Source organism: Hemibagrus wyckioides, linkage group LG18 (assembly GCF_019097595.1).
Source record: "Hemibagrus wyckioides isolate EC202008001 linkage group LG18, SWU_Hwy_1.0, whole genome shotgun sequence".
NCBI classification, from domain to species: Eukaryota; Metazoa; Chordata; class Actinopteri; order Siluriformes; family Bagridae; genus Hemibagrus; species Hemibagrus wyckioides.
The window spans coordinates 16,618,440-16,689,355 of record NC_080727.1 but is presented as its reverse complement, the minus strand read 5'-3'; the positions used below and the strand labels follow the sequence as shown (position 1 = coordinate 16,689,355).

Here is a 70,916-nt window from a genome sequence, read left to right as displayed (position 1 = left end):
GCCCAGTCTTATATATATATATATATATATATATATATATATATGTTTTTCAGGGATTGGGCTTGGCCCCTTAGGTCTTAGGTCCAGTGAAAGGAACTCTTAATGCTTCATCATACCAAGACATTTTGGAAAATTTCATGCTCCCAGCTTTGTGAAAACAGTTTGGGGATGACCCCTTCCTCTTCCAACATGGTTTATGGTACCATTCCTCTAGAAGCACATTTGTGAGGTCAGGTGAGGTGTCAGGTTAGTGAGGTCAGGCACTGATGTTGGAAGAGAAGGCCTCTCTCGCAGTCTCCGCTCTAATTCATCAGACTTCCAGGAAGTAGCATTCATCTTCAGGCCAGTGCTTCCCTTTCCTTTGAGGAAATTCATACAAACCTTTGAAGAGGGGAGAGAGTAGAGTCAAGTTCTTGACTCGCAGTGTGATGATTTGTGCTAATCAATTTTAGATTAAAAAAGATTTTTAGATTAGATTATTTAAAATAAATGATGTCTTTGCTGTAAAGTCTTCAGAATTAACCTGTGTGATGAGATGAAATTAAAAGTGAAGATTGTTAAAATGTGACTTCTGACCCAGCTGCAGTTTTGTTACTTTTCCGCTAGATGTCAGTATACAGCGTGATTTCATGTAGTGTTACTGTCTAAACATCTATTATTTTTACACAATACTTTTTAAATTCTAAAGTAAATTCCACAGACATCCTCAAAGCATTTTCATAAACTATTTAACAATTAGAACAGTGATATTAAATGTAAGACATTTCTGATATCTTTGGACATGATGGATATCACCCTAGATTTTTATGTAATTGAAATATTAATGATTTATTCCAGACTATATATATATATATATATATATATTTCTTCTACAGAAATTTCAGTCAAGCTCAAAGGCAGAAACAAAGCAATGAATAAATCTCACTTCTGAATCTGTGACTAATTACAGCATCTGAACTTTTCTTTCTCTGTTAACTTTTCATTTCTCCATAAACTGAGACTGTGATTCATTTCATAGAGTTCCAGGTAGTTTTTGTTTAATCACAGTGCACATGGGACATTTGAAAAAATATTAAAGCTGAATTTCGCTTTCTATATTAGTTTTTCTCATTTACTAAAACACACTTAATGAAACTGGGGTCCACTTGATCTTCATCATCACCTTCTTAGCATGGCACAAGTCTTCTCTTGCAAATGGTTTTCATTTCCATTTTTGTTTTCATTTGTTTCACACATTTTCCCCACCCTTTTTCAAAACAGATCTCATTGAAAAATCGATTGGATTAATTGTGTTGAACAAAAGGAAAACATCTATTCAGAGCTACTAGAACTGAAGGCATGAAGCCTTTATTATCGCCACATATACATTACAGCGGAATTCTTTTTTCTTTGCATATCCCAGTTGGGGTCAGAGCACAGGGCCAGCTATGATACAGCACCCTTGGAGCAGAGAAGGTTAAGGGCCTTGCTCAGTTGCCCAACAGTGGAGCTTGGTAGTGCTGGGGCTTAAACCCCGATCCTCCGGTCAACAACCCAGAGCCTCCAATCAACAACCCAGAGCCGTAACCACTTGAGCCACCACTGCCCCTAATAGAACAAAATTGCATAATTCTGAATATCTAATGCACCTTTGTGAGACTCGTTTACACAACTCTTCGATCAGCAATCAGTCCTCTTCCATCTTGTTCCATATTGTTATTTGAAGCATGGATCTAAGATGTGAAATACATGGAAGGAGAGTAAGAGGCCATGAAAGAGGGGCCAGAGGAAGAGTTGTTTGCATGCGTGGTGGAGGAGCTGCAGCAGGAGGACAAAATAGGACAATGAAATTCAGGCAACAATTATTGACCATATAATAAATCTTGTCTTGTCCTTTAGAGAGGCTGGACAAAGGGTCCGGCCCAGTCTGAGGCTCTTTCGGAATGAGAACAGATAGGTCACAATGTTACTGCATACCACTGTGTGTTTCAGCTTTACTGCACTGCCCTGTTAGCAGAACAAAAAGTGTCCACGATAATGCAGATGTTTCATCAGTCCCATTTATGCAACTGTCATAATGTCGATTTTTGCTTTTACTTTACAGAATCCGCACACTACCACACACTGGGGGCAGAGGAAAGATCTGTAGTGTTGAACAGGAGGCTGCCATTGTAGATATGGTCGTGGCAAACAATACAATCAGACTGGGTGAAATCCAGGCAGCAGTGACTGCAGCTCAGGGAGCATTTTGGAATATAAATTCTGTAAACTCTATAAACTATATTCTGAATATTTCAACTCTATTTTGTAATTTTATTTATTTATTTTAGGTATTTCCACCCATAAATTTCCTTTGGGTTGGCTGATTTTTATTTATTTATTTTTTGATCAGTGTAATTTTATATTGCTGGCTGTGTTTTGTATTTTGTTGTCCAGTGTGTAATGACTGATTGAGGAAATATATTAATTTTAAGTTGTTATATGTTTAACATTTTGTGAGTGTTCGAGCATTTTGCAAAAAAAATAAATAAATAAAAATAAAATAAAATAGTCATTTTGGTCAGTGAGCTTCAGTTTCTGTCTGTGTGTTAACTTTTGAAAATGTGATGTCAGAGTGGACAAATGTGTTCTAGCAAATGAGTAAAACTGTATTTAGATTACAGTGGTGGATGTATTATGTAGGTTTTATTGATTTATTTAAGTTGATCAAATGGTCAGCTATCTTTTGTGATGAATTACTGATAATTAATGAGCGTGTTAAGGCTAAACTTGTATAACAAAACAATTTCATTCGTCCAACTGAAACATCTTGTGAAAAACACACAGCTCACGTTCACTTTCATAAATCATACTTTTTTATTTTAGCAAAATAAAATAAAGCACAATATGTATATATATATTATATATAATGTAACTTTAAAATCACTTCACATTGTTCAACGTATAAGACAGTTTTAAACTTCATCCAGGCATTATCATCTGAGTGCAATAGGAATAAATAATTTTAGAGATACAACAGCATCCTAAAAGGATTCATAAAAAGATCTTTTTAAAAGATAAACACGCAATCTTTTAGCTGTAAATGGCTTTGTGTCACAGAGACAAAATATATTGGATGAAATGGATTGATGTTGAATGCTACAAACTATAAACATGATTAGGTCGGTCAATGCCTTCTATCTTTCTTCAGTAGAACATTTTTTTTGGCGAACCCAACAGGACTCAGAGCCACGCAGGTGAATACGGTGTGGAAGTCTTCCTGGGAAACGTCTGTGAACACCACCTTGGTGTGGAGGAACTCTTTCCCATCAGGTGACCTGCAGACAGAATGTTACAGTGTGAAGTTAGACATGAAGGTCAGTGAAATGATAATAATATGGTCTGATCCACTGCGGATTATTTTCCTATAACACCACAGTCTGAAGTGTTTTATTCCTCTTAGAATTTTATTAAACATTAATAACAAACCCCATCAGGCTACCCATTAAAGTTACATTTGACGCTGGGAAAGTCCACTAGACGAGTTATTTCCTGTTCTTGTGGACAGCTATAAAGAGCCATTCCCTCAACTGATTCTCAGTGTCTTTCTGTCTCTCTCTCTCTCTCTGTCTCTCTCTGTCTCTCTCTGTCTCTCTCTGTCTCTCTCTGTCTCTCTCTGTCTCTCTCTGTCTCTCTGTCTCTCTGTCTCTCTGTCTCTCTCTCTCTCTCTCAACCAGAAAGACTGTCAGAGCTGCTGTTAGAGAAACTAAATCAACTCCCTCGAATTGAATCATGTATTTGTTTTAAAGCTCAGCAGACAGGAAGCGTGTGTTCTTACTTCCTCTCTGTTTTGGTCACGTTGATGTTTTTGTAGACTTTCTCTATAAAATCGCCATCAGCCAGCCAGTACACCAGCGTCTCGTCTTTCAGTCCTCCAGGGTTCACTTTACAGGTGAGTCTGTAGCCATTCGCTAAGAAATGGAAGGTCACAGTGGTTATGAATTATATAATCTGTTATAGAGTAAATCAAAAGACTCTAATCCAAAGAATGCAAAGTAGTACATGTTAAAAACAGATTCTTTGTCTCACCTAGGCGTTTGTGCGCTATCTTGTCAATGGTCGGTGCTCTGACTTCGAAAGAGAACATATTCAGTATGTTAAAAAACGCTTTTTTTTTTTATAGCTTTGTTACTGCAGATGAAGATAAATGCAAAAAATAACCGTGCGCAATGGCTCTGGCTGCAGAAATGTAAACAGGAAGAGAGAAATGGGTCAGAAGAAGGAAGAAGGAAGTGTAGAAATGTGCACTGGCGGAAAATTCTTTACAGAGCTTTACAGAGGCAGGAATGTTTCAGGTGATTAATGAATAGATGGATTTCTTTTGAGGCAGGTCTGTTAATGGACTTTATGGTTATACGTACTGCTGTGACAGGCATCTGTGGGAGAGCAGTGGATCAGCATGACAGCGCTGAGATACACACAGACAGATTCTAAACACACAATAACACAACACGTGTTACACACACAGCAATGACACCAATCTTACACTTCAGACATCCATCCATTTTCTATACCCGCTTTATTCCTAATTAGGGTCACAGGGATCTGCTGGAGCCTATCCCAGCACACACTGGGCAAAAGGCAGGGGTAACCCCTCACAGGGAGGAAACCAGAGTACCTGGAGTAAACCCACCCAGGCATGGGGAGAATATGCAAACCCCTGCTGGTTTGAACCCGGGATTTGAACACAGGACCTTCTTGCTGTGAAGCAACAACACTAACCACTAAGCCACCGCGCTGCCCACACTTTAGACATTTATTAGCATTTTTTTCTCATCATCTTACTTCTTTTTAAAGCCATACATGCTTAACTGTGTCTGAAATTAGTAAAAACATCCAGAAATATATTTCATGATATTCCTTGTGTTATATAAATGATTTGTATATTGAACACTAGAGCATGTTCAATTTCTGACACATAATATCGTTTTCCTCGTATACAAGAATTATATCGATCAGGCATAACATTATGAGCAGTGACACGAAGTGAATAACACTGATTATATCCTTATCATGGCACCTGTTAGTGGGTGAGATACACTGACCAGGCATAACATTATGACCTCCTGCCTAATATTGTATTGATCCCTTTTTTGCTGCCAAAACAGCCCTGAACCATCATGCACTGTATATTCTGATAGCTTTCTATCAGAACCAGCATTAACTTCTTCAGCAATTTCAGCAACAGTAGCTCGTCTGTAGGATCGGATCACACGGGCCACCCTTCACTCCCCACATACATCTATGAGACTTGTCCGCCCATGACCCTGTCGCCGCTTCACCACTATTCCTTCCTTGGACCACTTTTGATAGATACTGACCACTGCAGACCGGGAACACCCCACAAGAGCTGCAGTTTTGGAGATGCTCTGATCCAGATCATCAAACTCGCTCAAATCCTTACTCCCATTTTTCCTGCTTCTAACACATCAACTTTGAGGACAAAATGTTCACTTGCTGTCTAATATATCCCACCCACTAACAGGTGCCATGATGAGATCATCAGTCTTATTCACGTCACCTGTCAGTGATCATAATGTTATGCCTGATCAGTGTATATTAGGCAGCAAGTGAACACTGGAGACTCCACCTAGCAACTTAGAGGATAATGGAATAATAATAGAAAGTTTAATAGAAATTTTATAGAAAGGAAAAGAATAATAAAAAGCTAATGTTCAATAATAAACAAAATAAATGATATATTTTTCTGAACTACGTGTTCATTCAATACAGAAAGCAAAATAATTGTCAAAGTAAATAATTGTGGCTCTGTCTTTAAAAAATAAATAACGAGTGACATCATATCATTGCAACTATATATAACTATATATAGTAAATATAGCCAAGTATTTATATTTTCAATAGTAAAAATTTAGGGTGATATCCATCATGTCCACAAAAAAAAATGTAGTCTTAAATTTAATACCACATTTCTAATTGTTAAATAGTTTATTGATATAGTTTATTAAAGTGTTTTGAGGATGTCTGTGGAATTTACTTTAAAATGAGTTAAAAAAGTATTGTGTAAAAAAAAATAAAAGATGTTGGCGTTTGACTGTAATATTACATAAAATCACGGGAAAGTAACAAAACTGCAGCCGGACATCACTAAAAGGGGCAGAAGATTATTCAGATAATAAATCTTCTTCTCCCCCCGCAGTATTTGATCCCATCACCCTGTTCTACACACAGGTAGCCTTCACAGCAAAGACATGTCATTTTAGTTTATTTATTTTTAAATAATAATAATCTAAAAAAAATCTAAAACTGATTCGCACATCATCATCATCATCAACATCATCATCAACATCATCACACTGCGAGTCAAGAACTATCAGCAACAATACAGAGAAAGAAATGAAGAGGAGCTTCACCTGTGATGGAGTGAATCCAGATCATGGTTCAGGCTTCAGAGCATCAACACGGAGAAGCGCCGAAGCTTTTAAAGCCTTTCTGACCTTAAGACTTCTGCTTTTTGGGTGTATGACGTCATCAATACGGGCGTAACATAATTATTGTCATTTTTCTTTATAAAAATCCCCTGTTTGAAAATTGTTCCTGCAACATAATCCACTTGTTTGTACTTTTAGATGATGTTAATAGAACATCCACTGTCCACTGAACAGCTGAGTCACTGACCGCCTTTAAAATACAGGTGATTCAGTGATTTCTTCACACGTCATTGCGTGAAACGGGCATGAGCTGGCTTAGTTAGTTGTTAATTTACTGACCGGAAGGTTCCGGGTCCCTGAACAAGGCCATCACTCACTTGTCTCAAATTGCTCTGGATAAGAGCGTCTACGAAATGTCCTAAATGTTATATATAATATATATATTATATTTTAATACTAATATTATTTTAAATAAATATATTTTATTTCATATATATATATATATATATATATATTTTTATATATATATATATATATATATATATATATATATATATATATATATATAATAAAATATATTTATTTAAAATAACATTAGTATTGCCTTTAAAATAATTTAATTTAAATATTATTTAAATATTAAAAGTACTTTATATCATTATTTAAGCATTATCTCAATTTAAGCATTATCTCAATGAACACAAAAACAATCTTCAAAATGTTGACAAGACTAAGTTTTATGTAACATCTGTTTAACTTAGAACACGAAAGTAAGGTTAATTAATAACCATTAGAGAACAAAATGTTCAGTTTTACTCAAATTTGGGTGATGCAAAAATGAGTACACCCCACTGAAAGTCTCTGGGGCAAAGCTAAATTTTAGACGACAAATTTCTGCTTTAACAAGAATTCAACCCCAGGTGAGTGTGATTATTCATTACACAGGTGTCCAGCAGACAGGTGACTATAAAAGGGCGTTACGTAAAGAAAACCCCTTCCCATTTCACACATGGAATAGAGATGTGAAAGACCTGAGAAAGAAATTAATTTCTTTACACCAGAAAGGTGAAGGCTACAAGAAGGTCAGCAAAGTTTTACTTACCAGTTAGAATACTGTAGCAAAAGTGGTAGAAAAATGTAAAAAAGAGAGATGGAACTGCAACCATCTCACAGACACATCGATTAACATCTCGACAGGAGCGTCTTCTGATGAGAAGCGTTGAAGAAAATCGGCATGCAAGTTCACTGCAGTTATTTAAAGAAGTAGATTGCCAAACTGGGGTGACTGTTTCCTGTGACACAATATGGCGTACACTGCAGAGGAATGGCATGCATGGGTGCCATCCACGAAAGAAGTCTCTCTGAAAGCCCAGGCACAAAAAAGCCCACCTAGAGTTTGCCAGGGCCCATGCTGACAAAGATGAAGACTACTGGGACTCTATACTCTGGAGAGATGAGACCAAGATAAATGTTTTTGGAACTTATGGCCTCAAAACTGTATGGCGTCTCAAAGGTGAGGAATACAAAGAAAAATGCACAGTGTCTACAGTGAAACATGGTGGTAGCAGTGTCCTTATGTGGGGCTGCATGAGTGCTGCATTTCATTGATGGCACCATGAATTCACAGATGTACTGCTCTATACTGAAAGAGAAGATGCTATCTTCACTCTGTGCCCTTGGTTGTTGTGTACTTTTCCAACATGACAATCATCCTAAACACATATCTAAGGCCACTGTTGGATTTCTAAAGAAGGACAGGGTGAAGGCGATAGTAGGTTTCCTGATCTAAACCCAATTGAACCTATGGGGAATTCTGAATATAATTTACTTTATATGATTATATATGTATATAGATAATAGATACACATTATACAATTACTTTTCAGTGTCTATATAAAGTACATTAAATATTTAAATAATTATAAGTTGAATAGTGATGTGCATTATGCAGATTTGCCTAGTGCAAAATGTGTGTTTATTTTGCTATTTTATAAATAATTTTAAATGTATATTTATACATTCCACCTAAATACTTACATTCTATAAAGCTCTAGTTCTCAAAATGTGGTTCAGGGCTCTGTGAGGCTTTATATATTCATATATAATTTTTTTTTTTTTTTTTTAAATATATTTATTATACAGTTCTGCGTTTTAAGTTAGTAATGTTTGTGACTGGTTAGGAGAACTGAAGGAAACGTGCAGTAAAGTTTAACAATACTAATAAACCAGCAAAGTATAGCTTTACAGTTCAATAATGAGACTAATGAGACATTTCACTCACCGTACTGACTTGATTCATTTTACCTGAGAAGTTACTGGGCATAGGGGATGATGTCTGGAGTTCACATACACACACACACACAGTACAGGATGTACAGTAACACAGGATTAAGATGTACAGCTGTGTGATATCAGGCATCATGTCAGAGATCTATTCCAGATCATCATCATCATCATCATCAAATCCTCCTCTGATCAAATGAATCCACTTATTAAATTCAGAAATTTAATAAACATTCTCCTTTAGTTGCTTTATTTTCCTCAGCCGAAGAGGATTCAAATAGATCTTATAAACATTCCCAAAAGTTTACTAAAGTCCTTCTTTTTTTAAACGGACAATACTTTCAACACTAACTCCATGATCCAAAACTTATGACATGACACAGAAGAAAATGCGTTATCAGAATATTACTCAGTCAAGTACCGTCCTCTCAAAATACCCATAGCAGATGAAGCGTGTAAAATATACAAAAAAAAACAAAAAACCCCATCGGCATCCAGGAAATCTTCACGCCCAGATCCCACGAATGGAGGTGGGACACGCTGACTGTAGAAGAGAGGGAGGGTGTTTGTGTGTGTGTGTTCAGAAAGCTCAGTATTCCCATTGATGAATGCTGAGAAGTGAAAGAAGGTTTTTCACCAGGTGGAACACAGAACTTCATTGTAACTGGCAAAGAGCTTAAAAAATGTCTGAGGTTGTAATTTATGGTTAAAAACATTAAGACAGATTAGTAGTTTCTTATTTAAAAAAAAAAAGAAAGAAAAAAAAGATTATAAAACAAGGTACACGTTTCAAAAACAAAGCCAGACCTCTATTAGATTTCTTTTTTTTTCCTCCTTTAAATACACAGATGCACAGTGTGTGTGCCAATATACAGTACATTACACACTTTTGGTGATTAAAGTTCCAGTCCCAGTGTCCGATTAACCCCACAACAGACTATAGTCTCTTTCTCTCTCTCTCTCGCTTGGGGATGGGTGTCGCCGTTACTCTAGACCCAGGATGTAGTTGATCCCCTGCACTAGTCCGATTATGACCGGCTGCCAGGCTACGAGATAGCGGAGCCAGTCCAGTAATTGTCCGTACATGACGTGAGGCCTCTCCCATCTTACAGCCACCGCTTAAGGAGACAAACTTAACAGGAATGGATAAATCATTAAATAAACACGTCTGGAGCTTCCATGTTCACATCAAACATCAGAATGTGATCTGAGGGTCTCTGAGCAGAGCACAGGTGTAGGTCTAATCTCTGGTTCTCCTTTCTGACAAGAGCAGAAACCTGTTCAGTTGTAGCTTCTCAGCCTCATGTTGTGACATGCTGAGGTGCTTTCCTGCTCAAGGCGGTTATATTTCAGTTAACATTTGCCCCTCAGCCCCATAGAAGTGGATGGTTTTTTTGGGGTTTTTTTTTTTTTTTTTTTTTTTTTTTAAGTGTACAGAGTGTTCTGTGAAAAAATCTCAGATCAATGTTTCAGTATCTGAAATTTCGAAACTGGCTCCAAAACCCACATCATGCTCTGAGCCACCGAGACCGCTCAGATGTTTCCCTCATTCTCATGTCTGATGTGTACATTCAGGTCTGAAGCTCTGACTAGATAATTGAACAAGTGTTCCTATTAAAGTGAATAAATAAAGAAACAAAATACATCCGTTTAAGATTTACAGTTCAAACTGGGACTTCACCATGAACATATTGATAAAAATGACCACCTATGACCCATGATACATGACAGTAACAGCCCATAAATCAATTTTCCATGAACTTCCTTTGATCTGATCTGAAAGTCAATACTTTAAATAAAATACGTCTCTGTTTCTGTTTCAGTCTGAGTTACTTTCTCAGACAAACATGACTCAAATTCTCTGAAGATGAAGCTGGTCTAAATGGGTATGTTTCCCAAGTTTGTGATTAAGTGAGAATTGGAATCGGATGCCAACACTTCTGAGCAAACCGTCCACATTACCCTGAGAAGTCTCATAAATAAGCCCCGGTTTCCTGTAAATTGTCATCTAACTACATGACTTTCCCAATAAAGGGAAATGCAATGGAAAACCCAGGGTCTTTTCCTTAACAGAAATAGCAAGTGGGTCAGTCGGTCTAGTGACACAGTGGTACTACAGAAAGAAGTCAGAGTGAGAGAAACTGGGGGGGGGGGGAACACCAACTATTCTTTTGAAAGTGTTTTGCCTAAAATGTGAAGACGCCTCATCACTTCCTGTCGATCCGTTCGAGGCTCCTTGAATTGATATGCAGCTCTGGAAAAAAAAAAAATGAGACCACTGCCCAATCTCCAGATTTGAACCCTATTGAAAACCTCTGGAATGTCATCAAGAGGAAGATGGAATGGTCACAAACTATCAAGCAAAGCTGAGCTGTTTGCGTTTTTGCAAAAAGGATGGTATAAAGTTCCCCAATAGCAATGTGAGAAACTGGTGGAGAGCATGGAGCCAAAACGCATGCAAATCGGGGTTATTCCACCAAATACTGATTTCTTAATGTTATTTAGCCGAAGCATTAACACAATTTGTTTACAAATGATTTGCATTTTGTTTTCTTTGAGTTATTAAAGCTCTGCAAATACTGCATGATCTCTGATTATTTTGATGTGATGTCATTTCCTTTAAATATAGACTCTAAATAACAATAGTTATATTTTGAATTTAGGAGAAATATTGTCAGCAGTTCACAAAAAAATGAAACAAAACTGTTCATCTCACCAATACATGAACCTGGAAGAAAAAAAACATAAGAAACAGTGGTCTCTTATTTGTTTTTCCCCAGAGATGTACGTCCACGTATCATTTACATTACACCACGTGATGAAGCTTTAAAATGTTATTAAACCTACAGTACTCTCGCTCCTCTATATTACTGGAGAATGCAGGATTCACAAAGAGAGCTACATGACTTACGCCGCACCCCCTTCAGAGTCTTTCAGAGGCTTGTAGAGTTAATTCACAAAGAAAAATAAGTCTTTTTTTTTTTTTTTTTAGCTTTTGTTTCGGTTTGAGTTAATCACACAAACACGGATTCATTATTATTTTTTACATTTTTGTAAAAGCTGAATGTTTTAATCAGCTGAATTGAGACGCCGCTGTATCGTATCGCATTTTGCGTATAGCATCTCTGAACATGTGTGTTTGTGAAGTTCCCTCCTTCTTTCTCTGTCCTGTCAAACTTTTTTCCACTTCTTTCTGATCAGCCCGGTCCTCTTGGATTAAAGCATCGGCTAAGTCAATGCAGGTGAACGTAATAAAATATTCAGCATGTTTATATACAGATCTCATTATTATGTCAGAAACTTAGGTACACACACACACCAAGGATACGGATTACTGAACATCCTCTTCAAGTCCACCTTTTCTTTGCAGTATGGGCATGTCTGTTTCTTACCCACAATGCACCAGCCTCGTATGCAGAACTCATGAAATCTGGGAGAAAAACTGTCAAGGAAAAACATGCTGCAATGTTTGAGACATTGAAACATGAACAAAAATTTTCGTGAAATTCCACATCAAGCAATTTGTTCAGGAAAAATTACAGTATTTAATCTGACAGATGGGAAAAAAAAAAAAAAAAAGATCATCGTGGATTTTGTAAGTTACTTGGATATTTTCAGGCCTCATCAGACACTGAATCACTGAACCACATGAAGGAACAATGACATGAACATCCACAGGGACTCACTTCTACAAAAATCATGTGACACCAGGGGGATAATGTGAGTGTGACACGAAATCAACCTTTATCTACCTGTTCCTGAGAGAGATGAAAGCTGATCCAATAATTACACCTAGAGGAAAATAGTTTAAAAAGTCTACACTTTTGGATTTTAAGCTTCATCGCATATGCCCCGCCCCTGGAGGAGTGTCTTGGTCTTCCTCGGGATGAGTTTTTTTCCCCAACTTTCATCACAGGAACATGTCATCTTTATACAACATCAGCGATTCCCCATCAGCAAGAGACAGTAAAAGCCTCTTTCTAATCTCTACACTTCTCTCCAGATTCAGGTTCGTTTCGATTTGCCAGGGAATTAAATTTTATCCATTTTATGAGGAAGGAAAACATGACCATAGATACTGACTGACAATGTTAATTTACACCGATCAGGCATAATCTTATGACCACCTGCCTGATACTGTGTCGGTTCCCCTTTTGCTGTCAAAACAGCCCTGACTTGTCGAGGCATGGACTCCACTAGATCCCTGAAGGTGTGCTGTGGTATCTGGCACCAAGATGTTAGCAGCAGATCCTTTAAAGTTCTGTCATCTGTGAGGTGTGGCCTCAATGGATTAGACTTGTTTGTCCAGCACATCACACAGATGCTCAATTGGATTGAGATCTGGGGAATTTGGAGGCAACATCTCAAACTCATTGTTTTGATCATCAAACCATTCCTGAACCATTTTTGCTTTGTGGCACGGCGCATTATCCTGCTGAAAGAGGCCACAGCCATCAGGGAATACTGTTTCATTGAAATGGTGTACATGGTCTGCAACAATGCTTAGGTAGGTGCTACTTGTCAAAGTAACATCCACATGGATGGCAGGACCCAAGGATTCCCAGCAGAACATTGCCCAAAGCATGACACTGCCTCCACTGCCTTCTTTCCATAGTGCATCCTGGTGCAGTGTGTTCCCCAGGGAAGTGACGCAAACTTACTCGGTTATCTGTGTGATGTAAAAAAAAAAAAAAAAAAAACCTGATTCATCAGACCAGGCCACCACCTTCCATTGCTCCGTGGTCCAGTTCTGATGCTCACTGGCCCATTGTTGGCACTTCCAGTGGTACACAAAAGTCAGCATGGGCACCTTGACATGTCTGCAGCTATGCAGCCCCATACACAAACAAACTGTGATGCACTGTGTAACCTGACACCTTTCTATCAGAACCAGCATTAACTTCTTCAGCAATTTGAGCAACAGTAACTCGTCTGTTGGATCGGATCATGACCCTGTCGCCGGTTCACCACTGTTCCTTCCTTGGACCACTTTTGATAGATACTGACCACTGCAGACCGGGAACGCCCCACAAGAGCTGCAGTTTTGGAGATGCTCTGATCCAGTGGTCTAGCCACCACAATTTGTCCTCCGTATAATCCTTACACTTGTCCATTTTTCCTGCTTCTAACACATCAACTTTGAGGACAAAGTGTTCACTTGCTGCCTAATATATCCCACCCACTAACAGGTGCCATGATGAGGAGATCATCAATGTTATTCACTTCACCGGGCAGTGGTCTTAATGTATATATAAGCACACACATGGAGGTGTGGGACTCTGGGACTACGTAGCAGTCTGAGAACATTTGATTTGGAGAATCACTTTCACTTAGCATCAATAAACACTATGATGTAACTATGGTCACGTAAACACCAAAAAGAATTCAGATACTAGCAACTTCAACAGTAAGTTTGTGGGCGAGGTCAGCACACGAGTGTGTGTTTAAAATACTTTAAAATAAAGAACAGAAAATCACTAATGTGGAACTACTCCGGGAAAAAAAAGGAAAATGTGCGTCACACTGATGACATACAGACAACGTACTCTATGAGGTACATGACCCAAGTGGTGATTCAAATGCTAGGACCGTCATAGAAAAAATATTTTCAAAGAATTGTGTTTCAGCAGAGTTCCAGTGTTCTTCCTTCAAATTTCCCGTTGTAAACGTGAACCAAATCGTTCTGTGGTTGCGGTGAGTAAGTAAATTTCTGAGGCTCTAAACATTAAAACTAATATTCTTTGTATATGCCAGAAAGAAAATAAAGGTCATCCCCAGTGATAAAAATGCACAACCCTACAATAGTAATGAGAAGTACACAACAGTTCCTCTTCCCCTTTTCGCTCACAAATCAAGCATGGAACTGATGTTTGCTTTGATATCCATGGAGTCATAACACACATGTTCAAGGTGTGAAAGATTGCCCTATTTGGACTGGAACACCAGGAGCAGTGCGTCAGATTGTGCATGTGTGGTACAGTTATGTTGTTTCATCGGGAAATCAACTATCAAAACAATATGATATTCATTTGGAGGTGGTGCACACTGATGTATTTTAGGACCCTTCATTTTCTCCTTGTTTCCTCTTGGCTGACTTAATCAGTTTCATAGTAATGTAGAAGACACGATTTTACACATCCGTAATCGAAAGCCAATTGATGACGTGCATGAATCGAATAACTGACTGGATGTCCCAGAACTTAGAACAGTTACACCAGGATAAAATGTAGGAGACAAATAATTTTAGGGTATGAACAAACCGACTCCTATCTGCAAAAACAAACTGTCCAGGATCGCACTTTTAACCTTTGAGGAGCTTTAGCTTAAAATAAAAGTTGCATCTATGCATTTAATAAAACGTAGATTAGATTACTGTAGCAATTTAGCAAAATGCCTGACAATTTCACCATGAATCTTGAATCTGCTTCCTCATTTCTTAATCACCTTCAAAATATTTTATTTTCAGTTTCATTACTACTTAAGTTATAATATTTTGCTTTTATGTACATGTTTATGGATTACATATTGTTTTATTATTATCATAATAATAATAAATGTGTGTGGGAGGGGGTGCAATAATTTCTTTTTACACATTAGCCAAGTCATTCTATCAAATTAGTGGAAAAACTATCCAGCATGTTCCCTTCCTAAGAGTTATATTCGTGTGTGTGTGTGTGTGTATATAGGGAAGCGGTTTTGTACCAGCTAAAATTCGAGCTAAAGTGCTGCATTCGAGAAATGGCATATTTTGTGTGGGTTTTGTACGTGTTACTTTCGGAGTTCACACGTTACTGTCACGCGCAGTCATGAGATATGCATGGACATGTAAACATGGTATTTTGTACATGCTTAGCAAGCATATGAAGAAACTTCATTCTCTGTAATTCGTTGATTCATGGCTTGCTTGTCCAGTGAACTGATCATGATTATCTTATGTTAACTGGACTTCTTTTTTGTTTCATTAGGTTCTCCATCCTGAGGGAAGTTGGCAGGATTCCACGAATTTGTATCTTCCAAGGTCAAGGGTCCTCCCCTCTCTGGCCAGCCACATTAAAGGAACAGAGGGGGAAGCAGAGGTGTTAGGAGTAAGAGGAGTCGTTAGGATGTAACGACCCCAGAGAAGGAGAGTAAGGAGAGAGTGTATTGAAGTATTAGGGGTAACGATCAGCGAATATGAGAGGGGAGAGTCCTTATGTGTGGCTTTCCTGGTGGACCTGTGAGGAGGTCTTAATCTTGGGGATGGATGAAAGAGCAGCATGTAAAATAGAAAGGCTGTGCCTAAGACCTCCACCTCTGTTGAGAGAGAAGGATTTTCCACCTGGACATAGACAGCCTCCTTCACTCCTCTCTCAAACCATTTGCCTTCTCTGTCCAAGTTGTGCACCTTTGTCCTTCGGATGCAGGCACACAGCTGATTCTGGTCCTGAGGTTTACATTTACATCATTTGGCAGATGCCCTTTATTCAGAGCGACTTACACTTTAATCTCTAAGGTGTTGCTTCTTTCTGTGTTGGAAGATCCTTAACCCTGGAGGATATAAATTAGTGGAAACTTCCCTCAGACTGAAGAAGGTGAAATGTTTTGAATGTCACTTCACTACTGGAAAAACAAAAAGAAGACGTGACATGACTGAACTTCCAGATATCCGTACCTGGATGACTGAGAATCTTCACAGACACACAGATCATAAGTACTACAGAAGCACTGATCAGATCAAAATATTAAGTGCTTATGTGTGTGTAAGGATACACATGGTTGCAGGAGAGTCTGTAGGTGTTCTCCATGATCCCTTCTTCGTCCACGCTCACCAGGATGGGCTGACCGCACACGGCGCAGATGCTGTCCGAGAGGTGTTTAGTGGGCATTCCGGATGCGCTGTAATACTGAGCACAAGGGGTGAAAGGTCACAAGATTAACAAAACAGTAAACAACACGTCAGTCAGGAACAGTGAAGTCGATCCACATACACGACCTCACAGTCAATCTCTCTGTGATTGACAAGGGAGAGAAAGTGTACACCCCTCCCACACAGACAGCGTGATCGATTCTCTCTCTCTCTCTCTCTCTCTCAAGAACACTGTGGCTTCATCAGGGTTCAAATCTGATTTGATAGAAGAATCCTACAGGTACTTACTCCTATTGTGGAAGCCATGAAGTCTGCACACATCTCTGCAAAATCCCTGCCCAGGACGCCGTAATAGAGTCCATAAAAGAGCATGGAAACGCCAAAATCCATGGAATCTTCTGGCTTTATCCTGAACAAGAAATAATAATATAATAATAATAATAAAAAAGCCAACATTGTGAAAACTCATTAAAAGTATTAACATAACACAGATGTTTTCTCAAAAAATAACCAGCACGTGTGATCATGTTTTGTTTTTTCCAAAAAGTTATATGATTCACTGAAAACGTGACTATATTGTTTTCTCACGGAAAGCATGTGATGCTTTTCCTCATCATATGTTCTTTTGTTAAGCACTTCCTTGACTGATGACACAGTAAATGTTCCACCGAATAAAATACTTTATTGATAAAGTCATGAATCATTCCTCTTCAGGTGAGCCGTTGTTGTTCATTAAACAAGGAATGTGCAAAACGAAAGGAGGTATTAAAAATAGCTTCTACACAGGAAGGGTTACCTATTGCATGAAACATCTATTTCATAACATTACACGTAAACGCAGCTTATTCTAAAATCTGTGACATGCTAAAGGTAATACCGGGCCAAATTATACTTCCAGGTATGAAACATTATTTATTAACTAGTAATTAACCATCACAAACATCATAGTTTTATGCAGCTTGTTGACTGTGGAATCAATTTTAGGTCCCTTATGGTAAACACTACACAATAATTTTGTCTTGTGAACTAATCACGAGGCATGCGACTTGCTCGAATAGGTTATTTCCAGTAAAAATGAAAACAGAGGATTTCTAAACAATGATCAGGGTGGTGTCCAGGGTGGTGTCCACTTTTATCATTCTGAAATCAATCAGAGAAGTTGTAAAATCTGCTTACACTTTTCATATGACCTTTACCCTGGAATATACTCGATGGGAACTACATGTAAATGTACACAAGAAGGTCAATTGTAGTCATTTGGAGCGCTGACATAGATAGATAATGCTACGCTATCGTGGTGTAAAACCAGTGTAAACAGCTTTGTGTCTCGAATCGCATACTTACAGAATGTCTGAGTACTAACATTAATCTAGCGCTGATGGTGTGTGATTAGTTAAAAACCAATAGCCTTCAGGACTGTCTTTAGGATCTTCTGGATCCGTAAATCCTTTTGAATTTTTCCAAAGGTTTTCTATTTGAGACACAGCACATGTCTACAATCGCAATTACAAAGGAAAGGTTTTACATGGAAACAGAGCTGGGATGATGTTGTTCTGACTCCAAAACCTGATAAGGAGAGACAAAGAGCTCCATCGTGTTTAGCGGATGTGGATTTAATGTAAATAAACAATGCAGGCGAGTGAGTGAACATACAGCTGCCTTTCTGTTAAAGTGAAAGCTATCAAAGAGCTGTATTATTAATGCTAGGTAAGTTAGGGGAAGAAGAACAGGTCTCATTAGAGTATTTCACAGTAAAGCTACCTGTGTTTTTTTTTTATTATTTGATTGAATTTTGCATTTTGTTGTATATACACCTTGCTTGACATGAAGAAAGGAAACTGCACCGTGACGTCCCTCCGAGTATAAAACTTACCTAAATATCAAATTGATGCCAAAGAGTGTGAACATGACTACACTGTAGCCCACGATGCCTGTCGTGTAGCTGATCTTGTACAAGAGGAAAAACCATTTGTAAACCAATCTAGAAAGACGAGATACGAGTAGAGTGAACAAACAGCTGACTAAACCATGAAACTGAGTCATACATCAAACGTCAATAAGTCACTGACACTGGTATATAAAAGTTCATGGAATAAAGTATGCAAAGGGACCTTGGATGTATACTCCTAGATGACAATGTAATCATATATATATATATATATATAAAATACATCATAATAATAATAAATACCTCTTCTACCTTTTCTCCAGCCATGAGAAATTACCTTGGTGTGGTGCATTCCAATGGTTTGCGTGTGGCACGGAACGTGATGAAAGCAGTGACGATGGAGAAGATGGACCACGTCACCAAGAATCGCCACCAGTGTAGCTTTGTGGTGAAGTAAAGAGGCACCACCCACATCTGAAACAGGGTCACCAACTGCAGAAACAGAAAGAATGCGTTTATACAGGTTTACGACTGACACCGGTTTGTATCAATAGAGGATGCTATACGAGGACGGCCACGCCCCCCTCAGGGTTGGTGAAAGCTCTCTGGTGGACCGGGAAATGTCGGTGCATCGTCTTGTGTTGTTCATCTTCATTTGTGAAGGATTGTAGAGTGATCTATTCATGAGCGGATTTCAAAAGTGAGCCCGAAACCGGACCGACACTGCGAGAAGCATTGGGAAGGGATTCAGACCTCAGCAAAATTGTCAGGTGTGAAAACCACCGTACAGATCAGTGGGGTTGCTGTGGAAAGAGTTAGGAGTATATATGCATTATATACATAATAATATATTCTCTGGATATATTTCGTAAATATTCTCTTTTCTCCTCCCTACTTTATCTTCTGATGTTTTATTGCAAAGTTGGATGGTACCTGAGACTCACAATAATCCTCTCAAAGTCCAATAGTCATGTGTCGCTTAAATTAAAACATACAAGGCGACGAACAATACGTAATATGTTTCTATTTCGAGCTGTGACATTTTATGTGGTTTTTACTGTGATCTAATAATACAGGATGAGTCACTCACTTTCACATCACCAAATAATGATACACCGAGCTCAATGGACTGGCTACCTTCTCAGTTTAAGAGAAATACACTATCTATATAAATATATAAACTCCAAACTACTCTATTTTAGTGTATGTAACTCTGAGGCTATTTAGGCGAGGATGTAATTCCCTGCTAAAAAAAAAAAATCAGAGAATTGTACAAAAAGTTTTTAGAAAAATAATTCTCTGATAGAAAAAAAAAAGTCTGTTAATTTAGAATTCATTCATTTTTAATATTTATAACCTGTATAAGATCTGAGCTTCACTGATTCCTCTAATCTCTGTGAATCCCTGCAGTGAATAAAACCCGGAATGCGAAGTTGACGTCATCGTAGACGTCGTGTTATCATCTGAAATCATCTTTAATCTGACATTTTGTTAGAATCTTCCTTCATCTGCGGAACAAACCACAAATTTCTGACAGAAGGCCTTTACCTGAAACGTAACTGATATTTCTTGTAAATTTTAATTGGACATATTTCCGCCTGTTATCAGCTTATATCTGATATGATTTGAGTCTAGTGAACTTTACTCAGAACATGCCTGAAGAGGAAGGTGTGTATTTCACCTCTCTGGTACAGATGCTCTATTTGAAATCTAATCTTTAATATTGAAAGGCTCCATGTTTCTCCTGTTAGACGAAGGAGATATTAGATAAGGCGTCTGTTCTGGGTTATTTAGTCATCAATGCTTTTTCCATTGTTGATGTGTTTTATTGATTTGTTAAAGGAACGGCGTGATAAATGATGCTGCTTGACACGTCACTTTACCGTCACCTCAGATGTATCGACAGACTCACCTGTTAAAGATAAAGGCTTTTGCTGCATCACCTCAGAGCTCAAATATTTAAGAAACCAAAGTTTATCCTTTAGAACTGATAACATTTGCTGGAATAAAAGTTGAACAATTGATGTGACCACAGGTCAAAGGTCAGAGTGCCAGCGTGGTGTAGGAATTACACAACATTAGGAAATGATTTCATACTACAGATTAAAGAGATTGATCAGTCACGCGATAGACGTGTTTGCAATCTCAACATCGCCACCTAGTGTATGTATGTATGTACATATACATACATACGTATGTGTATATATATATGAAAATATCGTAATATAATATATCATATTATGATATTTTCATATATGTATATATATATATATATATATATATATATATAATATATATATATATATATATATATATATATATATATATATATATAATATATATATACACATACACACACACACACACACACACACACACACACATATATGAAAATATCATAATATGATATAATAATATATTATATACAGTCAAGCCTGAAATTATTCATACCCCTGGCAAATTCTGACTTAAAGTTACTTTTATTCAACCAGCAAGTTTTTTTTTTTGACCGGAAATGACAAAGGCTTCTCCCAAAAGATAATAAGACGATGTACAAGAGGCATCATTGTGGAAAAAAATATTTCTCAGTTTTTATTTACATTTGAACAAAAAGTGGCATGTCCAAAATTATTCATACCCTTTGCAAACTCACAGTATATGGGAAAATCCAAAGTTCTATACCATTCCATATAGTCCAAGCTGTTCTAAAGCATCCTAATTACCCTGATTCATTGGGAACAGCGATTTTAATCAACTCAACAAGGTGAAAAACAGAAGCTCTCTGCTGTTGGTTTGTGGACAGTCATGGCTAAAACAAAGGAGCTCACTGAGGACCTGCGGCTGCGCATTGTGGCTGCTCACAAGTCAGGAAAAGGCTATAAGACCATATCTAAAATGTTTTGAAGTTCCAGTGGCTACAGTGCAAAGTATTATTAAAAAATACAAGGTAAAAAAAGAATCCAAGGATCACCACCAAGGCCATCCTGATGAATCTAGGCACTGCTGGTGGCAACATCTCAAGGCAGACAGTCCAACGGACACTGCACACCGCTGGGTTCCACGGACGCAGACCAAGGAACGCTTGGTCTTTGCAAATGCTCATCTGGACAAAGAAGAAGACTTCTGGTCTTCTGTTTTATGGTCAGATGAAACAAAAATTGAATTATTTGGCCACAATGATGTAGCCTTCATTTGGCGTAAAAAAGGAGAAGCCTTCAACCCTAAGAACACCATCCCCACTGTCAGCCAGTGGACCAGGGAACCTAATCACAGTAAACGGCACCATGAAAAAGGAGCAATACATCAAAATTCTCAACAACAACATCAGGCAGTCTGCAGAGAAACTTGGCCTTGGGCACCAGGGGACATTTCAGCACGACAACGACCCAAAACACACAGCAAAAGTGGTGAAGAAATGTTTAGCAGACAAAAACATTAACGTTTTGCAGTGGCCCAGCCAGAGTCCTGACTTAAATCCAATTGAGAATCTGTGGAGGGAGCTAAAGATCAGGGTGTTGGCAAGGAGACCCTCCAACCTGAAAGAGTTGGAGCTCATCGCTAAAGACGAATGGGCAAAAATACCAGTGGAGACATGCAAAAAGCTGGTCAGCAATTATAGGAAGCGTTTGATTGCTGTAATAGCCAATAAAGTCTTTTCCATTGATTATTGAGAAGGGTATGAATAATTTTGGACATGCCACTTTTTGTTCAAATGTAAATAAAAGATGAGTAATAATTGTTTTCCCCACAATGATGCCTCTTGTACATCGTCTTATTATCTTCTGGGAGACGCCTGTGTCATTTCTAATCAAGAAAAAACTTGCTGGTTGAATAAAAGTAACTAAGTCAGAATTTGCCAGGGGTATGAATAATTTCGGGCTTGACTGTATATTATTGATAATAATATAATTGGGTATCGCAGGAAGAGCAATCAAACATCGATGTATATTCGACACCTGCTGCTTATCCGCTTCACCAGCAGGTGTTGCAAGTGAGTTTGATGAGACAACAGCAACAGGTAGACCAAGGCCATCACATCACACTCAGGGATTTGCCAAAATGGAACAAGAAGTAAGTACTGTACCTTAAGCCAATGAAGACACGAAAACATGGTTTACATGTATATTTGTTTTTACCAGCCTTACCAGTCAAGTAAACGAAAGGGGAAAAAAAAAAACATACAGGCCCATATAATCATAACATTTACTTACCCTTTGGTCCATTTTGGCAAATCCGTGTGATGTGATAGCCTCGGTCTATTACCTAATCAAACTCGCTTGCACCACCTGATGGTGAAGCAGACAAGCAGCAGGTGTCGATTATGCATCAATGTTCGATTGCTCTTCCTGTGATACCCAGATGTGCAACGTTGAATTTCTTGGGGCTATTTTACTTCCATAGGAAGAGCTGCTCATGAGGCATCATGGAGGTGTAACACACGGGGGAGCAGAAAGTGCAATGAGCATGAGCTCATAAATGTACATGACTGGTCAGTGTTGAGAGAGGCTCAAAGAAATAGAGAGAGATGTGTGGATACCATGCCCACCCTGAGAACAAAGCACCGTGTTCGTACCCTCGGGATTCTCGATTATTGGATGACTGGGTGAGCGCTTTACTGTTATGTGGAGAAAATATTTTTCTTAAAGAAAATATAGCAACTTTCTTGAGGCTGCATGAACAACATCTGATTTCAAAGTAATTCTCAATTGTTACAAAAATTAAAAATAAAATCTGGCATAAGTGTACTTTTATATAATTTCGGAATCTAAGAAGAAATGTGTGTGTGTGTGTATAGATAGATAGATTATATATATATATATATATATATATATATATATATATATATATATATATATATATATATATATATACATACACACATATACATATATACACACACACATACATACACACACACGATATGATATTGGGCTTTCGGGTGAAATCTCAGGATGCACCTACAATGCACTATAATCTTTACAGGTGAACTAAATTTGACCTTCAATTTAGACCTTCTCTACACTTTTGAATGCACATGTCCAACTGTTCAGTGTTTCAGTACTTTTTGCATAACTTGCTGTTCTCTAACAAGGTGCTTAACGGCAAAATTCACAACTAGTGTTTGATTCATGAATCGACCAATACATTTTCTGGTTCAATTAGAATTGGTATTTAAACAGTCCTCTTCATCATGCTGTTCACATTTTGACATCATGAGACCAAGACCACACCTAACAACTGATCAACAGTACCTCGCCATTGCGAGGCTTCAAACAGGATGTTCTCAGAGGGAAGTGGCCACTGAGCTTAGAGTGTCACAGAGTGTCATCAGGAGGTTGCAACAGAGATACAGAGAGACTGGAAGAGTCACAGAAAGGCATAGAAGTGGACGTCCTTTGGCCACATCCCACGTTGATGACCACTTCATTGTGAACAGTGCCCTGAGGAACCGGATGATGAATGCCACTCAACTCCAGGCACATTTAAGGGAGGTGAGAGGCACCCAAGTGTCACGTCAGACCATTCGAAACCGTTGACATCAGCGTGGTCTGCGTGCTAGATGACCTGCTAGGGTAGCTGACCACACCACCAGGCACAGGCGTCATCGTCTTGCATGGGCCAGGGAGCATTTACTCTGGACGAGGGACCAGTGGGCCTCAGTGCTGTTCAATGATGAAAGTCGATTCCCGTTGAGCAGAAATGATGGCCGCCAACGATGTTGGAGACGTCAAGGAGAGCGCTATGCATCAGCCACTGTTGTAGTGGTGTTACAGGTGTGTCTACTCAATACAGAACTGCCCTATATCTTGTGAATGGTACAGTGACAAGCCAATACTACCTGAATAACATCATTAATCCAGTCATTGTGCCCCTGCATGAACAACACAGATCTTCATGGACGACAATGCTCCAGCTCATCAAGGCTGCATCATTAGGGAACGGCTGCTGGAGGCTGGGGTACCTCAAATGGAGTGGCCTGCACTTTCTCCAGACCTGAATCCCATAGAAAACCTATGGGATCAGCTGAGTCGTCGTGTAGAGGCTCATAACCCTGCACCCCAGAACCTCAATGACCTGAGGGCCGCCCTTCAAGAAGAGTGGAATGCCATGCCTCAGCAGACAATAAGTCGACTCGTGAACAGTATGAGACGTCGTTGTCCAGCTGTAATTGATGGTCACATGACAAATTATTGAGACACTGACATTTTTTGTTGTGGTATACCCACCACTGTCGTTGGCTTTTGTTTCAATAAATTGTTTGAGATGAGGAAATCACCATTGCATGCTTCTGCTTAAATGCCCTACTTTCATGATATAATATCAGATCAGATTTTTTCTGAATGTATTTTGTATAATGTATAATGGTTTTTCTCTGGCTGACCTGCACACCAGGTATTTCTTAAAAGACACTAATGGAGTCCTCACCTGACAGGTGTGTTGATGTTCCTAAACCGAGAGAGTGACATTACCAGGTACTCAGCGAGACGTGACTGATGTTTGTGCACTGGGATCTTTACCGGGTTGTGTTTTACACAGGTCACGTAGGAGCAGAGCGTACTCACGTTGTAGGATCTGGCATGACGCTGTTTCCACTGCACCAGGACGAGCTGGGCGATGACGAGCGTGACGATGAGGATGAGCACCATCTCAGCGTGCATGGCTTCATGCCCTTTGTGTTTGGCGTGCATCCTGGCATGTTCCAGCCTGTCGAACAAACAAACAAGGAGACGTTTAGGATCAGACTTCAATACTAATCCGAATCCAAACTAAAACCTGCCTCACTTATGGCTGATGTGATGATCAGGGTGAAAACGTTAGCTGTCATTTCAAGCTTCAGAGACGGGAGCGGAGCTGATTCTGAGCTGAAAAAACCTACCAGTGTGTCTATAAAAATATCCAGATCATATAAAGACCTGGATTTATTCAGATAAATATTTCTGACAACATGGGATGTGAAATAAATAGAAATAAGAAATAATTCTTTACTTCATTCTGTTGTAATCAGCCTCCATATTTGCTGAACAATAATTCTTTCCACACAAAGGCCACAAAGCGCAAAACAAAAAGAAAATATTTACCCAGCATTCAGGTTCAACTTGTTTGCTTTACAATGTTTACAGAAGCTGACCAGTTACACCATAGTCCTGTGTATATGTTATTATTAACATCAAAATGAGTGTGAACGGAAAATAAAACTCCATTTTAACCCGTCCACCTGCTGTGTCCTCAAATACAGTTTGTTTTAATAACAAGTTCAAAAAACAAAAACCCTCCGCTGAATGTTAGCAGACGTTATAACTACACGATTATAATCAGCGTCATTAACGTGTTTGTGATGCAAAGCTGTCGCGCGATCGGGAAACAGCATCCGAGACAGAGCCATCCTCTAAATATTTCTGAACTGTTTATTAGAGATTATTACAAAAAAAAAAAAAAAAAAAAGAACGAAAGAAAAGACAAACCTCCACTTATCCTCTGGTGAAAGCTGTGAGAGGTCAACCTAGAGAAAGAAAATAACATTCAGGTCAAGAAATAAAAGAGAGATTTTATAATTACACATTTAAGCTTTTATTTATTTATTTAAATAGCCTCAGGCCTGAATGGAACAACTCGTGAACAAGACATCTCACGATTTTTCACAGACGTTTCTACTCGCCTGTTACATCACACTTGGCCACGTCAAATTCGTGAACTAATCTTGTCAATATCTTGAACGCTATTAGCTCAGATTTTGTGTCACGTGAGATGTACGACAATGAAGCACTTTTAAGTTTTAACATGGGGTCGACATCTACACTAATAACACCCCAAACCCCCTCTTATTTGGGGGAAAAATCCCGTCTGTGGCGATATCTAAGCATTTACACAGACAATCATTTTATTTAAAATATTTTGACGCCCCAGCATATCTGCTCACGATAAAGTAGTGATCAATCTTCTTCTGCTTCTTCTTTCGCCACAGCGAATCATCTCTCTCCACCTATCCCTATCTTCTGCATACTAAACACTTGCACCCACTAGCTTCATATCCTCATTTATTACATCCATATACCTCCTCTTTGGCCTTCATCTTTGCCTCCTGCCTGGCAGCTCCATGTCCAACATTCTTCTACAAATATACTCACTCTCCCTCCTCTGAACATGTCCAAACCATCTTAATCTGGCCTCCCTAACTTTGCCCCCCAAACGTCCAACATGAGCCGTCCCTCTGATGTACTCGTTCCTAATCCTGTCCAACCGTGCCACTCCCAAAGAGAACCTCAACATCTCCAGCTCTGACTCCTGTCTCTTCCTCAGTGACACTGCCTCTAAACCATACAGCATGGCCGGTCTCACCGCCATCTTCTACACCTTCCCCTTGATAAAGTAGTCATAAATCTGTTTTACTAAAAAGACCTATTTAATATATTATATATATATATATATATATATATATATATATATATATATATATATATATATTCAAAATAAACAAACATTCTTTTTCAGGTATGCAAATATACAATCATGCATTATCTATAAAAAGAAAAATAACACTGAAAATGGGGGAAATATAGGTGTAAAAAAAAACATTTTTATGATGTTAAGGATTTTTAAAGAAGAAGAAGGGTGTTGTGATATAATGTATCGCGATATCGATATTATCATCATATCGCCCATCTCTATCCTGATCCAAATCTCACAAGTAAAGAATATTCTGTATTGTTTGTATATTTGCTTTACCTTTAAGGTCAGTATTCTAACATAGTAACGTTTATTAAGTCTTTATCGTTAGCAAGAAACAACATATAAAATAAATACTTTGCCTAAACACTTAAATCAGAGTGCTAATCGCAGAAAGCCATCTGGCTGAACACCAATTCACACAGCTCATCAGGGACCAATCCCAAATCCCTTCCCGCTCCCTACACCAGCGCCCTAAGTGCACCGTGAGGAAAGATGGCCTCCGCATTCTAGTGTGCTAGCTGTCGAATGGAGTGCGATTTGGGACACCGCCCCTCGCCTGTCGAATCGCCAATCAGAGCTGTTAGCATTTAGCTCTGTTAGCCTCCATTCTGGCAAGAACTCGAGGCTCGCTGCGCACGTCGCGTCTCACTCCGAGAAATACGGAGAGTCCGAGAGGAAAACCGCGGAGCTGTCGTTACCTGAGGGTGTTCGTCGACGTGCCCGTGTCCGTGGTCGTGTTCTACGCCGTCAACCTCCACCTCAAACACCCCCGCCATCTTAGGGAGCGCTGACACAACCCGACCGTCCCGGCAACTTCCGGGTGACACGAGCCACTAGCCAATCAGCGTACAGCATCCGGGTTCTTTTTCCGTTTTTAAGGGAAATCGAGTCACATTTTTTTAGGGGTCCAAGCACCGAAGCTGATCAAATACTGTCGGTTTTGTTAGAATTGATTGATTTATGGCTTGATTGATTTTTCTTGGTTTAACAGGAGGTACTCCCTTCTGCTATTCTGTTATTCTGACAAGCTAAAAGAACCTGATTGTCCCAGCAGTGGCACTATGGCACAGTGTGTTACATCTATATGCCATGAACTGTCATGCCTACAAAGAACATTTCTATTCCACACAAATTCCTCATGTCCCCACAAACTAAAAAAAAAAGTCCCAATAACCATCCAGCACCAACCACACGTTATTATGATTTTTGCATAGATTTTTGTTAAACCTACTTTTCTGAACGACTTCTGGGACTTTCGGTCTATTTTCACAAATTCGTAGTTCGACAACGTGTAAAGCTCAATAACTCAAAAATGTACAAAATGTAAAAACAATAATGCTTCAATCAATTCTAATTCATTTCAAGAAGACCCTGATCCAAGAATGGGCATCGCTAGGCCATCTTTAGGCCCCCTAACATTTTTTCTCAGCCCCCCTAAGAATTCTGTGATTCTCCATAAACCGTACACAAATTCGTGATCGCCTCAGTCCCCTTTAAATTTCATATGAAAATGCTGGCAGACTTCGACTCCTCCCCGTCTTTCAGCACATTTTTCAATCCGCAGACCATGGTGTCGCACAGAGAGGATCAGAGGAGGACTGTGTGTGTGTGATCAGGAAGACTCATATTTGGCTTGTTCAGTACTCAGATGTTATACACATCTATGCAATACAGTGCAATGCTGCGATAGGTTTACCATCCTACCCTGTTAGTCAAACCTTTATTTTTTTTATTTATTTATTTATATTTTTTTTACTATTATACCCTCATTGGACCCTTAAATGAAAATCCTAGAATCGCCCCTGTACCCAGAATTCAAAACTTGCTGCATCTTTCCTAACAAGACAAAGAAAAAAAATCCATTTGTTAAGCTGCTCACCCTGCTCTAACACCTAAAATGGGGGACAAAAAGGGACATAAGCATCCATGATAATGATATGATAATGAATGATAATGAATTTCTACGATCAAGCAAACAGCTACGGGAAAAGGTAGTGAAAAGCAGCAGATATCAATAAATAACTTCAAACCTCATGCTTAATTACTCTGTCCGAAAGTAGGATAAGATGCTACCATCAAATCTTATTAGATGTAAGTTTTCAACACTTTGCTGGCTTGAAAATCGTCAGGAAGAATGTTCTGTAATGTTATACCTAAAATTATAGTGATTCACTTTACAGCAGTAAAGTTTATACCCCATTTTTCACTTTATGCATGTTATTTTCTTAATTATTACTATGTGTGGCTGGTTTTTAAGGTCAAAATGTAATCTTTTGATGAATAAAATCTGGATATGTTTTATTAAGTTTGTTAACTCTGTTAGGAACAGCATCAGTTACCTCTTTTGGGAACGGACATGGAGAAAACTTTCTCCTGAAGAAGAGAGAAGAAACCAAAACTTTTGCTTCACCGAACTGGAATATTTGATTGATTGATAAATAATCTAAATAACTTTAAAACATTTGTTGATGTAAATTGGATTAATCTGTAGATTTCACACGTTCTGAATTAGCTTATTGAGACAAAATACAGTTGGAAATATTATTTCGTTTTAAACAGACAAAACTGATCTTAATGAATTCATAGATGCATAAATGTAATTTATCAATGAAGCATAATAACAAAAATCCGCCTTTTTTAATTATGATATAAAATATTGGGGTTGGGTTAAACGGGGCAGTTCACGTGTTTTGCGCATGCGCGGAGGAGTTTAAGCCGTGACACTTTAGCGCATGCGCAGTGCTAGGGGACGCGGGATGAGTAAAATACGGTTTCCCTTGTGTCAGATTTTCATGAACAAAACCCTTCCTTAACCTCCTGAAGATTGTGAAACATTTGCCATTTAAGAAACACAACTTTAAAGTGTAAATCAAAGTAATGAAACAATGACAGCTTGCAGTGATTTGAGTCGTTGAGGCGTGAGTAAATAAAACTGCATTTCCCAGAATGCTCAGCGAACGCTGCGCATCTCCCTGAACGTGTCGTCAGAAACGTGCCGTGGAGCCGGCAGCGTGTCTCTTCTGTCTTTACTCATCCACTCAAAGTTGTTCTTAACTCTAGAGGAATGACGGTATGCTACCTGTATGATATATACGTGTAATGTTTTGGAATTATATTTATTAGTGACACCTTCTGTGTACTCGTGCGTAGTTAAAAGTAGAAGCAGTTAGCATACGAGACTCCGCTATGCTAACAGTCAGCGTTTCAAATAGCTAAACGTTCCCTATGGAGTGCACTAGATAGTGTACAAAAGTAACGCGCTTATAACCCTAGGTAGTGCGCTAAAATCTCCACAAGCTAGGCGTTTGGGATTGAGCCCACGTTTGAGCCATTATAGTGCTTATGTATTTAATTTGTTATGTTCTAGGTATTCGTTCATAGTGTGCTCGATTTATTTTTATCCGAAAAAGTGAGAAATGATTTCAATACCATGTAATTGTATATAAACGAGCCTGCTGTGAGTTAAATAAAGTATAAACTTTTTATAAGTCATAAGAGAAGTAACAGCTGTAGAGTTTGGAAGTGGAGCGATATGACACAAAATACATCACGATACACGGTATATCGGTTTGTTTTACTTTTTTACAAATAAAGCATTGCTAAAAATATATAGCACTTTCTCGGGCAAGTGTATCGTGCCATAGTTTCTCATGATATCGATATTCTATTAATATATATTGCACACAGGCACTAATCTTGTGAACTGCCTTATCAAACCTTTCTAGTGTTGTGTGCTTCGTTAAACAGTACCACAGATATTTTGTTGACTTTTTTGACTATGAATATATAAAGAAGTGTAGACGAATTCATCGGGAGTGTTCGTTTGTTCTTGTTAGGAACGAAAAGGAACAGCGAAGCTCGACTTCTTGAGGAAGATCGAGACGGAGATCCAGAAGAAATGGGAAGAGGAGAAGGTCTTCGAGAGCGACGCGCCAGCGGCGGAGGCTGAAACGTGAGTTGTGTTGAGACGTCGCTTGACGAGCCAACATTAAAATGTCACTTTAAGAACAAAAGTATGTGCACCCCAGACCATCACTCTCGCATGTGGTTCTTTCATGAACCGTTTCCACAAAGTCTGAGAAACACAGAGAACGTCACTGTGTGTAGCTTTACAGTTTCCCTTTATTAGAACTAAAAGACTCAGGCCCTGCTCCATCATGACAAAGTCCCTGTGAACAAAGCAGCTCTATGAAGACATTGTGTGGAGGTGAAGGTTGGAGAAACTGGAGTGTACCTGACTCCGACTTGACCCCACTGAACACCTTTGGAATGAACTGGAACTGGAGTCTCATCAACATCCCAACATCAGAGTCTGATCTCACTAATGCTCTTGTAGCTGAATGAACACACATCCCCACAGATACTGTACACTCCAGGATCTAGCCTTCAGAGGAGAGAAGAGAAGAGTGGAACTCATTATAACAGATGGGGAATAAATCTGGAATGAGATGTTCAATAAGAACATGTGTATGATGGTCAGGGTGCACAAACTTTTTTGAGTGTGTTTTAATGTTCTAATATCCACTGTCTTTTTCTTTTCAGTAAGAACAAGTACTTGGTTACTTTTCCTTATCCGTACATGAACGGGAAACTGCATCTCGGTCACACCTTCTGCCTGTCGAAGTGTGAGGTAGGTGTAGCTCATCGTATTATATATCTATATCTGTTAGGAGGATTTCTGATAAACTGTCTCCCGATGTCTCCTGTAGTTTGCAGTGGGGTTTCAGCGCTTAAAAGGCAGCCACTGTCTCTTCCCCTTCGGATTACACTGCACTGGGATGCCAATTAAAGTAAGTAACGGTGTATAAATATCACATATACTGTACACACTCCTACACAGATACCTCAGGGCTGCTGGATTCTCAGATCTGAAGAAGTTGACATAATTTTCTTTAACAGCAGCTCTGACAGTCGTTTCTGCTGTAACACAAATCACAGGGTAATAACTCGCTTGTTCCGATCCGTTATCATTTCCATAACAACAGGGATGTTAAGCTCAACATAAACTGATCAAAATGTGCACTATATTGCCAAAAGTATTCGCTCACCCATCCAAATAATCAGAATCAGGTGTTCCAATCACTTCCATGGCCACAGGTGTATAAAATCGAGCACCTAGGCATGCAGACTGTTTTTAGCTGTACTGTTTGTCAACTGTCAGCTGTATTATAAGAACCTGGAAGTGTTTGGGAACGACAGCAACTCAGCCACGAAGTGGTAGGCCACGTAAACTGACGGAGCGGGGTCAGCGGATTCTGAGGCGCATAGTGCGAAGTGGTCGCCAACTTTCTGCAGAGTCAATCGCTACAGACCTCCAAACTTCATGTGGCCTTCAGATTAGCTCAAGAACAGTGCGCAGAGAGCTTCATGGAATGGGTTTCCATGGCCGAGCAGCTGCATTCAAGCCATACATCACCAAGTGCAATGCAAAGCGTCGGATGCGGTGGTGTAAAGCACGCCGCCACTGGACTCTAGAGCAGTGGAGACGCGTTCTCTGGAGTGACGAATCGCGCTTCTCCATCTGGCAATCTGATGGACGAGTCTGGGTTTGGCGGTTGCCAGGAGAACGGTACTTGTCTGACTGCATTGTGCCAAGTGTAAAGTTCAGTGGAGGGGGGATTATGGTGTGGGGTTGTTTTTCAGGAGCTGGGCTTGGCCCCTTAGTTCCAGTGAAAGGAACTCTGAATGCTTCAGCATACCAAGACATTTTGGACAATTCCATGCTCCCAACTTTGTGGGAACAGTTTGGAGCTGGCCCCTTCCTCTTCCAACATGACTGTGCACCAGTGCACAAAGCAAGGTCCATAAAGACATGGATGACAGAGTCTGGTGTGGATGAACTTGACTGGCCTGCACAGAGTCCTGACCTCAATCCGATAGAACGCCTTTGGGATGAATTAGAGCGGAGACTGAGAGCCAGGCCTTCTCGTCCAACATCAGTGTGTGACCTCACAAATGCGCTTCTGGAAGAATGGTCAAAAATTCCCATAAACACACTCCTAAACCTTGTGGACAGCCTTCCCAGAAGAGTTGAAGCTGTTATAGCTGCAAAGGGTGGACCGACGTCATATTGAACCCTATGGATTAGGAATGGGATGTCACTTAAGTTCATATGCGAGTCAAGGCAGGTGAGCGAATACTTTTGGCAATATAGTGTATGTGAAGTTTGTGATTTGTGAGGAGATGTTAATGCTTATTTGATGTTTTTATGTAAGGAGTCTCCAGTGTCAGTTAGATAGATAGATGGATAGATAGATAACAGGCAGAGGTAAAGCTCGTGCCAAGTGTAATGATGAAGGTTGTGTCATGTTCTAATTAATTAAGAGAGAGGTCAGTGAGGGAATGACTGTTTACGGCTGCTGTAACATGAAATGTAGCTATAAATGGTTAAAAAGCACATTATGTTGATTGTTAATGAATAAATTCTTGTAATCGCCTTGATGTAAGAGGATCAACATACTCAGGGATGTACTGTTATAGGAAAATAATCTACTTTGGGGTGGAAGCAGGAACTCGAGCCCTATCACTCCATCCAGGTGTTGATGATTTTCCTATAATTCCTTTGTGTGGGTCCTCTCTCCCTGAATTTTGCGTAGTCAGTGTTTTGTTGTCTCTGTAGGCCTGTGCGGATAAGTTGAACCGAGAGGTGGAGCTCTACGGAAATCCACCCCAGTTTCCCGATGAGGATGAAGAGGAAGTAGAAGAGAAGCCGAAGGCCGCGGACGAGATCATCATCAAAGACAAGGCGAAGGGGAAGAAGGTAAAAATCACGCTGGAGTTTTTCGTAACTTGATATTTATACAAAATTGACCACTTTTTTTCCTTTCATACAAGTCAAATTCTTCAAGCTGTATAAAGTAAAAGAAATCCAATGTTCAATAAAACCACTTAGTAAAAATTAGATATTACATATGAAATGGCGCTGAGTGAAAATGATGTGATGTTTTATCCGTGTTTACGTGATTTCTTTTGATCATCATTAAAAAAAAATCAGCTGATGTTAAAATTTGCACTTTTAAAAATTGTAAAAAAAAATTTATTTATTATTTTATAAGCAAAATGCTTTTTTTTTTATATAAAAATTTATTAGAATAATTTATATATAATTACAATACACATTTGTGTATTACACATGAAATGCCGTAGTCTGATGGTCGGGTGTTTCCTTTACATCAAACCCACTCATGAGCACGAGAATAAACTGCGAGAGGAAAATCTCGTGATAATGAAATCATCTTCTTCTTCTGATTTATTATTAATTTATCAACTTCCTGTTCATTCTCTCATCAGAGCAAAGCAGCTGCTAAAGCCGGATCCTCCAAGTTCCAGTGGGACATCATGAAGTCTCTGGGCCTGAAGGACGAGCAGATCATCAAGTTTTCGAACGCTGACCACTGGCTGGATTATTTTCCTCCACTGGCAGTGGAAGATCTGAAGAGGATGGGTGTGAAGGTAGACCTGCAGGCTGATAGGGCTGAACGGTGGTGTGATCTACAGTAGGACCAGGGGATAAGTTCTAATCCCTCAGCTAGTAGGAACACTGCATACTGTACAGCAATAATAGCAGAAATTTCTTATTTCTTTCACACAATTTAACATGTAAATGATTTTTTTTATCAACATCAGCAACCTCAACGTTTGTTCTCTTCAGTTATTTCAGAAATTCAGAAATATTTTCAGTAATGTATTATAAATAAATTAATCAGAACTAATTAGTATGCTTTTGAGATCATGCATGTTGGGATATTTTTATTTATTTATTTAACCTTATAATAAAAAATACAGACTTAAAGTAATAGATGAAAAATTTGGTACTTGAGCTTTACAATTAAATATCAATTTTAGAAAATAAATATTAATTTTTAATTAAAAAAATAAATTGAATATATCTTATTTTAATAATAAACACATTTATTATTATAATAATTAATATATTTTTTTAAAAGCAGTACTGCTGTCATGCTCTGTCTCTGACATCATGCCTTATTAAAATACCTTCATCAATTACAATATAATAAAAAAAAAAATTTTTTATCCCACTTACCCCCATGAATGAATGTTACATACCAGGACGAGGCGTCAGACATCGGAGATCTCGTGTTGAATAAAAAACGGATCTTCTGCCGAAATATTTTCATCTTCATCGAATGCTGTGTTTCAGGTGGACTGGCGTCGCTCCTTCATCACCACCGACGTCAACCCTTTCTACGATTCCTTCGTGCGTTGGCAGTTTATCACTCTGCGAGAGAGGAAGAAGATCAAGTTTGGGAAAAGGTACGACTTTTTATCCCTTATAACGTTTGCGACGAAATGCAAATAAAATAAAAAAAATGATCTCTTGCGATTTCTCAGGTATACGATTTACTCTCCGAAGGACGGACAGCCGTGTATGGACCACGACAGACAGACGGGAGAAGTGGGTCACTGACTGAGAGAAATTAGATTAGATTAATGATTAGTCTCAGTGATTAATGGTATTGATGTGTGTGTTGTTTCGATTCCAGGGAGTCGGACCTCAGGAGTACACTCTTATTAAAATGAAGATGGTTGAACCTTATCCAGCAAAACTGAGGTACAGAAATAACCACATATTTGTATGCATTTATTTGGTTATCAAAAACTCTCAGTACTTCCTTCCCAAAATCTGTACATTTTTTTTTTTGCTTAGGTGAGAAAAAGCCTTTAAGATTATAGCTTTAAGTGGTCAGTTATGATCTTAAGTTTAATTGTTAAATACATGAATCAGGTCTTTATGTATGGACTCGCAGGTACTGCTCATGTCGATGGTCAGGGTTGTGAAAATTTGTGTGTAGAATTGTGTAGCACGGCTCAGTGAGCATAGAGAGACAGTTCCTGTAAGAGAATTTTCCAGGAAGTTCTCGGTTTACTCTTGTTCAGTTTTTAATTTAAGTTTTTTAATGTCTTCAGCACTCTGAAAGGGAAGAAGGTGTTCCTGGTGGCAGCCACGCTGAGGCCGGAGACGATGTTCGGTCAGACAAACTGCTGGATCAGACCCGATATGAAATACATCGTGTATGAGACGGCGAGTGGAGACGTGTTCATCAGCACGCAGAGAGCAGCCAGGAACATGGCCTACCAAGGCTTCACGAAGGAGAACGGAGTGGTGCCTGTAGTCATGCAGCTGCTCGGACAGGTTAATACACACACACACACACACACACACACACACACACACAGACTCATTCCCACAGTGCTATCTCTGTATCTGTCTATCTGATTGTGTGCATGTCAATTTGTCTGTCTCTACATGTCAGGAATGCTACTGGAATTAATTGTAGAGTTAAACTATTTTTTTCCACCTAGCAGCACACCGATAAAGGCGACTCTGATTTCTCAGCGTAAACAATGCAAATTTATAAGAAAGTAGATTGTGTGTCAAGCCATTAAGTCACCACCCTGCTTTTTTTTTATTTTGGCACTGAGTTCAAAAGAGTCGATTCACTGATTCTGTGATGATTTGTTCCATATGCATGGCTAGCAGAGCTGAATTTAGCTTCGAGGTTTTTTCAGTTAGTGAGGCAGGAAGCAGATATTAGATATTTGTTTTGATTTTATTTGGAATTTATCTGGGCTCTGAATTAAACAGTTCAGTATCAATCAGTAATCAGTCATTTCTACTCTTAAATATTTAGATTACGTAGATAGAAAACATGTTGTATTCCTGCATGCGCTCTCTTGAGGCACTTTATATTTTCTCCTCAGGACATTCTCGGCTGTGCCCTAAACGCTCCTCTCACCTCGTATAAGACCATCTACGCCCTGCCCATGCTGACCATCAAGGAGGATAAAGGTATTCGTGTCTGAGTTAGTTTGCATTCACACAGTGATGTCTGCTAGCATGATCTGTTCTCATCAGTTATCCACTGCGGAGATTACGTTATTATTCTTCACTGAACATCGATGCAGTGAACGAGATGCAGGTTATAGTTTTAGTATCAGATTAGTATGACTGTAAAGTCATAAATTTTCTTTTAACCGTAGGAACGGGAGTTGTGACCAGTGTGCCGTCAGACGCTCCCGATGACATCGCAGCACTGAGAGACCTCAAAAAGAAAGCGGTGATTAATTTCTTCTATTTTTTTGGATTCTTAAGGAATGATGATTTTATGAGAAACAGAAGTGTTTGGCGGATGATGATACATACAGTAACAAACAACAATGCTTGTTTACCCTCCAGGCTCTGAGAGAGAAGTATGGGATTAAAGATCACATGGTCCTTCCTTTTGAACCGGTAAGCAGTGCCACGCAGCCCGAGGGTGAACTTCGGTGTGCTTTTTTGTGTTTGGTGTTTATTTCTGTTATGTTACTGAGAACACACGCGCACACACACGCACAGAATAACCAGTCAAACCTTCTGACTGATGGGTTCCGGTTCCGATGACACTGTATTGGAAAGTGAGTCGACTCTGAATCGACTCACTGCAGGAAGTGACTTGAAGATGCTGTGTGTTTTGGGTTTTTTCTGTTGATGTGAGCCACTAAACCGAATCAAAGCATGAATGCAGAGATGTGATTTGTTCTGGAGAACAAACTGAAAATAGATAAGATTATATATGAGCTGGAAGTTTTAAACTAGTTATTTAATATATAATTATAATTAAATCTATAGTGTTGTGCATCAGCTCTGTGTTCTCCCTGTGTGAATCTTTTCAAGTGAAGCTACATGCCCTATATTTATTTATGAACGAAGAAGCAAACAAACGATATCATTTCAGCTCTGATTTGGACTCGAGAACCTTCAGAACTAATCATTCTTAAAAAGCATGAGCATGTCCTGAGTAACGCAGCAGAATGATGTTTCTCCCGTTCTTTGGTGTTCCAGGTTCCCATCATCGAGATCCCGGGATACGGAAACCTTTCGGCTCCTCTGGTGTGTGACGAGCTGAAGATCCAAAGCCAGAACGATCGAGAGAAGCTGGCGGAGGCTAAAGAGAGAGTCTACCTCAAAGGCTTCTATGAAGGGGTGAGACTGCAGCGTTTAAAGATTTTTGGGGAAAATATTGAGGGGGGAAAAACACACCAGGTTGTGTTGACTGTATTGTGTTGGTTGTTTTGTTGCAGGTTATGTTAGTTGATGGTTTTAAGGGGCAGAAAGTTCAGGATGTGAAGAAGCCGATTCAGAAGATGATGGTGGACAAGGTTGGTTTGTTTTTGTTTTTTTTCTTCTACGTGGTGCTGTGTGGATAGTCCATGATTTATTTTAAGTGTGAAGGAGATGGTTAAATCTCAGTCTAAATCATATCTGCTTGTTGACTCTTCACTCATGTTATATAAGAGAAGGTCAATGGGGCTCATTCACCAATCTTGTGTTACCAAAGTGTGTTAATATTTGTATGAGCCAAACTGAACTACAATTTTCTGCTGGATTTAAAAAAGGTCACTGATTTGCATATAGTGACCCCCACAAAACTCCATAACAGGTCATATGCACAGATAGCAGAAGTCACTGGTTTGACTCACTTCTATACCAATAGAATATTTCATAATATTAATATATAATAATAATAATGAGTAATTACTGAATTATTGTGTATAATTCTAATAATAGCTACCACTGCTACTACTACTACTAATAATAATCAGATTCAACTTCTATAGAAGTCTCTTGGGATGAGGATATAAAAATAAACATTTTAAACTCCACAGTATAGTCCAAACATTGTCCATGCAGATAATATGGTTTGACGTTCTAATCAACTGTCTTATGCATAAATTTACACCTCTGGAGCATGACTAGGATCTTCTTCTTCTTTCGGGTTTTCCCTTCAGGGGTCTCCACAGCAAATCATCTCTCTCCACCTATCCCTATCTTCTCCATTCTAGCTTCATATCCTCATTTATTACATCCATATACCTCCTCTTTGTCCTTCCTCTTTTTTTTCCTGCCTGGCAGCTCCATGTCCAACATTCTCCTACCAATATACTCACTCTCCCTCCTCTGAACATGTCCAAACCATCTTAATCTGGCCTCCCTAACTTTGTCCCCCAAACGTCCAACATGAGCCGACCCTCTGATGTACTCGTTCCTAATCCTGTCCAGCCGTGCCACTCCCAAAGAGAACCTCAACATCTCCAGCTCTGCTACCTCCAGCTCTGACTCCTGTCTCTTCCTCAGTGACTCTGTCTCTAAAACATACTGCATGGCCGGTGTCACCGCCGTCTTGTGCACCTTCCCATTGATTTTTCCCTGATATTTTTCTATCACACAGAACTCCCAACACCTTTCTCCACCCATTCCAACCTGCCTGCACTCGCTCCTTTACCTCTTAGGAGTATGACTAGGATATGAGAATCATATTTCTTGTGTAAACACTCATACACAGGGTTTCCATATAAATCTATCCTCGATATCTGAGCCCCAGCGTCTCAGTCTGTCTCTGTACGCCGCCTCTGTGCCGTTGTAAGAATCTCTTCTGTAACTGGAGCAGGTTTCCTGTTTTCTTTATAACGCATTCACTAAAAACACCTACATACCTCGAATTTAAGGAAGTAAACACCATAATAGTGTGTAAGCGGTTTGTTTATGTGCTTTTAGGAGCTGTGTGAATTTGAGTTTTGAGATATTTGTTTATTTAAAATAAACTCATTTTTATTCAAACTGTCTGCAGGGCGAGGCTCTGATTTACATGGAACCTGAAAAGCAAGTGACCTCTCGCTCGGCTGACGAGTGCGTGGTGGCGCTGTGTGACCAGTGGTGAGTGGATTTGTAGTAGAAGCTAAGATTACTTTTCTGAAACACAGTCACAGAAAGCTATAATGTGGGAAAGACTCATAAATGATTAAAACAGATCTGATAAGTGGAAAAGCGCTTAGACAAATGAGACGAATGAGAAAACACCTTCATCAATACTCTCCCTTGTACCTCATGTCTAGTCATCAGTACTCTTTTTTTTTTTTTTTTTTTTTGAGATTTTTCTCCTGGCTCCATAACTCTCCGTCTTCATCTGTGTTTTGTTCCTCACACATCAATGTTTTTTTTTTTCCTGTGACAGGTATCTGGATTACGGAGACAAGGAGTGGAAGCAGCAAGCCGTAACTGCTCTGGAGTCTCTGGAGACGTGAGTTCATTTCAGAAGATCTGTAAACTAGAGTGACCTTTAGAAAAATAATAATCCTAAATAACAGTCATTATTTATTTATACAGCACTTTGGGTTTGAATTTCCACTGTCGTTTTCTTTAAAGCGGTACAAGAGGTTAAAAAAAAAATGTATTTTTTTTAAAATATTCGCCACCGATTCAGTTTCTTGGATTGGTAACAGGTCGTTAATGGAACAAAATCTGAAACTGAAGAGGAAATAAGAATCATTCGATCTGATCCGGTTATATGTGGAAAAGATTAGATATGGAAATAAATTTCCAGCTTATGGTCATGAGCTTTGGGTCAAGGACGAGATCCCGGATACAAGCGGCCGAAATGAGTTTCCTCCATAGGGTGGCGGGGCGTTCCCTTAGAGATAGGGTGAGGAGCTCGGAGTAGAGCCGCTGCTCCTCCACATCGAAAGGGGGACAGTTGAGGTGGCTCGGGCATCTGTTTCGGATACCTCCTGGACACCTCCTGTGTTCTGGGCATGCCCCACCAGGAAGACACACTGGAGGGACTATGTCTCTCAGCTGATCTGGGAATGCCTTGGAATTCCCCCGGAAGAGTTGCAGGAAGTGTCTAGGGAGAGGGAAGTCTGGGCATCCCTGCTTAGACTGCTGCCTCTGCGCCCCGGCTCCAGATAAGCAGGAGACAATGAATGAATGAATGAATGAATGAATGAATGAATGTTTACAGCTTAAGAAAAGTTTCAAACGTGTATACACAGTCATCTTTAATCTTACTAGTTTGTTCAGAAAAAAATTATAGGATGGACATTTATTAAAACGTAGCTTGCTTTGTTTTCAGAAAAATTCTGTACCACATCTGTACCCCATCAGATCTCTGAATACTGATAGACCATCACAGTTATAATCACCTCACACCTCTATTATTCATTTATAATGGTTTTGACCCCAACACACACACACTCTTATTGCTCTGTATGCTTTTCAGATTTTGTGATGAAACGAGGAAGAACTTTGAGGCGACTCTAGCTTGGCTTCAGGAACATGCTTGCTCCAGAACATATGGTTTAGGTAAACCCTCTTCCTGCTTTATGCTTGCTTGTACTCTTGGCTGGAGTGTTTTTAGCCAAATGTCTGCTCCCCTTTGTGGTTGACCTGCAGACTTTCCCAGACAGTTGTTGAGATCCTTTTGTTTTTCTGTCCCTCCCGTAGGTACACGTTTGCCGTGGGATGAACAGTGGCTCATCGAATCTCTCTCGGATTCCACCATCTACATGGCTTACTACACTGTAGCTCACCTACTGCAGGGAGGAGCTCTCAATGGACAGGGACCTTCACCTCTGGGAATCAGGTACTGTTCCTTATCTAGGTTCTGTATTTCTACAACCTCTTCATTTTATATTTAGCTGATATGTGTGATAAAATATCTTTAAGACCCACTGAAAGTGCCACCTAGACCGTCTTTCTAAGGATTCCTCTAATTAAAGGTCTTGTTTTCCAGACCAGAACAGATGACCAGAGAGGTGTGGGATTTCATCTTTTTCAAATCCGCTCCGTTTCCCAAGACGGACATCCCTAAGGAGCATCTGCAGAGGCTGAGGAGAGAGTTTGAGTACTGGTACCCTGTGGATGCCCGTGTCTCTGGAAAAGACCTGGTGCCAAATCATCTCTCCTACTACCTGTACAACCACGTGGCCATGTGGCCTAATGATAGGTGTGTGCTGATGTAATCATGCAGATCAAGCTGTTCCTGGTGGAGCTTGTACATGAGATTGATGATGGGAGTATTTTAGGGTTCGAATCTGTAACTGGGTTCTGGTTCATGTTGATGCTTCAGATTATTCAACATTTCTATAATGTATATATAACTTTACTGTAATACTTCTCAAACATCTTTACTTTAGCTCAACAGATTCTCATTATATCTCCAGTATTATTTCCAAGCAAATATTTAGAAAGAGAACAATGTTTTATTGTTTTATTCCTGCAGTGGGAAGTGGCCCAGAGCGGTGCGTGCCAACGGACACCTTTTATTAAATTCTGAGAAGGTGGGTTTTTCTTTCTTTCTTTCTTTCTTTCTTTCTTTCTCTCTCTCTCTCTCTCTCTCTCTCTCTCTCTCTCTCTCTCTCTCTCTCTTTCTGGTGTTATGTCAAATTTAACTATAAAATATAAATGTAACTTCATGCTGTAGGGAGCTGATTGTTTATATTTACTGTATATACTCTATATTATAATAATGATGATGATGATGATGATGATACACCCCTTCTGACCAGATTTGAGAAATCAGTCTCTCTGCTGTATAATGATACAGATAATCAACTGAATGTAAGATAATTATAAATAATAATTGTACATGTCTATATCATTGTACAATAAAACATATTCCACTGAGGTACATTTATATTCTTCAAGATATTAGTATTAGAGTAAAGTTTTTGCAGGGTTTGTGTTTATTATGCAAACAAAAGTCTTCCTTGAATATGTCGTACATAATGGACTGATCTGTTTTTGTCTGTTGCTAGATGTCTAAATCTACAGGCAACTTTCTCACCCTGAGTCAAGCGATTGAGAAGTTCTCTGCAGACGGTAAGAGCTCTGAAACATCATCCATCACGTCACTCTTCCTGCCAATGGCCTGGTTTTGTCTGTGCTCCCCCCGAAAAAGACGGGAAGAAGCGTCAGCAGTTTACTTTTCATGTCTGAAATCTGTTCCTTTTCATGCGACCTGATAAATTCAAAGACAGAAGGGAAGCTTTTTCTTTTTTTTTTTTTTTTTGAATGTTTTGTGTTTGAAGTTTGGAGGCCGACTGAACAGAATACCATTTCCCAAAGGAGTGAGTGTAGAAGCCAGTCCATCTGGAGAGAGCTGCAGACGTCTGCGGAGTCCTCATTAGAGAGAGAGAGGGAGTGCGTGTGTGTGTGTGTGTGTGTACACAGTGCACTCGCCTCTGTTATTTTTGGAATATATGACGCTAGTATTGCGAACCTACTTTTCTTGCTTTGCTTTCCATCATCTGTAGAATATTAGGATCGTATTTTTATCCTCCATGCTTCACACCGTGTCGTAACGCACGCTTTCCTTACGCAATTAAACAACACATCCTCTGTCTTGAAAATGCCCGAAAAATTAACCCTTACAGAGAACTTGATGGAAACAACAAGCACATTGATATGATCCTGTCAGCGCTGTTTTAATGAAAGATGAATCTGATAAAATTACCTTCTTTCAACAATATTTTTTTATTGATTTTTAAACAGAGACATAACATAAGGTAAACGTGTAGTGTGTGTTTCAAGGCACTCTTGTATTAGCTTATTTATAAACCCCTCACACACACACACACACACACCCCCCCTCCTATACCCCCCAACTCCAAGCCAGCCTTACATGTCTAAAAGGGGCTAAACACCACGCATAGTTAAAGAAAGAAAAGAGAAAAAATAAATAAATAGATTGAAAAAGAGAAAAAAAAAAACTGGAGCATTATTCAGTCCATAATTCAAGCCTGAATTATGGACTGAATAATGAATCTTCTCTAGGGACAAACAGGACATAATATCTCTAAGCCACTGGGCGTGAGTGGGAGAGGTGGCATCCATAAAAATTACCTTCTGATTTAATAATTCAACATCCCTGTAGTATTAAAAACATTTTTAATATGATAGATATTTACAGTAATTAAAAAACAATTATTTAAAGCAATTTGACTATTTTTCTGTGTTCTTTTCATTTTTCGTATCTTTACCTCAGGTATGCGCTTGGCTCTCGCCGACGCCGGAGACACAGTAGAAGACGCTAACTTTGTAGAGACCATGGCCGACGCCGGCATTCTGCGTCTCTACACCTGGGTAGAATGGGTCAAAGAGATCATCTCCAACCAGAACAATCTGAGAACCGGGCCTGCCGACACCTTCAACGACCGAGTGTTCGTCAGGTAATAATCACTGCACCTTACTGTGGAACACTGTTTCCCGCTCCGTCAGGTTTTTATTGCGTCCGTTACAGCGGCCGTTGGTTTGTTCGGCGGTCACTCAGTGAAAAACGATCTGTTCTGCGTTCTACAGTGAAATGAACTCGGGGATTATTAGAACTGAGCAGCATTATGAGAGGATGATGTACAAGGAGGCACTGAAGACTGGATTCTTTGAGTTCCAAGTAACTGATGAATTATTTATTATTAAAATACACATTTTACCACGTACCCTTAACATTAATATGTTTATAGATTATTACATTTTCGCCTCTCTACATATACACACACACGCAGACCAGGGGCCTCTACTGTCGAAATCCTGTTAGGAGATTTTATTTCAATGCACTGATTTTACCATAGTGGTTTTGCTGCATTTTTAACAGAATTAATTTTTTTTTCGTCTGCCGTTTACTCTGATTTCTCCTCCTAGGCAGCTAAGGATAAGTATCGTGAGTTGGCCATCGAGGGAATGCACAGAGATCTGGTGTTCCAGTTCATTGAGAATCAGACTCTGCTGCTGGCTCCTATCTGCCCTCACCTGTGCGAGTACACCTGGAGCCTGCTGGGAAAGGTGAGCAGCGTAACTTCAAAACGTTCTGATGTTAACATTTTTATGAACTCCTTATTAACATAAAGTCCTCGTGGTGTGTTTTGGTGTGTGTTTATAACCGAGTCTTCTATAGTGTTACAAGAAACGTTTGATTTACATATACAGCCATTACACTGGACGGTAAACAAGGATTTGTCATCGATGATGAATCATATCAGTAATAAATCGAAGCATATGTAGTCGATATTGTTTTGTATCATCTTCTCCATGTCGTGATGTGTATCGTAGCATCCAGAAGATGCTTCTAAGAGCAGAAGTGTTGTGCTTTTAAAACCGATACTCATTTATTTCCTGGCCTATTGTTATTGCAGAGTGAATCGTTGATGAAGGCCAGTTGGCCAGCGGCAGGTCCAGTGGACGAGGTTCTAATCCGGTCCTCACAGTACCTGATGGAGACGGCACATGATCTGCGCCTCCGCCTCAAAGCCTACATGCAGCCTCCCAAGAACAAGGTGTGTGATTACATTACCCAGAACTGCTAAAGAATGTTTCTCTCAGATTTCTAATCTATTTAGATCTTTGTAGTGTCTGATATCATTATGTTTCTAGATATAATGTAAGAATTTGCGTAACTTGTGTCTGAGTGTGTAAAAATTTTTAAGCACTGTTGATTCATTAGGCTTAAAATGGAACAGATTTTTCCCCCCATTTCTTTCACCATCATTAATATATGGTGTTGCATACTGAGCTCCCTGTCTGAGTGGCTGAAGTCACTAATTATTCTCCTCCACGTTAACGCTGTATTTTCTTTCTGCTCAGCTGGAGAGTCTCTGGATATATTTAGATTGTAGAAGAGATGAGCGTTGTCATGTACAGTACGTGAGCAGACGTGCGTCGTGTATATTCTACACCATTACAGCAGGACAGAAAATCAGAAGTTGGCTGTAGCTTCTAAGTGGCTAGATTTAGCTTTTAGTCCAAAAAAAATGATATGATGCAAAAGTTCATTTTTTGAAACCAGAGTTTAAGTGTGAATGTGTATCTAATGTCTAATAGGGAGTAATGCGTTCATTAGCTGATGTTTAATAAAGCTGTAGGTGGAGTCTGGACATTTGTGTAAAAAGAATGTCTGAATACTGTATGTGGTGTTTATTAGAATTTTCAGCTTCATAACAGAAAGCATTTCCAGTATTTTAGTATATGTTGTGGGGAATGTACCGTATAGTAATAACAATCTATAGTGCTGAGAAACAGGAAATGAATAATACTGTGGTGTGTGTAAATAATAGCGCAAGTTGAAAATAATATTTACGTCGTTAACGTGGAAGAATTTCAGGTTTTCTCAGCTCATGATGCAGAAACCTCACCGATCCATCATTAAAAAGTGGATAACGTTCTTACTCTGTTCCCCTTTTCAGTAATTTCTGGTTATTTCTGATTTCTTAGGGTTGTTATTATTGCAAAAGATGAGGCGACTCGAACCGTAATTAATTAACTATTACAGACCGCATGTAATAGCTGTCTTTTCTGTATTATTAATATTGCATTATGCATATTTACATACCGTTATTATATCCAATAAGGTGCTATTCTTCCAGTATACTTGTAATTACTCCAGATTTCTGTTACATACCAGATACACACCACATGTTTTCCTCGCAAATACAAGCTAATTGCCATTGCCTACTAAATAATCACCTCGTACTTAATTATTAGTTACTCGCTGGTTAGTAAGTGTACTGTAATGTAAAAGTGCTAGAGCTGTACAGTTTCATTTCAGTTGTGCATTTCGTCCTCATAGAAAGGAGACAACAAACCACCAGGTAAACCTTCTCACTGCACAGTCTACGTGGCAAAGAGTTACCCGCCCTGGCAGCACAGCGCTCTGTCTCTCCTCGCCAAACACTACAAGGTAAAGCTGGACATTCCGTGTTGTTCTGTGTTTGTGATGTGTATGTGAAGGAGATCTCGATTTAAAGAAAAGCTCTGAACAAAGTGCTGTGAGATGTGGTCGAGGGGAATTCCGTGTGTGATACTGTTTTAATCTCACTGCTTGTGTACTTTTTTTCGGTCCTCAGAACAACAACGGTGCCCTTCCTGACAATAAGGTGATAGCGGTGGAGCTGGGTGCCATGCCCGAGCTGAAGAAGTACATGAAGCGCGTCATGCCTTTTGTAGCCATGATCAAGGTACTGACCTGTAATTTTAACACCATAATCTAGATCATAATCTATCAACAGGTTTCATTTTCTGTTGGTTTCCGGATTCTGATTGGTCAGAAGGTGTTTATTAATTTTCTGCTAAAGAAGATTGATGAGGATGCACTCGTTCTAATACGTTAATGTGTCTATAACAAATGTGTGTGTGTGTGTGTGTGTGTGTGTGTGTGTGTCAGGACAACCTGGAGAAGAAGGGGCCAAGGGTGCTGGATCTGGAGCTGGAGTTTGATGAGCGAGCAGTCCTGCTGGAGAACATTGTTTATCTCACCAACTCTCTGGAGGTATGAAGCCGAACAGCTGTTCTTAAAATATGATGAGTTAGCCTGTAACTAGCCAAATGAAGAAAAGATATCGGCTATTTATTCCTCTCAAACCTCTTCATGAGTCACAGAATCAAACTCTCTCTCTTTTAGCACGCTTCAGAATCAGTCCTGGCACAAGATGAAAAGATCATCCATTATATTAACCATTAATTTTGTTCTAATTATTTTTTCTCATCCACTCTGTAGCTGGATCAGATCGATGTCCTGTTTGCTTCCGAAGGGGACGACAAAGTGAAGGAGGACTGCTGTCCGGGAAAACCGTTCAGCGTGTTCCGATCAGAGGTAATGCAGATCATTTCACCAACATTCCGATGAATATGGAGAGGTTTTGGAACTGTCTGAGTCAGGAATGACTTAATATTCTGAAACTAGCAGTGATCTGTAGGGTCCAAGCACACCTCTAACCAGCCTCTGCCTTGTTAGAAACAGCCATACTGTTTAAAAAGATTACTGAGGATCCTAGGACTTTCACATAGACTGATCAGGCATAACATTATGAGCAGTGACAGGTGAATTGAATAAGACTGATGATCTCCTCATCATGGCACCTGTTAGTGGGTGGGATATATTAGACAGCAAGTGAACATTTTGTCCTCAAAGTTGATGTTAGAAGCAGCAAAAATGGACAAGAGTAAAGATTATGTGGAGGAGTTTGACAAGGGACAAATTGTGATGGCTAGATGACTGGATCAGAGCATCTCCAAAACTGCAGCTCTTGTGGGGTGTTCCCGGTCTGCAGTGGTCAGTGTCTAACAAAAGTGGTCCAAGGAAGGAACAGGGGTGAACCGACGACAGGGTCATGGGCGGCCAAGGATCATTGATGCGTGTGGGGAGTGAAGGCTGGTCTGTGTGATCCGATCTAACAGATGAACTACTGTTGCTCAAACTTCTGAAGTTAATGCTGGTTCTGATAGAAAGGTGTCAGGTTACACAGTGCATTGCAGTTGTCTATGGGGCTGCATAGCTGCAGACATGTCAGGGTGTCCATGCTGACCCCTGTGCACCACTGAAAGTGCCAACAATGAGCTCATGAGCATCAGAACTGGACCACGGAGCAAAGTGGCCTGTTTTGATGAATCGTGTTTTCTTTTACATCACATGGATGTCCAGGGGCATGTGCATCACATAGCAAGGGAACACATGGCACCAGGATGCACTATGGGGAAGAAGGCAAGCCGATGGAGATGGTGTCCTGCTTTGAACAATGTTCTGCTGAGAAACCTTGGGTCCTGCCATCCATGTGGATGTTATTTTGACATGTACCACAACAATGAGTTTGAGGTGTTGACCTGGCCTCCAGATTCTCCAGATCTCAATCCAATTAAACATCTGTGTGATGTGCTGGACAGACAAGTCTGATCCATGGAGGCCAAACCTCGCAACTTACAGGACTTAAAGGATCTGCTGCTAACATTTTGGTGCCAGACCCCACAGCACACCTTCAGGGATCTAGTGGAGTCCATGCCTCGATGGGTCAGGGCTGTTTTGGCAGGAAAAGCGGTTACAATTCAGTAGAGATGCTGATTTAATGACAATCATTGTGGATTAATGATCTAACTTGTTAGCTCTTTTTTCCCCTTCCCTTCCTGTAGCCCGGAGTGTCTGTGTGTCTGCTGAACCCTCAGCCATGCAACGGACTATTCTCCTTTCAGATCGACGTCCGGCAGGGAGACACCAAGGACAGCGTCATTCGCCGACTGTCCAAGGTCAACCGAGGCATCAAAGGTACAGCTGTGTGAGCTACAGCCAGCTGCACTCAAGCTGGTGTGTGTGTGTGTGTGTGTGTGAGAGAGAGATTAGTGACCTTTCAGTTTTTCACTGAATTTTTACCACCAGTTTCTATCAGTTTACTTTTTATACTTTGCTTCATGGCTGCTAATCGACTAATTGGTGGTGCAGTGTGTAGTGTTGTCTTAAAATACAGTTCTGAAGTGATTTAAGTTGCGTCTTATTCTTAACTTCATAGATTTAAAGGTGCGGAGGTCTATGAGTGTGTGATGATTTTGTGTGTGTCTGCGTGTGTCTTTGTGTGTGTCTGCGTGTGTCTACGAGTGTGTGATGATTTTGTGTGCGTCTGCGTGTGTCTACGAGTGTGTGATTTTGTGTGCGTCTGCGTGTGTCTACGAGTGTGTGATGATTTTGTGTGCGTCTGCGTGTGTCTACGAGTGTGTGATGATTTTGTGTGCGTCTGCGTGTGTCTACGAGTGTGTGATGATTTTGTGTGCGTCTGCGTGTGTCTACGAGTGTGTGATGATTTTGTGTGTGTCTGCGTGTGTCTTTGTGTGTGTCTGCGTGTGTCTACGAGTGTGTGATGATTTTGTGTGCGTCTGCGTGTGTCTACGAGTGTGTGATGATTTTGTGTGCGTCTGCGTGTGTCTACGAGTGTGTGATGATTTTGTGTGCGTCTGCGTGTGTCTACGAGTGTGTGATGATTTTGTGTGCGTCTGCGTGTGTCTACGAGTGTGTGATGATTTTGTGTGCGTCTGCGTGTGTCTACGAGTGTGTGATGATTTTGTGTGCGTCTGCGTGTGTCTACGAGTGTGATGATTTTGTGCGTCTGCGTGTGTCTACGAGTGTGTGATGATTTTGTGTGCGTCTGCGTGTGTCTACGAGTGTGATGATTTTGTGCGTCTGCGTGTGTCTACGAGTGTGTGATGATTTTGTGTGCGTCTGCGTGTGTCTACGAGTGTGTGATTTTGTGTGCGTCTGCGTGTGTGCCCGTCTGCGTGTGTCTACGAGTGTGTGATTTTGTGTGCGTCTGCGTGTGTCTACGAGTGTGATGATTTTGTGCGTCTGCGTGTGTCTACGAGTGTGTGATGATTTTGTGTGCGTCTGCGTGTGTCTACGAGTGTGTGATTTTGTGTGCGTCTGCGTGTGTCTACGAGTGTGTGATGATTTTGTGTGCGTCTGCGTGTGTCTACGAGTGTGTGATTTTGTGTGCGTCTGCGTGTGTCTACGAGTGTGTGATTTTGTGTGCGTCTGCGTGTGTCTACGAGTGTGTGATGATTTTGTGTGCGTCTGCGTGTGTCTACGAGTGTGTGATTTTGTGTGCGTCTGCGTGTGTCTACGAGTGTGTGATGATTTTGTGTGCGTCTGCGTGTGTCTACGAGTGTGTGATGATTTTGTGTGCGTCTGCGTGTGTCTACGAGTGTGTGATGATTTTGTGTGCGTCTGCGTGTGTCTACGAGTGTGTGATGATTTTGTGTGCGTCTGCGTGTGTCTACGAGTGTGTGATGATTTTGTGTGCGTCTGCGTGTGTCTACGAGTGTGTGATGATTTTGTGTGCGTCTGCGTGTGTCTACGAGTGTGTGATGATTTTGTGTGCGTCTGCGTGTGTCTACGAGTGTGTGGTGATTTTGTGTGCGTCTGCGTGTGTCTACGAGTGTGTGATGATTTTGTGTGCGTCTGCGTGTGTCTACGAGTGTGTGGTGATTTTGTGTGCGTCTGCGTGTGTCTACGAGTGTGTGATGATTTTGTGTGCGTCTGCGTGTGTCTACGAGTGTGTGATGATTTTGTGTGCGTCTGCGTGTGTCTACGAGTGTGTGATGATTTTGTGTGCGTCTGCGTGTGTCTACGAGTGTGTGATGATTTTGTGTGCGTCTGCGTGTGTCTACGAGTGTGTGATGATTTTGTGTGCGTCTGCGTGTGTCTACGAGTGTGTGATTTTGTGTGCGTCTGCGTGTGTCTACGAGTGTGTGATGATTTTGTGTGCGTCTGCGTGTGTCTACGAGTGTGTGATGATTTTGTGTGCGTCTGCGTGTGTCTACGAGTGTGTGGTGATTTTGTGTGCGTCTGCGTGTGTCTACGAGTGTGTGATGATTTTGTGTGCGTCTGCGTGTGTCTACGAGTGTGTGTGTGTGTGTATCTTTCAGCCACTTAACCTCCCCCCCCCCCTTTTTTTTTCTTCTCTCAGATTTGACCAAAGTGAAGCTGATGCGGTTTGAAGATCCGCTGCTCGGCCCTCGCAGAGTTCCTGTTCTGGGGAAAGAAGAGCAGGGCAAACTGTCCATCTCTGACAAGTGTGTGTTCCACATCAACCTGGAGGAGAAGAAGGTGTGCCTGAGTGACAATGGCCTCACGGCGGACATCGGAGACACTCTTGTCTACCTGATCCAGTGAGATTCCTGCCGAGTCGTGAGGGCGAAAAGCCGCCGGCGACGTGTCCTCCAGATACAAAGGGCTGTTGTAGCGTTAGCCAGCGCTGGAGGAAAATGCTGATGCTAAAGCTACACTGTAAAAAATAACGCCTTAACAAGTGCAGATATCTGGAATCTAGTCCCATCTATCAGTAGTAGTGTTTCAGACTCGATGTTAATTCTATTGGCTTCTGTTCTATTAGAAACGTGTGACTGAGAATATACAAGATATTTGCACTTGCTAAAGCATTATTTATTTTATTTTATTTTTAACACGGTGTACACTCACTTCCTGGTCTAAAGTGTAGAGGAATAATTATGGAAAGTGACATGAGCCTTTAATCCTGAACGTTTAGCTCTGTTGTGTAGGGGTGTGTATAATTTACCCTGTGTATGTTAGAACAATGATGATAACAATATTATTATTATTATTATTATTATTATCATTAATAATAATAATAATAATATTATTATTATTATTATTATTATTATTATTATTAATAATGATAAAGATGTTTCTGAGGTCACTTTTTGGCACTTATGTTCTGTATCATGTGTGTGTCTGTAAATCCAGTCAGTAAGAAGACTTTTCTACCTTCTACTGTCACTGAGACCCTGTGTGTGTGTGTGTGTGTGTGTGTGTGTGTGTGCAGGCGTTTTTCTCTGTAATGAAATCTGAATGCAAAATGATCCAAATAAAAGAGTTCTCCTTAGTAAATGCTGTACTTTTGTGGTGTAACGACTCCAACGTTGTGACACGAGATGATCGTCGTTATTATTATTAATATGGAGTGTGTGAGTTGGTGTTGAAGTCTCTAGTCGTGTCACAGCTAGAAATGAGAGAGGTTTAATGTGTTTTCCGGGTTCAGGTGTAGAGGCGTGGAGAAGGTGTGTGTGTGTGTGTGTGTGTTTGTATTTTTATAACAAAACCGAAGCATTACACACACAGCGAGTAAACTAATGACTCGATAGCTGGTGTACACTTGTAGTTAAACACTACTTTCTCTGCTGGAAGTGTGTGTGTGTGAAATTTAGTGTTTATTCATTTTTCATATGAGTTCTGGGATTTTTGTCGTGTGTTTGTACAAGTTGTCAGGGATTTGTGCGTCTTATTTTGTTTAGCAGTTGGGAGATGAATGAATTGTTTTTGTACTTTATTTTATTGTGTGTGTGACATGGAGAGACAGTTACTCTGAGGTTTTCTTATCTGTACAGTACAGCTGCTTGTTAGTACCTCCCTCCAGGCTGCTATCTGTATTGACACTTTCCTGCCACTAAAGTGAAAAAGAGTCAGAAACTCTTCAACACCATCACCGTTTGTCCAGATCAAGGACCATCTCTCGTGTCAAAACAAGAACATTTCTCTTGCCGAAGTTGTGTGTTTGAGTCATGCAGCAGCGGCCTCTGCTGAAGTCCGAGGACAAAACCGGGGAGTTTGGTGAACGGGGTCTGGACCTTCCTGTTACACGAGCAGAGCGTTGGACATCGTGGAGTGACGGGGCGGAACTTCCTGTACTGACTCAGCCCGGTCTCGGAGTAACGACCAGCACGGTGACCACCATCACACAGACGGGGGGAGACTGGAGTACGGGTCTGTTCGATGTGTGTGACGACGTCAGCACCTGTAAGAAGAACTGAACTGAGGGAAAAACATGAGTGTTAACTTATCAGAGATCAGGAAAGAAGCAGCATTATGATGGTCAAGCTAAGGATAGAAAGTTATTATACGTCTGTAAGCTCTGAGGTTTTCTAATCAGCAGTTCAAACAACATGCAGACTGATGAGACCTCAATAATAAATGAAGTAAATGTGTGTGTGTATATATAAACCCTGAGAGTATATCTTAGAGTATTGTTGATATTATAACAGCTTTTAAATACAACAATCCAGTGTGTGAGGAGCACAGGAGCAGGTTCAGCGGTTTATTCATCCATTTTCTATACCTGCTTTATTCCTAATTAGGGTCACGGGGATCTGCTGGAGCCTATCCCAGCACACATTGGGTGAAAGGCAGGGGTACACCCTGGACAGGTCAGCAGTCCATCACGGGGCCACATATATAGACAGACAACCACTCACACGCACATGGGCAATTTAGAATTACCACTCAACCTAATGTACATGTTTTTTTTCAACTGTGGGAGGAAACCGGAGTACCCAGAATAAACCCACACAGGCACAGGGAGAACACCACACCCAGGATTCGAACCCAGGGCCTTCTTAGGCAGCGCTAACCATTAAGCCACTGTGCTGCCCCGCGGTTTATCCACTTTGAGTTTAATGACATCAGTGTCTTGGGATGAAAACACTAGGCGGCAGTATTCATGTAGAACCATCCAGTAGAAGGTTTGAAATATAGAGGAAGAGGAGGAGCTGCTCTGAACCTCACCTTCTGGTCTGCACTGACCTTTTCACGTTTCATTTTTTAAACACACTCTCTAGATTGTTTGAAAAATAAGAAATGTCCTTCAATTCTCAGAAATGTTTGTGTCTTGCTGGTGCTCCTTTATCCAGAGAGGCTTCTAGAAGATCTTTAGAGTCTCGATTAGAAGCGCATCCTCATGCTAGTTCACGTACTCAGGGACTAAGAGATCCATCCAGAACGTTTCATGAAAATCAGTCGAGTTACGTTAATCAGCGTGAAGGAAGGAAGGAAGAAAACGTAGAACTCAGCTATGATGAAAGAAACAGCAGTGTATAAATGAAGGACAGGTCTGTCTGTCTGTCTTTCTGTCTGTCTGTCTGCACAGAGCTGTAAGAAATACACTGTGTTGTACAGTAGCCTGAGAGAGTCATGCTGCTGTCTGGAGTCTGATGATTTATTTTCAGTTTAAAGAAGCAGTTTTCAGTTTCAAAGAACAGCATGAGATCAGGTGCTGTAACACTCATCTCTATTTACACTCTCTCTCTCTCTCTCTCTCTCTCTCTCTCTGTTGCTCTCTGTCTGTCTGTCTGTCTGTCTCTCTCTCTTTCTGCCTGTCTCTCTCTCTTTCTCTCTCTCTGTAGGTTTAATGGGAGTCTTTATTCCGTGTTGTCTGGATGTGAGTTTGGCTCATCAGTATGGAGAGAGTTTGTGTCTGCCTCTGTTACCTGCCTCCACTTTTGCCATGCGGGTCGCCATCAGAGAACGCTTTAAAATCAGGGTGAGTTTAAAAAAAAAAAAGACGTCGCTCTAGTGTGTGTTGAATTTTAATACAGTGATTCAGTAATAAAAGCTTTGCTCTCAGAGTCACTGCAGAGTTTCAGAGTCACTTTAACAGAACTGAAATCCTGCACTAATCGTATGAGTCTGCAGCTGATATACAAATATATTCAGGATATTTCCCCTAATTAATTTCACAGCCTGACTGATGATCAGGGTTCTGTTTTCTTTTTACCTTCATTGTGCAGGTTTATGAGCTATTAATGACCTCTAATCTGAATCGAATCCACCGTTAAAATAACGCTGGACGCTAAGTAGCATTTTTCCCAAACATCAGTATTAATTGTATGAAGTGTTTATGGAAAATGCTAGAAGGAATTTTATTCTCAGTTGCTCTCCTAGTCATAATCTGGGATTAAAGGAGCAGTTCAGTTCCAGAACAGGTTTTGTGGTTAAAAAGTATACCACTTTTTTATTTTTTCTAAGAAAATGACCGATGGTTTGGCCTGATAAGAGCCTTCTTCCTGGGCTGGGATCGTTTAGAGCTCTTTGAAGCTGCACTGAAACTGCATTTTGGAAGTTCATACTCGCAGGCACCATTGAAGTCCACTATACGGAGAAAAATCCTGAAATGTTTTCCTCAAAAAACATCATTTCTTAACGACTGAAGAAAGAAAGACATGGACATCTTGGATAACAAGGGGGTGAGGAAATGATTTGTAGATTTTTGTTCTGGAAGTGAACTTCTCCTTTAACTGTACATCACATAGATCATCTTCATACAGTCTTCATTCACCTCTATATATTTGAAGTTTTGTTTAATTGCTAATTAACACTTAAGTAACCAGAGATAAAACTGGTGCCACTGCCTGCTCCAATTAGCTCCATAGAGCCACCTAGTGGTCAAACATGGGAATTGCAAGAAGTGATGCAAGAAACAAAGGCCCACTGGGACAAGACTCATGCTGCCCTATGATTGTGTTACACACAGTTGTGTGTTTTTTTTTATTATTATTTATTTGCAAATTGGTCTAATTTAAAATATTAGCCTCCTTGTGGTCCATCATCAGGATCCCGTGCTCTCATTGTCGTGGCAAGGGGTTGGATTCCCGGGCAGGGCACTAACCCAGCCACTGAAGAGTTAACTCTCAGTGCTGGTCCCAGACCCGGATTAAATGGGAGGGTTGCTTCAGGAAGGGCATCTGGAGTAAAAGCTGTGCCAAAATCAAAAACATGTGGACCAAATGATCCACTATGGTGACCCCAAACAGGGAGGAGCCAAAAGAACAATAACAACAACAACAGGTCTAGTTTAAAATACTCAGCGGCCTTCAAGATCTGGAAGAAACATACTGCCATTATGAAAGGATATCAGGAAACACACCTGCTGTGGGGCAGCATGGTGACTTAGTGGTTAGCATTGTTGCCTCACAGCAAGAAGGTCCTGGGTTTGAATCCTGGGTTCGAACAGGCAGGGGCCTTTCTGTGTGGAGTTTGCATGTTCTCCATGTGCCTGTGTGGGTGTACTCTGGTTTCCTCCCACAGTCCAAAAACATGTACATTAGGTAGATTGGTAATTCTAAATTGCCCATAGGAGTGAGTGTGTGTGGTTGTCTGTCTATATGTGGCCCTGTGATGGACTGGTGACCTGTCCAGGGTGTACCTCTGCCTTTCATCCAATGTTATAGGATAGGATCCAGCAGATCCCCATGACCCTAATTAGGAATAAAGCGGGTAGACACCTGCTGTGTTCATGTGTGATAGCATCTCCACTAGCTGCAAAATGCTGACTAGCAGAAAAAATAAACCCAGCTGTATATTAAATATTAAATAATTTCTGCACATCCTCCTTTAAAGGAATACATGATAAATGTGCTTTGTTTAGCTTCTGCATATATGTGTGTGTGATCTTTGTGGTGTGTGTAGTGTATTACATCTCTGTGTGTGTGTGTGTGTTTCTGTATCTGCAGGGCAGTGTGTGTGACGACTGGGTGACGGTTTTCTGCTGCTATCCTCTCGCTGTGTGTCAGATGATGCGGGAGATGAAGAAGAGGCTGAAGAGACAGACGTACACCGTTACCACTACACTGGAGAGCTGCTGAGAGACTGTGTGTGTGTGTGTGTGTGTGTTTGAGAAACCAGACTGAAAATGGAACCTGTCGTCTCCTGGGTGACTCCGGATGGTGTGATTATTATAAATAGTCAGTATGCAGGTGTAGAGTCATATGATGAAAACAGAGACTAAAGCAATACGATATGGTGCACAAGTCCAGAGGAAGTGTGTGTGCGTGAGTGTGAGTGTAAGTGAGAGTGTGAGCCTGACTGAGTGTGTGAGTGAGAGTGTGTGTGTGTGTGTAAGTATGTGTGAGTGTAAATGTGTGTGTGTGTGTGTGTGTAAGTGTAAGTCTAAGTGAGAGTGTGAGCCTGACTGAGTGAGTGTGTGTAAGTATGTGTGAGTGTAAATGTGTGTGAGTGAGAGTGTGTGTGTGTGTGTGAGTGTGTGTGTGTGTGTGTGTGGGAGTGTGTGAGTGAGTGTAAGTGAGAGTGTGAGCCTGATTGAGTGTGTGTGTGAATGTGTGTGAGTATGTGTGAATGTGTGTGTGTGTGTGTGTGAGTAAGTGTGAATGTGTGTGTGTGTGAATATGTGTGTGAATGTGTGTGAGTATGTGTGAGTGTGTGTGTGAATGTGTGTGTGAGTGTGTGTGTGAGTATGTGTGTGAATGTGTGTGAGTATGTGTGAGTGTGCGAGTGAGTGTAAGTGAGAGTGAGCCTGATTGAGTGTGTGTGTGTATGAGTATGTGTGTGTGTGTGTGTGTGTGGGAGTGTGAGTGTGCGAGTGAGTGTGAGTGTAATTGAGAGTGAGCCTGATTGAGTGTGTGTGTGAATGTGTGTGTGAGTTAGTGTGAGTGGGTGTGTGTGTGTGTGCGAGTGAGTGTGAGTGTAAGTGAGAGTGTGAGCCTGATTGAGTGTGTGTGTGAATGTGTGTGAGTATGTGTGAGTATGTGTGAATGTGTGTGAGTGTGTGTGTGTGAGTAAGTGTGAATGTGTGTGTGTGTGTGTGAGTATGTGTGTGAATGTGTGTATGTGTGAGTGTGTGAATGTGTGTGTGAGTGTGTGTGTGAGTATGTGTGTGAATGTGTGTGAGTATGTGTGTGTGTGTGTGTATGAGTATGTGAGTATGTGTGTGTGTGTGTGTATGAGTATGTGTGTGTGTGTGAGTGTGTGTGTGAGTATGTGTGTGAATGTGTGTGAGTATGTGTGTGTGTGTGTGTGTATGAGTATGTGTGTGTGTGTATGAGTATGTGTGTGTGTGTGTGTATGAGTATGTGAGTATGTGTGTGTGTGTGTGTATGAGTATGTGTGTGAGTGTGTGTGTGAGTATGTGTGTGAGTGTGTGTGTGAGTATGTGTGTGAATGTGTGTGAGTATGTGTGTGTGTGTGTGTATGAGTGTGTGTGTGTGTGTGAGATTGAGTATGAAAAACCCTTCACTGGAACACAGAGCTGGTTGATTTTGCTCAGTCTTTCATTAAAATAAGGTGATTTGTGGAATTAGACACACATTCCAAAATGTCCAAGAAACCTTTTATTCCTCTCATGAACACTGACCTGGTCAGCTGGTCACCTTCTGATTCAGCTCTGTGTTTATAATACAATTTCACACACACACACACACACACTTCTTCTCCTTTCTGGACTAAAATAAAAGAATTTCTAACCCTATTTTAACCCTTTCATCACCCCTCCACTGCTCCATGCTGCTGCTGTGACGGAAATAGACTCTTTTTAATCAGTATAAAGAACTGAGTGATGTTCAGGCTATGAGTCTGATATAAAATGAGTCAGGAATCTGTTGGCTTTCAGTGTCAGAGAGCAGAAATGGGTCTGATATCACCGAATCCAAACATTTTTAAACTTTTCTATGAGTAAGAGTGGAATTATTTTAAGTTTTGTTAACAAAATATTCTGTATTTATGAATGGACTTTTAATTGTACTGGGAAGATTCTAAGACAAACCCCGAGTCGGGACCCTCGGGTGGGTCGCAGATATAACTTAAGAAAAATGTTCTAATTCATGAAATTTTAATAATAATAAAACAACAACAAGAAGTATAATAACTTTGAATAGAATCACATTTAAAAAAAAAACACTGTGGGGCTATGAATGAAGAGCTCTTCATGGTCTCTGTGTTTTATTTTGGTTTTTCATCCTCCTTAACACCCACAGCTATTACAGATATATTACCCCTAGTAGGCTACTTATGAAACACTACAAATTCTTAATGTCCTCAGTGTCTACTTTCATATGAGCTTCATATTAACCACCACTGTGGAGTGAGACATGACAAAGACATTCAATCATCAACATGGACACTAGAAAAACAGGAGAAATGACCGTTTCTGACCTCCAAGAAAAAGAGAGAAAGGTGGAGATGAGAATTTCAACATCAACATCGTACATGTACTGAGATTTAAATATTGACCTTGAAGTAGTGCTTAATATTTTGCTTTATTTGGTTAAAATGTACAGAACTTTTTCCTTCTTTTTCTTTCTTTTGCTGCTGAATCTAGTCATACACACAGAAATCAGTGCAAACTACAAGCTTCTTCCCAGCTCCAGCGTTCCTCTGCTGGATTCCCCGAATAAGGAGCATCACAGGGACTGCCTCATTTGCTGCCCTTGTGTGTAGATGATTATTTTTTTGGTTTTGTGTAGAGTTTTAAACCAGAATTTTTAGGATGATTTAGATTAGACCCAGTTAATTATTGGGTTAGCAATGAAGGGTCAAAATGCTAATCCACATGCATGGTCACTATAGTGCCCCCTATATGTGAATAGTCTGTGTATAACATAATATCCATCCATTTTCTATACCTGCTTTATTCCTAATTAGGATCACGGGGATCTGCTGGAGCCTATCCCAGCACACACTGGGCAAAAGGCAGGGGTACACCCTGGACAGGGCCACACATATAAACAGACAAACACACACACTGACACTCACTCCTATGGGCAATTTAGAATTACCAATCAACCTAATGTACATGTTTTTGGACTGTGGGAGGAAACCAGAGTACCTGGGGTAAACCCACGCAGGCACAGGGAGAACATGCAAACTCCTGTTCGAACCCGGGATACTGTCATACTGCTGCTATCTGTCTTGCACCTTACAAATGCCTTTATACTCAGAACTACTGACCGTTTACATTTATTGGATGTATATTTGCACCTTATGTATAATGGACCTTTGGAAATATATTTGTATATTAACAGAATTCACAGTTTACATTTACTCAGATGTATATTCATTCAGATGTTTACAAGATCTCGGTTTATTTATATCTGTTTATTACAAGTACACTGCTGTACACAAAAATCTGTTTCTATATTGCACTGACCGCACTGACAATGTAAACACTTGATGAGAGAGAAGAGAAATTCTCTGTATGTCTGCATACTGGTGGCGTTGACAAATAAAAACCTTGAACCTTGAACCTTTAAAATGACACATCATACTCTGAATGGTTGTACCAAATAAAATTTTTAATTCATGTAGCAAATATCGTTGCTTATCGAATATAATTGCTAGTTAAATTCGCGTGTATGTAGTTTTGAACTGGAAAATAATGATGAAATGACCTTTCACATTTTTCCTGTGATGTAGCAGAGGCATTCTGTTATCTGTTCTGTTTCGCATTGTTTGCATTTGTTATCTGTTCTGAAGAAGAAGAGGAAGAAGAATAAGAAATAAATAATAAGTTTGCCCCTATAGGGAAAAGTTTGACTACCTCTGCTTTTATTCCTGTTCCATAAATGATAAATGTAGAATGTGTTTTGTTCATTTTTCTTTTGCAGAGACACAGATTGGTGTTCGTTCAGTTCACGTCGTGCGGATATCAGGACGCTCGCGATGCTCATTCATACCCGCCAAAGCAGGTGAGTCAAGTTAGCAGTGGAACATGTGCTTGAGATAAAGCGAGAACAGCGGGATCTAAGAGCCTGTGGAGGAAAAAAATAACAACCCAGAAGTCCAGAGAGAAAGACAGATATTCCTGAAAGTCAGCGGATCTGAGCTCTTCACAGAGCAACTGTCAGAGAGAGAGGCATGAGGGATTCAATTACAGTGTGTGTGTGTGTGTGTGTGTGTGTGTGTGTGTGTGTGAGGTCCTAACTCTGCACTCGTATGTGTCAGTACTCATCACTCTCTCTCTGAGAGCTCTCTTCTCCTGATGTGTGAACAGTAAGCTGAAGGCCCGAGGTCAGTTTATTCAGGAAGTCAGAATTCACACCGTTCCGTTCATCACTCCAATCTGTTTGAATACAAACACTTCTTTTTCTTTGGCAATCGATTTCAGGTCTTTTCGTCAGTAAGCTTAACATATAGCTCTAACTCTACAAAGCCAGTTTGAGATTTTCAGATTTTCGTGGAAAGTTGCAACTGCATAGCGTTGTACATTTATGTGAATTTGTTCATGAAAGCGTTCAGAACCGATTTGTGTACAAAGACGTTAAAGAGATTATCGTGTGAAAGAATTGCTCAGTTCTTCATGCTCTTCTGCTTTAGAAAACCTGAGCAAGACAAATGCTGCTTTTCCTTCAGCGTGACAGTGGAAAGTGTTGTATAACTCTTCCCTCTTATATTCTATTTATATTTCAGGTTATGAATGAATAGATTCAGCACCAAACCCAAACTCTGTAAGAAACCCTGACAGATTTAAAGCTATATATTCAAACACACACACACACACACACACACACACACACACAAGGATACTGAAATGTATCATGGCAGTTTTACAATGAAAAAAGTCCTTAAACAGCAAGGCCCTTGGGTCCTTGAGCAAGGCCCTTAACCCTCCCTGCTCCAGGGGCTCTGTATCGTGGCTGACCCTGCGCACTGACCCCAGCTTCCTAATAAGCTGGGATATGCAAAAAGCTGCGTGGTGGTAGCTCAAGTGGTTAAGGTTCTGGACCATTGACTGGAAGATTGGGGTTCAAGCCTCAGCACCACCAAGCTGCCACTAGTGGGCTCTTGAGCAAGGCCCTTAACTCTCTTTGCTGTAGGGGTGCTGCATCATGGCTGGCCCTGTGCTCTGACCCCAACCTCCAAGGATGGGATTTGAGAAGAAAGAATTTCATTGTGCAATAAAGTATATGTGACAAAAAAAGGTAACTTAACTAACAGGACCTTACAGTTATGATTACAGCTACATTACACCTCGTAGACCTCGTACACACGGAGTACTGAATTATTCAGAGAATGATGTGTTTCTCCTCTGTTCCTCTCTTCAGCCCTCTGAGCCTCGGCTCTGCTGGAGCCCTCAGCAACACTGATGAATCCCAACACAACTCACGGCACGCAGATTAATATTAAAAAGCCTATAATATTATTAAATTCCCTTCACACTGAGTTGCTTTCAACAGGGGCAGGACCTGAACTCTGGGGCAACTGGGATTCACTCCATTTAAATGAAAAGGAAAAAAAAAACAGCATTGAAACACAATAGAGCACAGAGCTTGCTGGTTAATGAGAAGAGAACCGTGAAGGTTTTTGAGATTTCAGCATCTTATTAGGCATGTCACATCACAATCACGCGAGAATTTGAGAAAGTCCAGAACCTGGAGGTTTTTTTATAGAGCAGTGGGAATATCCTTCTGGATTCATTTGCTGTTGTTCGAGTCATGCAGATTGCTGCTATTTTAGTTTCCCCCTGACACACAGTGACACACACTCATAATTAATGACTGCATAAGCTTTGCCTCGGCAGCATTAAGGTCCTGCAATGAATTTAACCCTTCTGTTATTGTAGTCTAGTTTAGTATTACTTAATGGTCATCTGTAATAATAACCTGAATAATATTCACTCTCATCAAATCATTCTGAATCATTTTGGACTTTTATGTAATTGTATAAATGATATACACCGATCAGGCATAACAATATGTCCACTAGATCCCTGAAGGTCTGTTGTGGTATCTGGCACCAAGATGTTAGCAGAAGATCCTTTAAGTCCTGTAAGTTGCGAGGTGGGGCCTCCATGGATTGGACTTGTTTGTCCAGCACATCCCACAGATGCTTGATTGGATTAAGATCTGGGGAATCTGGAGGCCAAGTCAACACCTCAAACCCGTGGTGATCATCAAACCATTTCTGAACCTTTTTTGCATTATCCTGCTGAAAGAGGCCACAGCCATCAGGGAATACTGTTTCCATGAAAGGGTGTACATGGTCTGCAACAATTCTTAGGTAGGTGCTATGTGTCAAAGTAATATCGACATGGATGGCAGGACCCAAGGATTCCCAGCAGAACATTGTCCAAAGCATGACACTGCCTCCCCCGGCTCGCCTTCTTCCCATAGTGCATCCTGGTGCCATGTGTTCCCCAGGTAAGCGGCACCCAAGGACCTGGCCATCCACATGATATAAAAGAAAACACAATTCATCAGAACAGGCCACCTTCTTCCATTGCTCTGTGGTCCAGTTCTGATGCTCACATACCCATTGTTGGTGCTTTCAGTGGCGCACAGGGGTCATCATGGGCACAGTGATTAGTCTGCGGCAATGCAGCCCCATACGCAACAAACTGTGATGCACTGTGTATTCTGACACCTTTCTATCAGAACCAGCATTAACTTCTTCAGAAATTTGAGCAAAAGTAGCTCGTCTGTTGGATCAGATCACACGGGCCAGCCTTCGCTCCCCACGTCCATTATTGAGCCTTGGCTGCCCATGACCCTGTCACCGGTTCAGCACTGTTCATTCTCTGGACCACTTTTTACTGACCACTGCAGACCGGGAACACCCCACAAGAGCTGCAGTTTTGGAGATGCTCTGATCCAGTCGTCTAGCCATCACAATTCATCAAACTCGCTCAAATCCTTAAACTTGCCCATTTTTCCTGCTTCTAACACATCAACTTTGAGGACAAGATGTTCACTTGCTGCCTAATATATCCCACCCACTAACAGGTGCCATGATGAGGAGATAATCAGTGTTATTCACTTCACATGTCACTGCTCATTATGTACTCTGTTCCTTTAGGCATGAACACCAATCAAGATGTAGAAGCTTGATAACACTCAAAAACATTCAGTCTAATCTGATTTTTGAAGCCGAGTCTCCTGTTCAGTTCACTGCTCCAGCTCTCTGCAGATGCCATGGTGTTGAAATGTTCGGCAGGAAGCAGGTAGAAAAAAACAGAAAGTAAACAGAGTTTTAGTGTCTGATGCTGTGAGCTGATCCATACTGTCATTTCTGAGGGTTAGCACCACGACACACACACTTTCCATACACACGCCAGTGCCCAAGACCACAACTTATCATTTAGCTGTCAGCAAATCTGCCAGAGAAGATACAGAAATTGTCAGTGTTGATTTACTTACCATTCATTTGAGTCTGTAGAGTTCAACTACACTCAAGTGAACTCTGGAAATGTGAGATATTTTCTCTGTGTGTGTGTGTGTGTGGAAATTTTGTGCCACGTTTGCAATCTGACACATCACATCGCTTCTGTTCAACTGAGACCTTCTCGTGTTTTCATTACAGTACGAATGATCTGATATATTCAACATAATCTGCAGAGCAAGATATTTTTCATTCCTCTGATGATTTAAGACATAAATCCAATAATATTTCATTCTCAATATCTCATTTTTGTCAGCGATGCTTCAGAAATAAAAATTAGAGGCCTTTTTAGGTAAAATAATAATAATAATAATAATAAGGGGAGGGGTTTAGTAATCAGTAGTGTTGGTTCTCTTTCTTACACAGGATGCTCTCAGATTGAGTTATTTTTAAACCTTTAAGACCTGCACCAGAAAATAGATTCTATTAATTCTATAACTAAATGAACCACTGGATTCACTGCGCAAAACTCCAGCGCTAAATGATTTATATTTCCTGAAGCCTAATGTTAATTAACCTCCATTACATCTTTTAATCAGGAGAACAAACGTAGGCAGATGAAGTCTCTCGTGTTCTGATGAAATATTCTTGTCAATAATGAATTTATTGTGCGAGTAAAAGAGTAAAAAGTAAAAAGATGCTCGTACTCATTATTACTCCCAGTGAACACACACAGTCAGATAAAGATAAAATGAAGCATGCGTGTATTTTAATAATCATTTAACCCGACGTTTCTGGAGGCTCGACACGTCAAATGATCCTTTAACCGAGAAGCAAGAAAAACAATTTCACACACGGCTGAGTTCACAATAAACCCACACACACAAAAAAGAGACAAAATAACTTGCTAGGTTGTTGAACGAAATAACAGTCATCTGCGGCGATAATTACCAGATTGATGTTGAAATACATCCAGGCTAATGCGCTGTTTGTTAGATTGTTGCTTCAGCTTTAACGCTTAAACCGTGCGGAAAACCTACGAAGCATGAAACGGCTAAAAAAGAAAGAAGTACCATAACTGCTGACGCTAAACTTCACAGAGCCGCATCCTAAAAGTCTAAAACCCACATGGAATAAGAGAAATGTGCTTCAGGAGACTGAAACGTTCCTGCTGCGATACTTCAAGCATGATTATTTGATGAAAGCAGAAGGTCTCAGTTTCCGTCTCTTGTTGTTCTGCACCTGAGCTGAAGTGCTGAATAATTCAGCAGCCGGTGAAGAATGAACGACTCTCTACACCAGACTGCGAGCGTCCATGGCAGGGGGTTTGCGCTTCTCAAGCCAGGAGTATAACATCAAAAATAACCGCTGAGGAAACATGGAGGAGAGCTTGAAGAAGACAGGGCCGAGGCACGAGAGCAAGCCGAGGAAGGTGAGGTTCAAGCTGGCCTCGTCGTACAGCGGCCGCGTACTGAAACACGTGTATGAAGACGGCCAGGAACTGGATAGTCCTGAGGAGAAATATCCTCACAGCTTCATGCACACAAAGATCCCTCAGCACCTGGACGTGGAGCAGTTGTGCAGCTTCGAGGAGGTCCAGGGTCAGGATGGGGATGTTCCCACAGGTCTTATAGCCCAGCGCATTAACGTGTACCGAGCAGTGAGCGGCTTCACACCTTTAACATCTACTGATCAACAAGGTGAAAAAGTGAGTTCTGAACACACAGAGACGGTACAGCGTTTCATTGAGCATTTGTGTGTGTGTGTGTGTGTGTTAGCAACATAATCCTTAGCACTTTCCTCCTCTTCCTCTAGTGTTACATAATTGATGTTTCTCATGGATATAAAAGGTTTTTTTTTTTGTAATCTGTTCATATACATGACGTCTCCAAAACATCCTACAACCTTTTAAACAGATTTATTTGTGAGTTCTCTCAATGTGTGTCCACAGCAGTGATCAAAACCTTCAATTACGTTTATTAGCGTCAACCTGCAGACGAATTTAAAAAGATTAGGATATAAGATTAAGCTTTTTGAGCTTTTCTCCTCTTTGACACTAAGATTGTTCAAGACAAGTGAAATGTATTAAAATGCAGGAATAGTCAGTGATGACTGCTGAGAAAATGGCTTTTGTATGTAATTGTGCTTGGGATTATTACAGTGTCAGTCATGAAGTTGTGCTGTGGTGCTTGTGTGGTGCTTCTGCAGAGGAGCAAATCAAATTCATCGTGACAGGCATTCTTTGTCTGGTTTTTCTCTAAGGAGCTTTGTGTCTTTTATTCATGGCATTCAGTATTTATAGCAACAGATTCAAAAAGCCTTTTGTGGCGTAACTGGTTTCCTTTTATACCGTTTATTAATAATGTGCTTTGTGTCTATACTTGCTTGGTTCCTTCAGGCGCCGGTTTTAGACTTCGAAAAGATCATCATCTACACCAGCAACCTGAAGATCATCAGATCTCCTAGTAAAAAAGCAGAGAGCAGTGTAAGACACCGTCACGCCCAAGGAGAAGGACGAGAGGGTTCTCCAGGCCGCGAATCCAGATCTAAAGGGAGACACAGGACAAAAAGTGTCCGTAAGGAGGAACGACATCCTGCTCCTAAGGAAGAGGTGATTATTTTTGTCCTAGTTTTTCGCTGATTTGATTCTGTCCCCAAATCACATGACAGACACCAGCTACAGTCTTCTGTTCCTGCTGTATCACAGGGCAGAATAACACACTCAGAGGAAAGCGATCCGCCCTCTTCCACATACATGACTGCACATGATTGGCTAGTGTCACTGTGATTGACAGGAGAGAGAGAGTGTATGCTCCTCCCACTTAGACAAAGTGACTAATTATGTTCTCTGTGGATCATAGGCAGGATGATAGGACCACAGGTACAGTCACAGGCCGCCTTTAAACAAATAACCAAAAAAATTATATATAAAACAAAACAAATCACATCTGAACTTGAAAGACAAAGGTATTGGTCCATTCCAAATCTCTTTCCGATATGATTTAACCCCTGAGACTCCACTGACCGATCGTTATAAAGGCTGATAATGTAATGGCTAGGTTTTGTTCGTCTATAAATCTTTATGACTCTTGTGTGACACAAAACATGTGTATAGTATACTGTGTAGGTGCTGTGTACCTGTTCATACAACCAATGGATCTGCTGTCTAATAACTCATTATGAAACTCCCTCCATCACCACAACAGACATTTTTGTCCAGTCTCTTAAAGAGTTCACATAATTCAACACATAAACAATCTGATTTCTTCAGTCACCCATTTCCCTTCTTAACTGAAATAATAATAATACTAATAAAAAAATCAGTTTTTATTCTGATCTGTTCCTTAATCCGCTAACGATATTTGATCATTAAACACTGCGGCGCCTTTAATAATTGCACAAATCGGCTGAATCAAACTCATGGCTGCTGATTGGTTGCTTATTTCCTACTTTTCTAAAAATGAAGCCTTGTGACTGAAGCTGCATTCGTTTTATCTGGAGACATATGAAAGTGTTTGAGACGAGTTAAGATCAGATCTGTCAGACATGAAATATTGGATTTCAAATTAATTTTGGATCTATAAACACACTTAATATAAACATACTTACTTATAATTTGCTTTATTTACTTTCCTGTGAGCATCTGTTCTTAATTTGCTCCAATATCACGAGCTTCTTCTTCTCAAAGTCAGGAGATTAATCAGTAAAACCCTAATGCTATTGTAGAGATGTGGATTTGTGGAGTCACCTTGTCTTTCCCTGTGTGATTTCTCTTCATGTCCTTCACCCTGCAGGAGGCAGGCGGCTGTGAGCAGTGCGGAGGTTCGGGTTCAGCCCCGTGTTCTCGTTGCCACGGCAGTAAGCTGTCCATGTTGGCCAACCGCTTCAACGAGTCCATCCGAGAGTTGCGCTGCCCCGCCTGCGATCCGCACGGATTAGAGCCGTGTCAGTCCTGCGTCCACTAAACATTTACACACTGCACAGTTCTAACAAATAACCAGGACAGATATGATGGACGGAGATCTGGATTTACGAGACGTGTGGTTCTGACCAGGGATAATGTTTATAACTGTGATGAGAGTGGAAGAGTGCATTAGCAGGCTATAGAAAACCCTGCGGAAAGGACCTGTCAGGGTTTATTTAATGCAGTATCAGATTATTAGAAACTTTTTTTGGTCATAAAATAAGCATTCAAAATATTCAGTTAAGTCTCAAAAACCCTTGACCTAAAATATTTGCCTTGTTTTTCTGCTAGAGTCACCTTTCCCAATGCGATGATCGTTTTATGGGATGTGATCGGTTATTTGTCCGATAAATAAAATACAGTCTTTTATGTCTGTGTTCTTTTTATACGACCACAGAGATGTTGTATATTGAAAGATTCTCACCTCAGGAAAGTTTAAATCAGAGCTCTGACATCTAACAGTGTTTAGTTGTGTTTATTCACATCTGTGGCATTTCATTAAACCCTGAGCTTTTTGCTGTACAGTGGGAATTACATTCATTCCTCAAGAAGAAGAAGAAGAAGAGCTCCAACCATCCTGTCATGCCGTAAAAAAAAGGTGCATTTAGCTGTCGAAAAACAACAACTTTAGCTCTCAAGAGTAGATAATGTGTCATCAGTTTATATTCCTTTATTCCAGCAGACTCGGTTTCATCGAACATGAAATCTGACCAACCTGCTCACCTGAGACACAGATCCACTGCTCAGATTTTTTCTTATTTACTTTATTTTTCCATTCAGATTCATTACTTCTGGTTGCTTGTTCTGGTTAGATCTGAGTGTAGATGTTTTTTCTTTCAGCATCTATTTCAATGTTCAGTTTTTCCCCCTCATCTGTCCATTAGAAGCTGTGACTCTAAAGCTAATCTAAGTCTATTAGTTTATTATCAGAGGCTGAAAATGAATCAGCACTTTTTTTTATTTATTTACAACAAATCTGATCTGATAATCGGTGTGCAAGTCTTTAATTCCTGTATCCATCCATCCATCCATCCATCTATCCATCCATCCATTGTCTATACCCGCTTATTCCTAATTAGGGTCACGGGGGTCTGCTGGAGCCTATCCCAGAGCACATAGGGCGAAAGGCAGGGGATTCCTTTATCCATACGTAGATATTTAATTTAATATCAGGAACATAAAAGAATTAGAGATTATTTACAGTCGTGAGATTATAGATTTGCGGAATGGTGTGCGTTCGGCTGAGGATTTTTCACTTGTTGAGCAATTTCACTAACTCTGTTTATGTACATAGCTTTATTTTTAGCATCAGACTAACGTGTTCTATGTTTTCTAAACCTCACGTTCGATGTCAAAATCCGTTATAATTAAATATTAATTCTTCATTAAATACTACTGTTATTGAGGCAGAATGTGGTATGAAGCGGTTTTAGTTCATTTGGTCAGCTGTTAAACTGCACAACCTGCTATAGAGGGTTTTTAAAAAATAATTTATTTAATTAATTCAAATATTTAATTTCATATTTCACTTTGTGTATCTTGATATTTTCCTTTGGGAGAAACATAAAGAAGGAAAAGCTTTAAATATTAACCAGTGATGAGTTTGATGACATCACAGAGGATATGGATTAATTATTTTTTTAAATTATTTATTTATTTATTTATTTTATTTTGTATTATTTTTGTATTATTTATTATTTTTAAAAATATTATTTATTTATTTATTTATTTATTTATTTATTTTTATTTTTTTTATTATTTATTGAAATTGTTAAGAATAAATAAATGTCCACAAAAAGGCAACGAAGCTGAAGAGAAAATAGGGGATAAAAATGTGAATGCAAACTGTAAGGATTTGTTCTTTACCATTAGGTTCATTCACCTGCTTTATTTTCTTATTTTATTAGCTGAGCTGTATTAGGGCGTGGCCTGGTCCTCATGGTTGGTGGGAATTGAAAAGAGGTAGGAGTTTTTGAAGGGGAAAAAACAACAGTGAGAGGAAAGAAGCGAGGCTGCAAGTAACTCATTTTATCAAGTAGCTTAATAAAGAGAAATTAAAACATAAAACAAGTGGATCACCGGATCCACTGAGAATCTACAGGAACTGAAAGAGAAGATTTTTGCAGGATTGGTGAGATGAATTCTTTTCGCTCATGTTTTTGAGCATACACTCTCTCTCCTGTCAATCACAGTGAGTGTGTGGAAAGAGGGCAGATCCTCTGGTTCCTCTAAGCATTTACACAATATAAAACCAGATGGATGATGAAGTAAGATATAGACTATGCAAAAAACAAACCTCGGAATACAATGAGCTATGCTGCGTTTATGAATTGCTTATTCAAGCACATTACAGATGTGAACTAAATTATTCCTTTTCCTGTCACTTCCTGTTAATCAGCGTTTGTTCACTGCGCTGTCTCGACTAATTACCATCAATTAATCCTTGTAATCAAAATAGTACTTAATAGTGAATAAATCTGTTGTTGCCTTCAATTAAAGGATGTAGATTAGCATTAACATATCCAACGTGTAATTCGAGACGTCTTCGGTCTGCGCTTCGTGTCTGATAGCGGGAGATAATTAGACGCTGCTCTCAGGCAGCTTCGAGACACAAAAATCACAAGAACGATTAGGGATGTAAGGACGAGCAGGACACAAATCATCCATCTGACACATATAGTATTATGACTGACTGCTGGAGACTAAACACACACACACACACACACACACTTCTTTTGGCAACCTAATCTAAAATATCAGAAAGTAAACAGATAAATTTGATTTCTAAATGAGGTTGATTGGTAATTCTAAATTGCCCATAGGAGTGAGTGTGAGTGTGTGTGTGTGGTTCTCTGTCTATATGTGTGGCCCTGTGATGGACTGCTGACCTGTCCAGGATGTACCCCTGCCTTTCACCCAGTGTGTGCTGGGATAGGCTCCAGCAGATCCCTGTGACCCTAATTAGGAATAAAGCGGGTATAGAAAATGGATGGATGGATGATATTTGTTTATTTTCATGTGGATTGCATCTGCTACAGTAAACACACAGCTCATTTTTATACCTCATCATTTTCTTACTATATTACAGACAAGTTACATCAAGGTTAAAGTTACATAAAATCTTGTAAAAAGTCTTTCTAATGAAATTAAAATGATTCGATTTAATTGCATGTGTGTATGATGTGCAGAGGAGATGTAGGAAGGTTGAAGATTGGGGATAAAACAAATGATCAGCTTTTAGAACTGGAGATTAGAAACTCACTAGTTCGAGGTCAGAGTTGATGGAACCAGGACATAATATAACAATATAAGATTT

General features: G+C 40.1%; 5 protein-coding genes across 6 annotated transcripts; 3 read left to right on the top strand and 2 right to left on the bottom strand.

Annotated features, from left to right (window-relative positions):
- Window positions 1–2,811: 2,811 nt before the first annotated feature.
- LOC131368704 (interleukin-1 receptor type 2-like) lies at window positions 2,812–6,608 on the bottom strand. Its single transcript, XM_058414771.1, has 5 exons — window positions 6,393–6,608; window positions 4,380–4,448; window positions 4,048–4,089; window positions 3,797–3,929; window positions 2,812–3,296 (listed from the first exon to the last, which is right to left on the bottom strand). The coding sequence occupies exons 1-5, from the start codon at window positions 6,415–6,417 to the stop codon at window positions 3,146–3,148; spliced, it is 420 nt and encodes a 139-aa protein (XP_058270754.1). The 5' UTR covers window positions 6,418–6,608; the 3' UTR covers window positions 2,812–3,145.
- A 2,872-nt stretch (window positions 6,609–9,480) lies between these two features.
- On the bottom strand, window positions 9,481–27,702 carry rnf121 (ring finger protein 121). 2 transcript variants are annotated; one of them, XM_058415803.1, is made up of 9 exons: window positions 27,574–27,701; window positions 25,891–25,928; window positions 24,991–25,132; window positions 18,765–18,919; window positions 18,413–18,520; window positions 16,828–16,948; window positions 16,443–16,576; window positions 12,022–12,123; window positions 9,481–9,798 (listed from the first exon to the last, which is right to left on the bottom strand). In XM_058415803.1, exons 1-9 carry the CDS (start codon window positions 27,649–27,651, stop codon window positions 9,678–9,680), a joined length of 999 nt encoding a protein of 332 aa, XP_058271786.1. In that variant the 5' UTR covers window positions 27,652–27,701; the 3' UTR covers window positions 9,481–9,677. The 2 variants fall into 2 exon arrangements, with proteins under 2 accessions (XP_058271786.1, XP_058271787.1); XM_058415804.1 differs by lacking the exon at window positions 18,413–18,520 and having other exon boundaries at window positions 27,574–27,702.
- A 2,088-nt stretch (window positions 27,703–29,790) lies between these two features.
- Window positions 29,791–51,194, top strand: lars1b (leucyl-tRNA synthetase 1b). Its single transcript, XM_058415697.1, has 32 exons — window positions 29,791–29,945; window positions 30,712–30,827; window positions 31,418–31,505; window positions 31,585–31,665; window positions 33,495–33,635; window positions 34,166–34,327; window positions 35,037–35,149; window positions 35,228–35,291; window positions 35,380–35,447; window positions 35,804–36,029; window positions 36,599–36,686; window positions 36,878–36,954; window positions 37,074–37,127; window positions 37,719–37,859; window positions 37,958–38,035; window positions 39,505–39,590; window positions 39,889–39,954; window positions 40,933–41,015; window positions 41,157–41,295; window positions 41,446–41,658; window positions 41,935–41,992; window positions 42,470–42,533; window positions 43,699–43,882; window positions 44,013–44,103; window positions 44,352–44,492; window positions 44,843–44,983; window positions 46,273–46,383; window positions 46,550–46,660; window positions 46,867–46,971; window positions 47,200–47,295; window positions 48,606–48,738; window positions 50,927–51,194. The coding sequence occupies exons 1-32, from the start codon at window positions 29,940–29,942 to the stop codon at window positions 51,130–51,132; spliced, it is 3,531 nt and encodes a 1,176-aa protein (XP_058271680.1). The 5' UTR covers window positions 29,791–29,939; the 3' UTR covers window positions 51,133–51,194.
- A 695-nt stretch (window positions 51,195–51,889) lies between these two features.
- Window positions 51,890–59,946, top strand: plac8l1 (PLAC8 like 1). Its single transcript, XM_058415698.1, has 3 exons — window positions 51,890–52,773; window positions 54,156–54,292; window positions 56,262–59,946. The coding sequence occupies exons 1-3, from the start codon at window positions 52,539–52,541 to the stop codon at window positions 56,391–56,393; spliced, it is 504 nt and encodes a 167-aa protein (XP_058271681.1). The 5' UTR covers window positions 51,890–52,538; the 3' UTR covers window positions 56,394–59,946.
- Window positions 59,947–64,947: 5,001 nt separating this feature from the next.
- Window positions 64,948–67,851, top strand: LOC131368650 (glutaredoxin domain-containing cysteine-rich protein 2). Its single transcript, XM_058414667.1, has 3 exons — window positions 64,948–65,344; window positions 66,035–66,247; window positions 67,431–67,851. The coding sequence occupies exons 1-3, from the start codon at window positions 65,015–65,017 to the stop codon at window positions 67,599–67,601; spliced, it is 714 nt and encodes a 237-aa protein (XP_058270650.1). The 5' UTR covers window positions 64,948–65,014; the 3' UTR covers window positions 67,602–67,851.
- Window positions 67,852–70,916: the final 3,065 nt, after the last annotated feature.

Coding starts and splice junctions, on each gene's coding strand:
- plac8l1 (XM_058415698.1), top strand. CDS start 52,539: ATGCAGCAGCGGCCTCTGCTGAAGTCCGAGGACAAAACCGGGGAGTTT. Junction 52,774..54,155: donor GTGTGACGACGTCAGCACCT/GTAAGAAGAACT, acceptor CTCTCTCTGTAG/GTTTAATGGGAGTCTTTATT. Junction 54,293..56,261: donor GAGAACGCTTTAAAATCAGG/GTGAGTTTAAAA, acceptor CTGTATCTGCAG/GGCAGTGTGTGTGACGACTG.
- LOC131368650 (XM_058414667.1), top strand. CDS start 65,015: ATGGAGGAGAGCTTGAAGAAGACAGGGCCGAGGCACGAGAGCAAGCCG. Junction 65,345..66,034: donor CTGATCAACAAGGTGAAAAA/GTGAGTTCTGAA, acceptor TGGTTCCTTCAG/GCGCCGGTTTTAGACTTCGA. Junction 66,248..67,430: donor ATCCTGCTCCTAAGGAAGAG/GTGATTATTTTT, acceptor TTCACCCTGCAG/GAGGCAGGCGGCTGTGAGCA.
- LOC131368704 (XM_058414771.1), bottom strand. CDS start 6,417: ATGATCTGGATTCACTCCATCACAG. Junction 4,090..4,379: donor CACAGATGCCTGTCACAGCA/GTACGTATAACC, acceptor TCTCTTTCGAAG/TCAGAGCACCGACCATTGAC. Junction 3,930..4,047: donor GATAGCGCACAAACGCCTAG/GTGAGACAAAGA, acceptor TCCATTTCTTAG/CGAATGGCTACAGACTCACC.
- rnf121 (XM_058415803.1), bottom strand. CDS start 27,651: ATGGCGGGGGTGTTTGAGGTGGAGGTTGACGGCGTAGAACACGACCAC. Junction 18,521..18,764: donor TTGGAATGCACCACACCAAG/GTAATTTCTCAT, acceptor TCGTCTTTCTAG/ATTGGTTTACAAATGGTTTT. Junction 16,949..18,412: donor GGCATCAATTTGATATTTAG/GTAAGTTTTATA, acceptor TTTCTTGTTCAG/GATAAAGCCAGAAGATTCCA.
- lars1b (XM_058415697.1), top strand. Junction 34,328..35,036: donor TGAAGAGGATGGGTGTGAAG/GTAGACCTGCAG, acceptor GCTGTGTTTCAG/GTGGACTGGCGTCGCTCCTT. Junction 37,128..37,718: donor TGGTCCTTCCTTTTGAACCG/GTAAGCAGTGCC, acceptor TTGGTGTTCCAG/GTTCCCATCATCGAGATCCC.